This window comes from Gossypium hirsutum, chromosome A13 (assembly GCF_007990345.1).
Source record: "Gossypium hirsutum isolate 1008001.06 chromosome A13, Gossypium_hirsutum_v2.1, whole genome shotgun sequence".
Taxonomy (NCBI): Eukaryota; Viridiplantae; Streptophyta; class Magnoliopsida; order Malvales; family Malvaceae; genus Gossypium; species Gossypium hirsutum.
In genome coordinates, this window is record NC_053436.1 from 101,348,164 (window position 1) to 101,420,252 (window position 72,089).

Consider the following 72,089-nt stretch of genomic DNA (forward strand, 5'->3'; position numbering starts at 1 on the left):
TGCATGCAAGTATTTTGTTTAGTCCCTTGTAGTTTCATTTAGTTAAGAATGAACTCGGTTTGCTTATGTTTTCATGTGTTTTGGTGCTGATTGACATAATCAGCTTATGTGCAAGTTAAGTTTTTCTTGTTTCTAAGTTGTTAGTGGGAATAGTTGTGTATTTGATATAATTTTTTTTACTTGAGTGTATTGTTTTCAAGTTGAATGTACAAGAAAATTGTTTCATGTTTCCTTGATGCATATTTTTGCTCCTTTGTTCTTTGTTTCTATTTGAAAAATGCCAAAAATTGGTATCAAGAATCAATCATATTTGAAACTCATTATCTCTATTTGTGTTTTTTCTTGTCGAGAAAGAAAGAATATGCCTTTTTTTCTTGTTGTTTTGTTATTAGTATATTTTCAGCATGTTTCTCACCTCCTCCACCTCCTATCTGTGCTAAAGAGAACTACCATATTTAGGTAGTAAATATGAAAACTTACCTCCAGGTCTATGACTTGTAGGAAGTAGTGAATGCTGACAAAGAGCCACCACTATTGAGAGCGAATCCAACCATTTCTCAGATGCGGCAACATAGTGAGGAGTGTGCCAAGAAGCTTAAGGCAATAACATGCCTTCAGAATGGTGTATCAGATATGATCTTCACCAGAATCATGTTCTGTGAGACTCCCAAACAAGCTTAGGATAAGATGAAATAGGAGTTTCAAGGCTAAGAAAAGATAAGGTAGTTGTAGCTCATCAACGTAATAAGGGATATTGAGAACTAGAAGATGAAGGAGACTGAAATTGTTAAGCAGTATTTAGACAGAATTATGACTGTCGTGAATAAGATAAAGCTATTTGGAGATCATTTTAGTGACAACAGGATTGTGGAAAAGGTTATAATCACTTTTCCTGAGATATATGAGTCTAAGGTTTCCTCTTTAAAAGATTCAAGAGATCTGTCAACAATTTATTTGTTTGAGTTGATAAATGCTCTCTATGCTCAAGAGCAAAGAAGAGCAAGCAAACAAGAAAAGCATTCTAAAGTGCCATTTCAAGCAAGAAGCAAGGGAGAGACAATGGAAAGAAGAAGTATTCACCTTGTTCTCATTGTAAGAAAAGTCACTTGGAGAATTATTGTTGGTTCAGGCCTGACATACAATGTAGAGCCTATAAACATTTTGGTCACATAAAAAGAGTGTGCAAAAACAAGGGGCAACAGCAAGCAGTAGAATGTACAAGCTCTGGCTACTGAAGGAAATCAAACTTAGGAGGAGTTGATGTTCACTACCTCCTATTTTGCAACCAATAGCAACATTAGAAAGTAGCGACTCATTGACTGTGGCTGCACAAATCACATGACCTTAGATGAGAGCATCTTAAAAAAGATTGATAGAAGCTACATATCAAGAGTCTAGATTTTAATGGCTAGTTTATTCAGGCTAAGGGCAAAGGTGATATGCTAATCATCATTCCATCATGTACTAAAACAATCTTAGATGTTCTTTAAGTGTTTGAGATAGATCAGACTCTTCTTAGCAGTGGTCTATTGCTTGAGCAAAATTAAACTGTTGTCTTTAAAGATAGTGGATGAACTATATTTAATTCACTGAAATAGGAAGTTGTGACCGTCTTAACGAATAAAAGGATTTTTATACTAGACTAGAACTTTGTGGCCTCAAATGCCTACACTAGTTCAATGGATGAGTCTCATCTTTAGCACAAAAGGTTGGGACATGTGAACTATAGGTCCCCCAGTCAGTTGTGCTAGTTAAATTTGGTTGAAAATATGACCAAAATTGAAGACCAATGTGACATTTGTGAAGAAGTAGGGCTTCACCAATAACTCACCAACATCTACATTCCATAGCAAAATGGGGTATGTAAGAGAAAAAAAATAGGATTGTAATGTACATGGCTAAGTGATTGTTGTTTAAAGGCAAGCTACCAAACAAATTTTGGACAGAAGCAATAAACACCTCAGTCTATTTGCTGAATAGATTGTCAACCAAGGTTGTGAAAGGGAAGACTTCATTTGAAACTTGGTTTAGAAAAAAACCTCTTGGAACTATCTAGTTTGAGAAGTTAAAGAATGATATTAGTGTTTGTAGCATTGAGGCCAAGGAGGAGTGTTACAAGTTATCCAACCACGCAGTAGCTTGAACACATGTGAACTGCAAGATACGAGCTGACTCTATGAATCACAAAAGAGCTATCTCTGTGGAGTACAAGATACGATTTGTGAACTATAAGATGCGAGTTGATGGTACGTGATATTCGTACCTATCAAACAGTAGTATAGCTTTAGCAAGACCAAATTATCGAACCCAAAGGAACTAAAAGTACTAGTAATGACTATCTTTTTATTATCTAGCCTAGGAATAGTGGGGTTGTTTTAACTAACTAATTAACTAGACTAAGAATTCACAGAAAATAGAATTGGGGAATTACTTTTGGAAAAACGATTGAATTAAGACAATATCTAAGGAAAAATCCACCTAGACTTCACTTGTTATTCGACTCTAAACTCAACGATTTATTCATTTGACTTGATCCGTAGAAATCCCTAAGTTATATTATTATCTCTCTCGAGACTAACAACGTCTAACCCTATGTTGAATAATTGAAATCTCTTTCTAATCAACTCCCTAAGGTTGCATTAACTCGATCTATGGATCCCCTTATTAGGTTTCACCCTAATCCGGCAAAATCTTGTCACCATATCTCTAGGCGCGCAATCAACTCCGCTTAATTATTACAAATGTACTCTTAGACAGGGCCTATTCCTCCTCTGAATAAGAGCTTAACTTGAATCAATATCCTGGAATATCAAAACAAGAATGAAGAACACATAATTAAGAACAAATCAAATATTTATCATACAATTCAGATAATAATAACAAGATCCGTCTTAGGTTTCATTCCCCTTAAGTATTTAGGGGTTTTAGTTCATAACTAAAAAGGTAAACATCTCAAAAGAATAATGAATACAAAACATAAAGAAAAACTCAAAACTCCTGAAGGGAAATTGAAGGGAGATCTTCAATCTTGATGATCAATCCGGCTTCTGAGATGGATCAATTGGCTTTCCTTCAGCAATTCCTTGCTTCCTCCTTGTGCGTCCTCTTATTCTCCTCTTCTAGGGTGTATTTATAGGCTTTGGAATGCCTAAGAGCCCTCAAAAGTAGCCTTTTACGAATAGGACTCTGTTTGGGCTCGACAGGGACACGCGCGTGTGACACACCCGTGTGCGATTACTTCAGCCTGTGGTCAAGCCTGTTAAATAGGCACGGGCTTGTGGTCTACCCGTATGAGTCGTGCTTTGATTCTGCCAAATTGACACGGGCGTATGGTCTACCCATGTGAGGAAGTCCAAGCCGTGTTGATTTCGTAAGTTTGTCCATTTTCTCTGTTTTTGGCCCATTTCCCGTTCCTTTCACTCTCCTATGCTCACCTAAGTTTAAAACATGAAATTAAGGCATTAGAAGCATCGAATTCACCAAATCTAAGGAAAAATCATGCATAAACTGTGCTAAGCATGGGATAGGAATACGTATAAATTATGGTTTATCAGTTGACTCTACAAAGAGGCAAACAGCGAGATGGCATCGCGAAGTGGCAAGGTGCGAGTTAACGCTTTGAAGTGGCAGGGTACGAACTGTAGCTAAAACTTTGGTGAATGCACATTCTATCTAGTTTGCAAGCTAGTCTTTTGTTTAGTTTGTTAGAATTTATTTTATAAATAATAACATGTAATTATCCTTATTATATATGTGATGTCCAAATTTTCCAACATAGTTTCTTATAGTTTCATTTAGTTAAGAATGAACTTGGTTTGCTTATGTTTTGATTTGTTTAAGTGCTAATTGACATAATCAATTTGTGCACAAGTTCTGCTTGCTTCCAAGTCATTAGTGGGAGTAGTTGTGTATTTGGTATACTTTTTTTTACTTAAGTGTATTTTTTTCAAGTTGAATAGACAAGCAGATTGTCTCATGCTTCCTTGCTGCACCTTTTTGCTCCCTTGTTCTTTATCTCTCTTTGAAAAACACCAATAGAAAAGTTATTTAGATGAGTCACAGTATTTCAACTTAGAGAAGGAATCACTGCAAAAAAATGCCCATGTCAACGGTACCACTAACAATAGTGGAGGAATTACAGGAATTGTGAAGAGATTAGCGGGAATTTACATCTTCCAATGACATACGATACGTTGGACTTTGATGTTCATCATATGGCTTGCGACTATTTGCTTTTGGTTCTTGAAGCATCACCGGAATCTTGGTGATGCCATGGAAGTCATCCCAGAGCTGAACTTGGGGTGTCATCCATCTTTTCCCCGATTTTTCAATCTGATTTTTATTGGATCCAAGGTTGTGATGTGAAGGGATGGTAAGATAATTTAGTATGAATTCAATTGTGAGGCGTGGACAATGGTGTATAATGAGGCAAGGCCTGGTCTCAAGATTGGCACTCCAGTTCCAGACAGTTTTGGTCATTTGCTTGGACATAGGTTTCTTTCATGCAAATACTTTGAGGATACTACGAGTACTAATGTTCTTCAGTCTTAGTTGAAGTTTATGGATGGATAGATATTGTGCAAAGTCATAGGGAAGTGTTTTTGTTATAACAGGTATAGTTGCTTCAATTGCGTATCTAGGAAGGCTGACAAGAGCCCCGATCCCTCTTAAAATAAAAAATTATCTATTTAAGCATTTTAAAGATTTTAAAATTTTAAATTAGTAAAATTAAAATTACACTTTAGCTCCTTAAAATGAAAAAAAATTGATTTAATCTTTTAAAAATTATAAAGATATAAACTATTAAAAATTAAAATTTAATTCCGGCCTCTCTAAAGAAATTTTCTGACTTCGCCCTTGGGCTGCTTTGTGTTATCACTATGTTAAATGGATTTGCTTTGGCAGCATGAGGAAAACTTAACTCTCTCTCATTCCCATTTTTCTCCAGCAGAAACCATAGCCAACAACAAAGATTTCTTGAGCCAAACCCTCAGAATAGTCCCTGCAAAACCTCTCCTGATAAACAATGGCTTTCCCTACCTTTCAGTCTCCACCACTAAAACCATGGGTTTCTAACCCCTCCTTTTAGGTACTGAACAGTAGCATAAGCCACCCATTGAATTGCCTGTCATCCAAGCTTGCTATGGCTTACTTTTGGGTCATTTTTCTCGCAGTAGAAATGAAGAGTTGAGGTATTTCATCTGCAATCCAATTAACCGTAAATTTAAAAAGATCAAGCTAATGAGTTTATAAAGCTGTTTTCTTTTCCTTCTTCTTTTTTTTTTTTGTCAATAGGGATCATTCATTGTTAAGAAACCTTTGATGTATGATGTGGAGAATAAGTGTTGAATGAAATGCCAATGTTAGCTCCTATGTTAGGAGAGAGGAATCGAAGAATGTACACTGTAGGTATTTTGGGGAATTTCAGGGCTATTTGCATTTTACTTGAATTAAATGTATATCATGATCTTCGAACTCACCAAAAATAATATTTACATAAAAAAATTAATTAGTGGGAGTAGTTAATAAAATTGAATCCATTAAAATTTATAAAAATATTTCAATATTCTTTAATAAATTAAATATAGTTACCAACAATTACCAAGAAACCTAATCTCTTTTTACATTTTCAATAATCAAAACAATCGCTATTAATTACTTACAAACAACCATATAATAATCATTTAGGAATTTAATTTATCAACAACCATATAATAATCGTTTAGAAATTTAATTTATCAAATAGCCTTAAAAACGAAAGAAACTCAATTCTAACCAACAAATGCACAATCAAAATTTATTTAAGTTAGATTGCATGCCTACAGTACACAAATAATCATGCAATCGTCACAAATATTAGAAATAAATCGATTGACTTATTAAATAATTGACAAACCAATTATTCTAAGCTATCAAATATTGCCCACATATTTAACAAACTTGAAAATTGTAATTAAACCGAAAGAAATGCAAATACCAAAGAACAAGAAAAAAATTAAGAGTAATTCGATCTCACAAAATAAAATCAAACTTCGAACAAGTGGAATATAAATTGAGAACAGAGATGATTTATCTCTCTTCTAACATCCTATTTATAGAGTTGTGTAATTTTAATTGACTTCAAACTAGGGTTACAAACCTGATTTAGACTTGAAAAGATGAAAGTAGCCATGCATCTCGGTTTTTAAAAACAGCAAACAAACCCACAAGATATGGATAGCGGGGCCGCAACTTGGTGAAACGACGCTGTGGCGCAAAGCTCGGGGCATTTGCTACTGAGCTGGGGCACCAACTTGCTACATTGGGCCAGCGTCGCAGCATTTGGTTGCGAGGTCACAACCCACTCGACTTTGCTTGGGCCCTCTTTTAAGATGCTCCTTCCATCCTCGAGGACTTGCGACATTGTATTCCAAGCTTGTATGCAATTAATTTAAATCACAGAAACACTCAAAATAATCACTTGTAACTAAACAACATAAAATCAAATTAAAAATAAAGAAACATAGTAAAGCATGCATAAACAACACTAAATGCACAAACGAAACTAAAATACGATATTTCACTCATAAAATAATAAAAAATAATAATAGGGTTCGAAACATAAGAAATATGACTCGTTATCACATGTTTTGAATTCAATTTTGAGATGCTGATTAATTATTCTCATATTGGTTCTTTATATATCGTGTAGACTTGGAAACTTTGTGTTGAAGCGTGGCGTTGGAATTCAAGTCTAATTTATTTTGAGACTTCTCGTGTATCTTATTTAAGCAATAATCCAATAGTTATATGATATGATTATGATTGTGTAAACATTTATGCATAGGAGTTTGCATCATTAAGGAATTCTTACCTTTATCAATTGAAATTACCAATCTTGTCCCTGTGAGTTTTTCTTTTTTCTTTTCTTTTTTCCTTTTTTTTTTTTTTTTGGAGGGGATGTGTGTTGTTTAGATAAACATTGCAGTAAGCAGTACAACTGTTTTCAAACTTGACTTGTTCACCAAGCTATCTTTTTAGTAGAAAACAAATTTTTCCTGTACTGATGACCATTTCATTCTAAATCTGATACCCACAATATACTAAAAAACCAAGCAACGCAAAGCAAACCACTGGTGCGAATCTAGGTACATCCGATATAAACATAACAAATGCTATTACCTAATAAATAATTTCTGAAGTATGGCTCCACTGCCTCTCAGCACCGCTCAGTATGTACCGTGTGAAGGATGAATCTCCTCAGGAGCAGATGCATTGCGCAACACTCTCCCCATCTGAATTGCAGCCGAAGGGTTTTGCTCAGAGTTTTCTTGAGCTGCAGACCCAGTAGCAGCTTTTAAGCCTTTCTTTTTCTTCACCTTCTGTGCCCAACCAACAAGACCTACTTGCACATGCTCATCGAATATCGACTTCTTAAACGAGCTTCCCATCTTCAATTCAGTAGGAAAAAAAAGATGTGTAAATCGGAGTTCGGGATATGGAATTGGAGTTTATGGTCTAAGAAACTCAACTAACCTGTGTGACAATAGCATAAAGTGGCAAGGTGCTATAACTGCAAAGTACCTGAATGAAAACCCTGAAGTAACCAACAGAAGAAAACAAGTCAGCAATTTAGTAGAGAATGAAAAATTTTAAAGTCACAATAACGTAAACCAAATGGTCATTGATTATTACCCTATAACGAGCCTAGGAACGATATAACGAACTTGACCCATGATGCAGGAGTCGAAGCCAAATTGAACCTGCAGATGATGAAGAATGTGTTTTTATGTCATCCCATTCACTATGAGGTCCGTACGGAAAAATAGTGAACTAAAATAGAGGCTTTACCCAAATCCAGAAGAAAAAAGCAATCTCAAAAGCATTTTGGAAGAGGATAAAATGGATCAAGAAGAGGACAATACGAGGCCTGTTGAACCAAAAGTGATCATCCGATGGTTGAACCACTAATTCCCCCTCAATGGCTACATGTTTCTCAGCAACCTCATGAGCCAATTGAGTAATCACATGCTCGAGCTTGGTGCCCACAGCAAGTAGAAGCTGGAAAACAAATGAATTAAGTAAAAGAACAGAATGCAACCAAAGGAACTTATTGATGTTGATGAATATATCCCGAGTTTCAACGGTTTCCTTTCCAATAGATCAATTAGTGGCACTGTTACCAGTATTGATCTTTATTTATAGGATAAGACTATCATTCCGTTGATCGGTTATGTCACTAGGACTCTTCATTTTCCCTGAAGTACCAATTCCGGAACTAGTGTCCAAAACATATTCGAACATGGTACAGGGATATATATGCCAGTATATCCATTACTCACCCCCAAGTCCAGTTAACATAATTAAGTAAAATAATATAAAATAAAATAAATTGAAGTATAAACTTGTCGGGCATATGCCAGTATCAAATACTCACCCAAGTCCACGTAACATAATTAATCAGTTTATCAAAGATTCAATAAATATGGAGTAGATTAGTCCATGCAATTATCTCTTCAATCTGGAATTGGTTCATAACGATTAGTTCTAATTGAGTACATGGATGTGTGTTTATTTTTGGGCATATGTATGTGTCTGTAAGAAACTGTAATAAAGATACTCACAATGAAAGGAATGAAAGCAATCCAGAAATAAGTATGCCAGCCTGCAGAAGAAAATTGAGAAAATGTCATCATTTACACAGTACATTAATGCTAGGAAGTAATCCCGATAAAAGCATCTATTACATGCCATAGGAGCAAAAAGTAAAAATATAAAAAAGGTTCATATTATATGACTACAGTAATAGATTTTTCATCTGGTACAAACAAGGCTGCAGCTTGGGGTAGGGAAAGGGTTGTAGATGCTGAGATTAGAACCCTATAACTACTGAATGCCACCTTCTAGGGGTTGCGACGTGAACCAATTGGGCTAAGCCTCAACTCCAATGAAGCTCTATTTTTAACACCAGAAAACATAGTTTTAATGGAGTCCTATATTAAATAGTTACGAGTGCTATGAGCTGGTGAAAAACAATCATCCCATTTTGATATACTAAAAATAATCAACACCTGAAGAAAAACTTTGACAAAATTGTGAAAGCAATTGAACATCAAAAAATGATAATGCTAACAATGGTCAGTGGTCTTACATACCATTAACATTCAGCAACAAGAAGATGACCACAAAAACCCAGAGATACCAACTGCAAACAAACAAATAAAACAACAAATCAAAATGAATCAGCAAAGTAAGCATGATTTGATGTCGGAACATGTGCAAGAAATATGAGACAAATATTCACAAACAATCTCATATATCACTCGCCTTATTCCAACAACTTGCTTAAAATCATCTTCCAAGGCACGGATCATGTATCTGTGAAAATTAAACTTGGGATTCCCCCTGCAATGTGTCTGCAATACAAATAATAAGCACTTGGTCATTGGCTATTGGAATGACATTACAACCATAACAAAGTTCTTCAACCTTTCCACAGAAAACTTACCATGATGAAACCTAGCCTTAGTGTCACATAATCTGATTTGGTCACTGATGCATAGAATTGCTTAAAAAAAGAATGCTGTAAGAAAACAAAGGGACAATTAAGAAGGTTAGAGTCATGATTAGCAAAAGCATAAAAACTTCTGCAAATAAAAGGAATGTTCGAGGTTCAATTAGGATTGTTTCGTATCGAATGTCTTATAGTGATCAAGATACCTGTACGAATTAAAGTCCTTTATTCTGTCAAGGTAAGTAATAAGGGCAGGGGGAAAGATATCGATTGTAAGCACCCATTTTAACTATGGCAATAGCTCTTGTTCCCCATCTTACGAGGCACATAATCACTTTTTATTATACTACAGTAGTTTCTTCCATTTTTTCCAATTCCAAGTTAGACATATCTTATGGAAAACAATCCCTCCATTCACCATTGAAGGCAGATGATAGGATCAAACATAACAAGAGGCACAAATAAGTGCAAGCATATGCAAGTACACATTTAACTAATAAAGCATGCCACGTTACCAACAATGGCAAGCAAAAAAGCTGCCCTATCCTCGATTAGTATTTAAAAGACTATCCATCGTAACTCCTAAGACCAACAAGACAAATTCTAACTCCATCCACAAAAACAAAACATTGCCATAAACACAGATATGCGTATTTCTCATGTATAAAGCAATTTCAAGGACTACTATTATGCATGTGTTTCATGCCAATTCCGACATATGACAGGCAAGGGAAACAGGTTGGCAAAAAGAGAAGAATAATTCAATTGTTGTAGATGTGAATGGAAAAAAGATAGTATCATAAATGAAATAGAAGCTTACCACCCATCCTAGCAGAATTGAATTTTTACCAAGACCCTGAAAATGCTCTTGGATAAAAGCATGCTGCTGCACATGAGTGACTTTTTTCTTCAGCACTGCACTAACACAGTACACAAGTTAGAAGCATCAAGAAAAGGTAAAGAAAAGCAGACTCTTTGTGGGAAGCCCTATTTTGGCCCAAGGAGATTGCACTGGAGTAGGGAAGGGGATGGGTCAATCAGCCATATCAGTTCCTAGTAAGTCAATTTCTTAACTACAAAAAACCTTACTGCAGCAAAGACATATACTGCATAGTCCTTAGTCCTTACCTTGCTCTGAATCATAATTCTTCTCTGCAATTGAATCTTCCCACCTCTTCCATTCACGTATCTACTTAAAAGGAAAAGAAAAAAAAAATCTTTTTAGGAGAAGCTGAGAATAAACAAATAGCTAAACCACAACTAGAATAAAGTTGAAGAAGAAGCAAATGAACCATATTAGACAGCTTACCTTTAGCCCTCCAAAAGAAACTGTGAGAACACAGAATGTTACATGAACAATGGCCAGGACAAAGATAAAAATATGCAGTTGATGCAGCGCTTCAACAGACAACAAAGGTACCTTACCCTGAAGCACAAAAGTACAGAAACAATAAGTACATTAATCAAACAGTTTGTCATTTTTAATTGAAAAATTGAGCCAAAACCTGCAGAAGTGTCTTTAAATAAGATGCATAGGACCCTATTCGTTACTCTCATCACCGATTCCTTTCTTAAAATGAAAAAGATAAACCAATTCTTTGCTTTTCATTATAGCATAAGTGACAATAACATCCATTGATTAGGTGATGGATAAATATGCTACCTTCTTAGCACAGTATCCCGTGGAAGGGGTCTCAGCCAGTAGGTGCCTGGTTCCACCAGACAGGGTTAAAGCAAAATACTTCTGAAAATGTGATGTCGTATGATTGGAGCCCTCCCCGGTTTCTTTATTGTCTTCCCTTTTACAAGGAAGCATGCTAGTTAATACGTCACTTGATACACAGATTTTAGAAATTGCATTCTGAAATACTGTCAGCAATAATGATATAAACCCCAAGAGCATCAACTCTGCCAAAAGAAACCGACATCTAAATGTTACAATTTGTAAAATAGCAAAAGAATTTCCCAATAGAAACATATAAAAAAACCATTCTTTCTACGTAAACTTCAAAAAGATATGCAAATTTCGCATCCTTCAACATATAATCAAAAAGAAAAAAGCGTAATATTTAACTGTTTTTTACTTGTTCAAAACATCATTTTTTTTCTGTCTTAATTCCTTCTCCAATGGAGAGATACAGAAAAGAGCTTCTCCTATAAACCAAAAATGCAATTTACCACTTTTAACTTTCCTCCTTCGGGAACACATAAAAGACAGAGAAAAGATTGTCTTTTATGAAAAAACAGACTTTTTTTTACAAGCCTTCCCTTTAACACTTCCAATCAAATTTAACATCAAAATATGAAAAATTAGAGAGAAAAGGGAGATGGGTTACCCTCTTTAACTTTCAAAAGAGCCTCAAAGAGTGGTTTCTGTTGTTTTCTCTTCAAAACATTCCCAACAACATGAAGCAAACGTTCCATAGCCAAAGAAATGGCAACAATCACAGTACAAATTGCTGCAACAATCCATGTTGGCGTATGCTCTAATGTTACCCCTTCTTCCGCTCCACCACTCATTTCTCTCCAAAGTTTCTTCCTTTTTGCCTTTCTTCTCTTTTCTTCTCAAACTATAACTGTTTTCGGTCTAGTTCTCGGTTCTTAGGGAAAAAATAAACCCCAATGGCCAATTCCAATCTTCTTGACTTAAATTATCTGCAAAATTTTTGGTCTTCTGCAAAGTGTTCGAACAAATGTCTCACTCAGCCCTTGAAACCATATATCTAGTTCATGTTCATAGTCTCGTGATTACCTTTAGCACAGCATAGTCTCATGATTACCTTTAGCACAGATGAATAGCTGAAAATCCCCCAAGTTAGATTCAACAAAAGAGAAACTAAAAGTTGCATATACATCATAATCAAAAGTATCAAAAGTTTAGAAAGTGTCCTATCATGGAGATCAGTTCAGATAGAGATGAACTAAAACAAGCACTGAAGTAAAACTCCATGATAGCCCACAGAAATAAATAAAAAAGAGATTTGGAAAAAGAAGTTAATGGAAACTAAAAAAGATGCATCAAAAAGAGCTGGAAATTACAAGAAAGTACCAACCAAAAGGGGAAAAGGGGAGGGGAAAAGTTGAAAATTGAAGACCACTGAGACAGAGAATGTGAAGAGTGAAGAGTGAAGAGTGAAGAGTAGGGTTCTTCACCTGATGGAGACATGAACTTGACTTCCACTATATGCAAACAACAAGATGATGACGACGACGATGATATCCGTAGAGAAAAGAGCTCAGGCCACAAAAGTCACGATTAAAGAGTACGATTTTGTTCGAATGAGACACCATGAAAGCTCAAACAGACATACGGTCCTCAGTTACTGTGCAAAAGATACCCAAAAGTCCAGTTCTTTATAATAATAGACCTTGTAATACACCTGTGCAAGTCGCCCAGCCCGGTAAATCCGTTCCGACTAGAGTCGGGTAGTTCGCTCGGCTCGGTAAGTTTATTCAATTTCAATCGAGTTTGGATAATAATTTTTTTATTTCGATTTATCAAATTCAACCTGAATTTAATTTTAATGATAAAAAATATTTTTAAATTTAAATTTAATTACAAGATATATAAAAATATTAAGTAAAATATAATTTTAATATTATATTATATTTTAAATAGTAAAATGAATTTTATGTGATCAGTCCGAAAACAGATTTGAATTTAAAAAAAAAAAAATTGGACCTCGACCTGAATAGACCAGCGCATGAATTATACATAAGTTACTTTTAAAATATTTTAGTTTTTATTCATTAAGTGACTATATTGCTTTATTTTTTTTAATTAGTTTTTACTTTTTAATATAAATTTTATGCTTTGGCAAATAATGGTATTTCTAAAAAGATGGGATAATGTTATAGGCAAAAATCAGAAATATAAATATTTATTTTAGTAGGTAATTGGTTAAATTTTGAAAAATGAATATTTTATAGAACATTATTATATAAATTATTAAAACACATATTATTCTTATTTAATTTTATGTTTTTTAATTCTTTTTATTAATTGAGCTAATCTCACTTAATGCATAAGTAATGATATCAAACTTAGTAATTTTATAAATAGTATAAATCTATATAGAAACACTGATCATGTTTAGATTTTTCTAGAGAAATAATATTTTTTTAATTTCACATGTACAATTAATTTTGTTAGTAAATTATTTTTATATTAGGTAAATTATATTTTTAGTCATTCAATTATGTCAAGGGTTTTTTAGTTATTTAATTATTTGATCTTTTTTTATTTTTAGTCACCAACTATTAAATGACTAATGGAAAGATGAGGTCACGGTTTTTAAAATTAACATAATAGTAATTTTAATCCTCAATATTTATGCATTATATCAATTTAGTCTTAATTCTAAAAAAATTTAACGTCAACATTTACATATTGTGTAATATAATCTTCTTTTCAATTTTGTTATTCTTTTGTAACTCTTTCAACTAAAAAGTTAAAAGCACAAATCTATAAACTAAATTTGATTGAAAATATACAAAAAATAGAAACTCTCAAAAATTCAAGATAATAATTTTTATCTTTTTTTTATTTTTTTTAAAATTAACCCTCAATGTCATAAATAAAAGTAAAACTACAAAAAAATATTAAATTACACAATGTGTAAATTTTGAAAGTTTTTTTTAATCAAAACTAAATTCACATAATGTATAAAAATTAAAAGTTAAAGCTGCTCTTATACCAATTTTAGAAACTATTAGGTTATCTTTCTATTAGTAATTTAACGGCTAATAACTAAAAAAAAAGAATTCTAAAATAAGAAAAAGATCAAACAGTTGAATGATTATTTTGTAAATTTTCATAAATAAATACCAAAAAAGAAATTTACAAATATCAATATAATTTACACTTTTATATATTGAGATATAATCAAAATTTTGAGAGTGATTTTAAATTTATTTATAAGATCAAAAATATATATTATCATTTTAGACACAGATTCAATTATTATAAATGAAAATAAATATTCAAACTAGTGTGCTATGCATGTGCATGAATTTATTATAGGGAATTATGAACTTAACTGGGGACGGAAAAGGAATAAAAAACGTGCAAAAATGGTGGGGTATTTCATACTTTTTTTTTTTCTAAATGAGGTATTTGTCTTTTTTTAATTTAATATTTTTGAGTTTTATTTTAAATTTTTGTTTTATTGAAAAGATAATCCCAAATTAACAACCTATGAATAGGACTTATGTGGCCGAATTTTTTTTAGTTTTATTGCAAAGATAACAAAGAAAATTTATATTATTTTATTATTTTTTGGTACAATTGAGATTTAAATCTGAATTATGTTTTAAAAAGATAAATATTCAACCAATAATAATATATCATTTTAATACGCTATAAATGTATGTAAAAGACTATGTATTCAACTAAATTAATAATTCGTGTCATATAAATTTTAATAACTCCTTTATGTGCCATAGTTTTATTTTATAATATTTATATTAAATAAAACTTCATATAATTTATCATAGGTTAAACTATATTCATAGTCACTTTTATTTATCTCAAATTATAGTTTAGTTATTTATATTTGAAATGTTACATTTTATTCACTTACGTTATCGTGTTGTAATATTTTAATCACTTAGTCGTTAATTGTTATTAACAGTGTAATAGTAAGCTGACGTAGCACGTTAAATCATTATTTCAAATAAAAATTTTAGGTTAAATTATACAATTAATCCCAAATTTTTTTCGTTTTGAGCAATTTAATTTTTTTATATTCTTTGAACTTTTTTTTTTACATTCTCTTTTGTTTCTCCCTCTATTTTCTTACATTCTCTATTTCTTTTAATGTATCAGGAAGTCGAATTGGTAAAAGAAAGAAGGAAGTGGAAACCCATTATTGCATATAACCAAAACCTATAAACCTATACTATCTACTAACTATCAAAACCCTCCACCAACATCCATCATCTTTATTTTATCCACTAACATCTCCACCACTACCATGACTTCATTTCGAAAATATTGAGTTTGATTAAACTATAAATTATTTAATTAAGAAATTATTTAATAAATAATAATAACCTTGAAACTTATAGGTCAGTATACTGACCCTCCGTTCATCCTTATTGCTCTTAAGAAACCACAAGATCTTATCTTGCAAGCTTGCCTCTAAAAATCGCAAGCGGACTAACATCATCCTTGGTAAACCAAAGGTTGGAAGGAGACTTTTTCCAGCTTTACAGGACATCCAAGAAATCCTAAACTCAATCAAGACTGTCCAATATAACAACAACAATCAACAACTCGGAAAGAAAACAAGAAACTGATTGTGTGCCTCAATGAATAATACTTATTTCTCATGCCCATAATCTTTCTTTGCTCGTCATATTTGCTATGTACCAAAAAAAAAATTTAGACGTTTTTTTTTAAGCTCCTAAGCCATTCAAAATATTCAAACTCAACTAATTAAATATCTCAAAGTTAAAACTTAGGGTAAATTGCATAATTGGCCCCTCAATGATAAGTGCTAAAAGTAATATATTTTAATCTCATTCTTAATGCATTATTGGGTGATTATTCAATATTAATTGTGAATTTTATGCTCTTAATCCTTTAAATTCATGTTTTTATGCTTAATAGAGCATTTGGGAGCAAAATGAGTGAAAAAATGAGCGAAAATAAAAAAAAATCAAAGTAAGTTATAAGAGCCACACGAGCTGACCCCTTCCACACAGCTGTGTGAGCCACAGGGGATGCCATACAGTCATGTGGCAAGTCGTGTTGATTTTGCAAATTTGTACCCTAAACTGTGGGAAATCACATTTTTGAGGTTTTTCGGGCATTCTAAGACGTATATATGACAAAAATAAGAAAATAGAGAGAGTCGTCATAGAGTACTCTAGAAATAACTCGAAAAACACCATTGAAGCCAATTCTAAAGTAGGTTTTCGTCAAGATTGAAGACTCCTATTTGATTTCTTAAGAGGTTATCATGAGTTTCTTTATTTCTTTTGGTTAAACTGTGTTTTGGATGTTTTTATTTTCAAGTATGAACTAATTTTCTAAATACCTAGGGGAGATAAACCCTACGATGAATTTTTTCTTTTGATTTCTACTTTACGCAATAAATACTTAGATCTTATTTTCAATTATGTGTGCTTAATTCTTGATTTGATATTTCTAGATTATTGATCCATGTTTGATGTGCTTAAATTAGAGGAGGAACATACCCTGTTTAAGAGTAGATTTGCGTAATTGAGTGGAGTTGCATGCAATCTTAGAAATAGGACTACATAAATCTACCAGATTAGAGTCAAATCTAATAGGGGAATCTATAGCATGAGTTAATGCGATAATAGAGGTTTTAATTAGAAAGAAATTTCAATTAATCAACCTAGAATTAGTTGCTCTTACTCTCAAAAGAGATATTAGCATAGTTTAGGGGTTTTTACGAATTAAGATACTAAGTAAAGAAATTGTGTAATTTAGATTGATAGTGGCAGATAAAGTCTATGTGGATTTTTTCCTGAATATTGTTTCGCTTTTTGTTGCTAATAGGTTTTCATATTTTGTTCTTTGTTTTGTTTGTAAGTTAATTAATTTAGTTAATTTTAGTTTTTAATCAATTATTCGAATTATTCAGTTAAATAATAGAAAGATAGTAATTACTAGTACTTTTAGTTTTCGTGAGAATGATATATTTGTTCGCCGTAGCTATACTATTAATTGATAGGGGCACTTGCATTAGCCAAATTTTTAGTTAGTTTCGTGGACAACACTCAATTATACTTAAGTTTTTGTTTTTTCATCAATTTTCAAAATATTCCAATTAGTCACCCAACAATTTGGGATTATATTTTTTGGTCACCCAACTAAATGGTTAACAAAAGGATAATGTGGCTGGTTTTTTTTTTTAAATTGACATAATAATAAATGTAGCCCTTATCATTTAGAGATTATGTCAATTTAGTTTTAATTTTATAAACTTTAGCCTTCAATGCTTACAAATTGTGTCAATTTAATCATAATTCTAAAAAATTTTAAAATTTTTAAAAATAATTTTTAAAAATGTTATAAATTAGAAAAACATAAAAATTATAAAACATTAAAAATACATTAAAAATTTGACATTTTAAATATTTTGAAATAGAGCAAAAGAAAATGAGGTTTAATGGAAGAATAATATACAAGAGGCAACAAGTCCTAGTCAACTAATATTTGTAATCTTCAAGTTTATTTCTTTAAAGTTTGCTCTTTGCTTTGAACTTGTTTGATTTAGCTCCTTGCAGGGGCAACACTAAGAGGATTGGTAGGGTTAGTTCCCTCCTAAAATGGAAAATTAAATTATACCATTTCCTTTATATTCTATAAAATCATAAATTAGTAAATAATTAAATTACACTTTAGCCTAAAAAAATGATAAAATTATAATCTAATCCTTTAAAAATTACAAAGATATAAATTAATACAACAACGAAATTACATTTTAGCTATCATAAATAACTCAATTTCAACCCCAAAAATAATTTATGGCTTCACTATTCTTGGACCTTTCCCCCTCCTCTTCCCCTTTAAGGTAAGAATAAATGTGGTTCATTGTCCTTTTTATTTTTTTTTGGTCGAAACTAAGGCATCCACCACCGGGTAATGGCGACTAAGCCCTTGCTACAAGGGCTTTCCAAAGAGGTAAACGAATAGCCATGAAATATGTTGTACTCTCATGGTCAAGAATCAAACTCTCAACCTCATGGTTAAAGGATAAAGTGAACAACTATCACACCGCACCTCATGGTTATGTTGTTCATTCTCTATTTGATTAGAGAAATAATTTTCTAGTTGCTACCTAAGTGTAGGCTTAAGTTGCTGAAAATGCATTTTATAGATTTGATATGTGAAATTGTTTTGCTTTTATTATTATATTTTGGGTAAACTACGCAATGATCACCTAAGTTTTAATTTGTTCTTATTTTGGTTACCGATTTTTTTGTTAAATTACTGTCGTTAGATCAATTGCAATTTGATATGCCAAACGGAATGTTTATGTGATTTTCTTTTGATTAATATAATAAAAAATTTAGTCATTAACATTTTGCAAATTCTGTTAATTTAATTTAGTAATTGCAATTGATTTAATGAGAGTGATTAAATTAACAAAAAATTAATTTAAAAATATAAACATGTTGAAAAATGGTTCACAATCTAAGTAGTTTACCCTTATAAGTGTAGTTTAAATTTCTAAGTGGTTGATCATCTTTCTGAAATTACTTAAGGTTAGGTTTGTAAGTTTTGCCTTCCAAAAATTGTTAATGTTTCGTGATGCCGTATCTTGATTTCTATAAATGCCTACAAATTCCATAAACGTAATTTCTTTTATATTGCTTTTGAATTTGTTTTATAATATTTAATACATTTTATGAATTTTTAATTTATTATATATTTTTTTGGAAGATTTAATGTGTGTTTTTTAAAATTTTTAAAATTTATGATTTAGTAAAAAATAAGCTCACATAATGTATAAACGTTATGAATTTAAATTTTAGAATTAAGATCAAAAGATATAATCTTTAAATATTAAAGGTTAATTTTATTATTATATAAATTAAAAACCGAAATGTCATCCTTCCATTACTTATTTAACAGTTAAGTGTCCAAAAAAAACCATAATCTTGAATAATTGAATCATCTAATTGTAATTTTTTTAAATTTAAATCACTAAAATAAAAATTTAGATGTATAATTAAATGAATAATACATAGTTTACTCTAAAACTTAACTCGGTAATATACAATTAATTAAAATGGAATAACGAATCTAGTTAATGGCCGACAGATCAAATGTTAATGGAAGACAGATCAACAAAAGTGACAGCTTCCTTTGTTATTTTTAATATAATTTTACTTTGTTATTTTCGTAAACGACAAAATTAAAATAAATATAATTTAAATCCATATTAAAATTTTCACTCATTCTTTAATTTGAAAAACACTCACTTACCCCTTAAAATTGAATTAAAAGAAATACATTAATCCCTAAATTTTATTTACTAAAAATTATATAAAAATATTATTTTATCCTTTATTAATTTATTTGTTTTCTATATTTAATTTATATATTCAATAATTTTTAATTAAAATAATAAAAATCTAATTATTTATAAAAATATTTCAATTATTATTAAATTAAATTATAAACTATATTACATTCAAATATAATTTTGTGTCAAACATAATGTAATTTTCAATTAGATAAAAATATGTTACAAGTCTTTGTATTCTTTGTAAATTTGAAATTTAGTCTTTGTGATTTTATTTCTAGGAATTTAGTCCCTCATAATTTTATCAAAATTTCAAGATAGATTCTTGAAAATAAGAAATTTATAAAATCAATGTCATATATATTTGTAGTTCCCACCAAAGTCTTGACTTAGAACCTAATAATGTTGTATTGAAACTTGAAAAAGAATAATTGAAATTAACTACAATTTGTTATCATGAAATTTTGATAAAATATAAGGGACTATTCACGATATTTTACCATTCTTCATTTGAGGGAAAAAATTATAAGGAAGTCGGCAGGTAAGGGTTGTTAAATAATTTCCTTGTTTCATATATGGATAAAAAAGCCAGACAAAAAAGAAGAAGAAGAGATTTACCATTTTTCAATAAGGTAAATGAAGTTGGGAAGGGAAAAGTCAAAGTAGGAGGCCTACATTGATTTTTTTTTAAATTCTTTTCTGCTTTATACCTTTTTTTGGTATTTCTTTCCCTTTTAGGAACATTTTCTATTTTCACTTTGGGGAATAATTTTTATTTTTTACATTTTATTGTATAATATATTCACGGGATATATAATTTATACATTGGCAAATTACACATTAACATCTTATTAAAAACCTTAAAAGATATATAAATAATTAAAATTTAAGTTAATTGCACTAGACATCCTTAAATTATTATCTTTATTTTAAATTAATCTTTAAATTTTAAAATATTTTAATTATATCCTAAATTATTAATATTATAACAATTAATCTTATTATTAAAATCATTAATTTAAGAAATATCAAATCTTATTTTAAAGAGGGAAGGAAATTATTTATATAATGCATGGCAGTTGTAGAGCCCAGATAATAATGCCATATGTAATCAAAGCAAAAGAAATAATTAAATTAAATTAAATTAAATAAAGCAAATTACTATAATTACTAATTAAATATTAAAAGTAACTGTGTACGTTCTCTCACCACAAATCTTTTTAAAACTAACAACTTTTTACATTTCACCAACTATTTTATTCACATATTGTAAAATTATAATAAAAAAAAGTGTTCAGTTTTTTTTGTTAAATTAAAAATGGTATATTATTAATTAAAATCACCAGTGATTTAACACATTAGTGAATATGATACAACGTATAAGAGGAGAGGGACCCTCCTCGAGCTACACATGGTTTTAGTTTTATTTGTTTTTAATGCAATTTGTTCTCAGTTTATTTTTTTCGTAATAACATGTTGAATAGGCAATTCTTTAACAACTGTACATTGTTCAACTCTATACTAATCAACATAATTAAATCATTCTTTTAACTATCATCAAGTCTATAAGTATTTTCTTTTTAAAAATATTTAAAATTATTAGACAATCATAAATTTAAATGAATTGTCAATGAGATTCTGATTGTGTTAATAAAAATTAAACTTTTAACATTTTAAGTGTTTAAAGTTTAAATTTCATTGTGAATAAATTATGTATGTCTTCTACAAATATAATTTGAGTTTTTGATGTTTATAATATTAAATTCTAAATGAAAAAAATTCAAGGAAATTTAGGTAAATAATATATTTATATGTGGTTATTATTAGTTAGGGTTTTAAGATTAAGAGTAGACTAAAGAAATTGAATAAAAATGAATGTAACATGTGATGGATAAAATAATTAAGTTTTAGAGATGTAGGTATATTTAAATTGTTATATAAAGTAAACATAATCAAAACTAAGTTATTACTGTAGAATAAGATAATTTTATAAAATTGACTTGATAAAATATTTTTATAGAAGATTGAGTAAGCGGCTCCATGTGTTAATTTTTCTATCACGTTATAACAAACTAAAATAGTTTGATTTTCAGTATAGTTGACACCATTGCTTTTATAATAATTAGGAAGATGTGAGTTTAAATTACATATTTAAATATACTTTTTTCCTCTTTTAAAGATTAGAGAAAAATCATAGATAAAAATAAGTATTATATAAAAAATAAACAAAATAAAATAAATATATCAATTTACTCTCATAAAATTACTATTAAAAAACAAAAGCTTTCATGTGGACTGGTTTAGTCTCGTTGGTATCGTTACCGTTCCTAATGTAGGAGGATATTAGTTTGAGCATGGTGAAGCGTATTTATCCTCTTATTTAAGGATATAAAAGATATATATTATAAATAATTCTAGGCATTGTATAAAAAAAACAAAAACTATATAATTCTGAATACTTAAATCAATAATTTAATATTTTATTAAGGGAGTATAAAATTGTTAATTTGAAGATTCGTTATTCTTGAATATATGTATAAAAAATAATTTATTTAAATAAATTTTGAAATAAAAAATATATATATAGAGAGGTTGATAAATTTGTTCTAGATTTATTGTTGCTTTCATGTAATTGCCGTGATTCCAGCTCCATGTGAGGCGTGATGGTTGGGAAACTAATCTTAGATTCAAATTCCAACATGAATTCGATCTGTTTCGTATATGGATCAACCTTAAGTTTGAACTCATTTAACTCCTTTTAAATTTATAATATACATCTTTTAGTTTATATCATAAAAAAATTAAATATATTATATTATAATGTGAACAATAAAACATAGGTTAATTTCTAAGTGTACTTAATATGGCATTTTTAATCTCTATTTTTAATTCCTCGATTAGCTCATGTAACTTTCAAATTATTTATTATGAAATTTTTTTGGTACATATATTTTTTTATTTAAAAATTAAGTATAATCATAAATTTAATCCTCTAATATTTTTTTTTCATAAATTGAACAACTTCAATTACAAATTGATAAAACTGTTAAAAAATTACACTAGATATTGACATAATGGTTTACATGTATTTTTATAGCTAACATGACATTATTTTAATATAATAGTGCCACGTCAGATATGAATTCATCAACTAGGATGCCATGTCAGCGTCTGTTACAATTTCTAATTGTTTTGTTAAATTGTAAGAGAATTTGAAAACAAATAAAAGGCTAAGTGTCAAATAAAATAAGAAAAAGGGGGCAGATTGACAAATTATAAAAGTTAATGGTTAAATTTGTGATTATGCCTAATTTCTAAATAGAGCATCTAAAGCACTTAAATGAGCAATTGAAGAAGTAGAGAAACCAATTTTGAGGGACTAAATTTATATAAATAAACAAGTATATGGACTATTCTTAAAATTTAACCTAAATGATATATATGGTCTAAATATGGGTCGGGCTTAAACATGTTTGAGTTAATTATTTATAAACATGGGTGAGTTTGACAAAATTTGAGGCTCATATTTTATATTAGATAGGGCATGAACAATTATCTATAATATTGATACCATGTATGAATTAGTCCTAAATCTTGTCCGACCTAACCCATAAATACTTTTAGCACCAACCAAAACCAACCAATTTAAATTGGAATCATTGTGTTTGGCCTATCGGCCATTGAATATTCGCTCCACAGCTCACGTTGTGAGTTCAACTTGTAGGGATTTCCAACTTGTGATGTGTGTGGAGCAGTGATTTATTCCTATTAAGAGTGTGTAAGTTGTCAAAAAAAACAAATCTAAATGTTAAGGTTATCATTGTCATATTTGTATTTTTTCTTTTTAGAATCAAAGTATTTTATTAAGCAGAAAAATGGAGAAACCACATGGAAGAGGAAAAAACTACCTTGAGCCAACAGGCTCTACCCAATATACCCGTTCCTAGAATCTTCATCGCCATTGGTAACATTGGAAGCATCAGAAATTAAAATGGCATAAACAAATGGCAAAAAAAATAAAAAAAAAATATGCCAACTAGAGTAGTCCACATGAAACAAAGCGACCTTTGCAAATTTATGCGTAGCCTTGTTTGCTCCTCTGTGAGTCCGTCACAAGGTTATTCAATTTGGTTTTTAAACTTAATAATTGTTTTTATATTAGAGTTTAAATCTTTTTTAGTATAAGCTAGTTCATGATATTTCTTTTAAAAAGTTGGATAAAAAAAAGTTAATGTCTCAGTATGAGAATAATTGCTAAGTTTAGGAGTTATTTTAGATAAAAAAATAGTTTAGACTCCAATATGTGACAATTGCCAAGTTCAGGCCCCAAATAACGTATTAATCTATAAAAAAATTGATAAATTAAAATATTGTATTTTAAAGATTACGAGACATTATTTGTGTGTGTTTTTTTTTGTTATTAGATTTTTATATTAAATTTGTATTGTGTGATAAAATATATTAAATCAGTTTTCTTACCCGATGGTGCACTGTCACATCTCAAAATATAAAAGGTTAATCGTAATAGATAAATAAGAAATAAGATGGACTAAATAGTTAAGTGATAGTTTATCCATACTAGAAGTCTTAAGTTCAAACCCCATTCCTCTTTTCTTTTACTTTTAATTTTTAGCTACCTAGGATAAAAGCCACACTAAAATATGTATTGTTTTAAATAAAAAAAAGAGCTTGTCTCCCTCTTTTGTGCACCCAAGTTTGGGCCCCCTCTTTTCCTTTTTATTTCATAATTTCACTAAAAACGCCCCAAAAGCATATCTAAATAATTAAGTGTAAAAAATAAATCAGAAATGGGTGATAACCCAATGGTTAAAGTGTTAGCTTCTCCTTTGTAAACTTGAGTTTGAGGGTGAGTTTGGGGCGGCGGTGCGGTGCGTTTAGCTTACTTTTTGTCTCGCGCTACATTATCGTTACAGTATCTAATCTCACCGCCGCCGTTGTTTTTACACTAACTGCAGATAAACGCACCGCCCATCCAAATTCTCCTTGAGCCTCCACCTTCTTTCTCCTTTCATTTTAATTTCAAATTTTAAAAAAATCTTAAGAAAATTGCAGGTGATGCCCTTAGGGTTTATAAGCCCTAGGAATTTAACCAATTCTTTCCTAATTAGAATTCACAACTTGCTCATTCTCAAAATTTCAATAGACTTAGAATTCCACCATCTTTTTCTCTTATTTTCCTAATTAAATTTTCAATCCGTCCTTTTTCAAATCCTAATAGAATTTGCTCTCCATCTTTATATTTTTTCCTTTTCTTTACACCATATTTTCATCCTAATTGTTGATAATTATTTTTCTTTCCCAAATCAAATAATCCTCCATACAACCGTTCTCTCTATCGGTTTCGTAATTTTCGTCAAATAGCATCCTTAATAATTGTCAAGAAATGGTAAGCATATCTCATTCCAAAGTTTAGATCCCGAATTTTTGTAGAATTTCTATCTAATGTTAATCTTTCAATTCAACTACTCAATCTTTTACGGTTCTTGACAAATCTTTCGATAATCTCGAGAAATCTTGAAATCAATCATTAATAAATGTGTAAACGTCATTTGGAAGACTTGATTTAGGTGCATCGAATCATATTTTATCGCGAGGAACGTTGATCGAACTTCCGGTGAAAGGTGTGTGTTCTTTTACAAGCAAATCGGGGCGAACCATGTCTAGGTATAGGGCCACACGGTCTCCTACATAAGTGTGTAGACCACACGAGTGGACCACATAGCCCCTTACACGATCATGTACCCTGAAAACCCTAGGCTAGTTCGTAAAGCACACGACCAAGAACTTTCCACACAATATTGTCTCCCTTGTAAGTTAATTTTTGCATTTGACACACGACCACATTCTGTTCCACAGATTGGCCACATGATCGTGTAACCCCTCCACATGGTCTATAGCATCCCACACAGCCGTGTGACTTCTATTTTAACAGTTTTGCCTAGAATTTTATTAATTGTTCAGTTTAGTCCCTAAATATACCCTGAACTATTTTTAGAGTCATTTTTCACTCAATTAGGTCCCTGATAATACAAATATTTTGGAATCCATGATCTGATTGATTAAATTACTACTGTTATATGCATGATATGTAATGATGTATGCCTATTGTCCCTGTAATTCTGATAAATTGTTACTGTTAAATTATGTCACTATATTATTGTTGACTGCATGTTAATCATACCTACTGTTACTGTTAAATCGAACACATGCTAAGCAACGTTTATTTCTACTCTAATGATATATTATAAACATGATACTTGCTACTGTATCAACTAGTTATAAGCATGTTATTGCTACCGTAATGATTTATTATTAGCATGTCATGTTGCACATGGGGTGAGGCAATTTGAACGGATGAAGTAGTCGGTAGTTTATCTACACGACCAGTGGTTCATCCACAACGCATTTTAGTCAACAGTCTATCTGCACAACTAGTGGTTCATCCACAATGTATTTTAGTTGGTAGCTTATCTACATGACTAGTGGTTCATCCACAACGTATTAGTAGTTTTTATTTGCACTAATGGATGGTTCGTCCACCAATATTTTTATTGTTAGAAGTTCATCTACAACGATCAATGGTAATCCACAATGTGGTGTAAAGGTCGAAAGGAGTTCAGGGGAACTCCTACTGTGGTATGTACCGGTGGGGTAGGACATTTTCTGATAAATTGAAATTGCATTGCATTCATAACCATTTACACGGTTATGAACACTGATATATTATATTGATGAGTTGATCTGAATTATTGATATTCTGTATTGCTATTCAATTGTGATTTATTCTATGAGTTGATATCTTGTATGATTTGTCTACTGTTTACACTGGTTTTCTTGTGATTGAACTCACACTAAGCTTCACAAGCTCACTCCCCTTTATTTTCATAGTTACAGATAACGCACTAAGTTAGGGCGCAAGCTTGGCATACGAAGGACTCGACACGGATTAATTTTTATTAAGAAGTATTTTAGATTTTTTTATTTGAGATTTTTGTTAATTTGAGAACTGTATCGCTTTATTTGAAATGTGGCATGAGACTTCTATTTTGGGTTTATTTAGCATGCATAATATTTCATTTGAATTTAGGATAATGAAATATGAATTTAGAATTAAGTTAGCTTAATATTATTCTAATTTTACTTAACTAAAACTAGATTGAATATAACTTTTCTACTGCTAGGTTATAAATAAATTTTGAGTAATAAATAAAATGAAAATTGACTAAGTTTTCAAAAGTAGTCACCGTTACAAGGAATATGTTTTATTTAGTCAATTTTTATTAACTCATCAATTTTTCTGAAAATAATATTGTATCATATTGTAACACTTTTTACATATCTATTCTACCTTTTATATTTGAGAATAGTAGTATAATAAAATACAACATATCTTTCATATTTGTGGCATGTTTTCTTATAATAATGTCCAAATATCTAATCCTACCCAACACTCACTATTTGTTTGCCAGTAAAATGTTTTCCAGAAAATGTTTTCTGGAAAATTATTTACTTTTCTGAAAATGATTTACTTTTCTGGTGTTTGGATAAATCTGTGAAAATATTTTCTGTTGTTTGCAGATTTCCTAAAAATATTTTTCGGAAAAGTTGTTTTTACATATATTAATAAATTTATATATATATTAATAAATTATATTTTAAATTGTTTTTACATATATAGCAAATATATAATAATACTCAATTAATTGTAATAAGTCAAATAAATTATTTGTAATTATGTTATAAAAAAATAAAAAATAAGGATTGAATAATTATAAATTAGCTTCCAAACCACAATTAATAGGAATTATACTGTTGATGAACCATGTCTCATTAAGAAAAGATGAAACCAAAAATATGAAACTTGAAATAGGATTCGTATTTGACATTAGGGTGAACCAGGGTCTCGTACAATTCCATACAATAAAATTTTGGGTATATATGTTGTTGTATTCCATATCTAAATGTCAAAGACATATAAATTGTTATATATTGCATTTTATATAATATCAATATCTGCTATACAAGCATATACACAATTGAAGAGGGTAGTTACGTTAAAAATGCCTACAAAAATGAAAAGCAATTCTTGTATGCCTACAAAAATGCCTACAAAAATCAACTCAAGAAGAACCCTGGCAGATATACTTGGCAACACTGGAAGCAATTCCTGGATAACTTGAGCAACATTTACACCCTATTGATGTTTAACAAAATGAAAAGCAATTAATGAGACATGAAGAATGTATAATAATTGCTAAAAAGAGAGTTTTGTTTGTAAATGGTTTCGATTTGTTAAAACTGCAAACTTTGAAGCACTTGACTTGACGACGTTGATATTAAACTTCCCGCTGTTAAGAATTCGAGAATTTTTTTGACATTATTCAGTATAACTCTGTCTTCCTCATTTATTGAAGGCAAAAGTCCTGCTAGTTTGAAGGGTCCAACTGTAGGAACCAGGCTAAACACTGGGGTAGCATTTCTTACTCCCAACACTGACATTATTTGAACCAACTATTCCCTGCTAAGTGCATCAATGCCCTTCACAATCTGCTTAGCAAACTCCAAAAACATTTGTTCGATATTTAAGCAACCTCACCCCAAAATGTCATAAAGAATTGATGCTCAAAAGGTAAAGCAATTATATAACGAAAGACTAAAAGAGAAACAAGAAGGAACTAGGTAAAGTAACACAAGCGTGCAACTTTTTTCCCTTCTGAATATTAGATCAGAAATTACCTCATCAAGAAGAAATTCTCGGAAAAAATTTCCCTTCTCAGACACTAGAAATCCTAAGGCTGCTCTTGTTTGAACAGGTTGCTTTGATTAAGATTCACTTGATAGAAATCTAGGGAAGGAAATATCTACTTGCCTTTGTAGAAGACCTAGTTCAGCCATATCCCCATTCAAATTCTCCCCACCTCCACTTTTTGTTGCAATTATGAAATTCTCAAAGGCTTGCATCACATCAATGAATCTTTCAGCATCAAAAACACCTGATTTCCCGTATATTGTATAACGCAAAGCATTCCTTAGTCGCGGGAATTCATCAGTGAGCAGTCTCTGACAATAGAATATAATACAAGGAAATGGTAAACGTTATGATCAGAAAAACATTGACCACTTAGGAAGACAAAGCACAACAGCAATTGTCGAAACCATTTTTAAAAGTTTGAAAAAACAGGGATCGACTTTAAGAACGAATTATGGAGTCGCCACCGATCTTTTTTTGAGGTGTAATCGGATCACCTTGAGATTGATCATTTTAATAAAATATTTGATTTATTAAAACAATAATTTTAGGTCTACGAAAATTGAGAAAAAGGATTTGGGAGTTGGTTACGCACGAGGAAGGGTTAGCACCCTCGTAACGCCCAAAATTGGTACTAATTGATTATTTAATGTCCTATCGTTGAAAATTTGAAGAAAAAATGTTAAAATACGATTCCTTTAAAAATGTGTGAACAACTCGAATTGGATCTTAAGATTCACTCGTTCCAAAGAAATAAAATACCACATCCAGCACGTTAGGACACGATATTTAAAGCCTCCAAAAACTGAGATCACCTCATGATTTCCAAATCGCGCAACGAAATCTTAAAAGGGTATTCCGTTATTTGGCCAAACGGAAAATCGAAACCCAGCACTTTAGGGTACGATTTCTTGAATTTCCAAACACGAAACATTGCCTTGTTTTGAGGAGTTTCAAGATATGCAATTATGAAATCGGCTCAAAATATATTCGTTTGATTTACTTTAGGGTAAAAAAAAAATTGATGTTGGGCGAAAAGTTGGAATTTAAAAAAACAATCATACAAACATAGTATTGAGCATGAAATAAAAACGTGACAATAATATTACATGAATAATCAAGAATGGCAAAAGGACACGAAGGAACAAATTAGGGAATATGTAATGGCAACATATATTATATAGACACAAATGTTAATAGCCATAAGCTAACGAATTAGAAGCCAATTTAAAAGAAGTTCCAAACAAATCACAAATGAAATATAACAAGTTTTAATATAAAATAAAATGAATAATGGGTAAGAAAGATAATTTGGAAACTATACAAAATATACAAAATATACAAAAAATTTAAAACAGTTAAAAAATATAAGAATTTTAAAAAATAAATAGAAGAAAAAAGGGAAAAAAATTATAATAGTATACAAATGAATTTTTAAAATAAATAATATAAAGTGAATAATATACAAATAATACATATATCAATTTACATATAAAACCTAATATAAATAATTAGCATATGAGAATATAAATATATAAAAAGTACTTGAAATAATAAAAATGACAGAATAAAGTTTATATAAAAAAAGTATATAAAACAATATAACGCCAATAATACATAAAAAAACTAAATTATGTGCAAATATAAAAAAAATGGATGAGGATATTTAAATTAAGCATTTTGAAATAAAAGCAACACATATTGAAGTGGTAGGAAAACTCAATTGAAAAAGAAAACCAAACTTAAAGGGATAATTAATAAATAAATAGAACATCAAATTAAAACTAAGGACCACAATTCAATGCGCACGAATTCACAAGGACTGAGAACGCAAATGATCCAAATCTCCAAAACGTAGCACCTAGGCGCAGGCTAAATTGCAATAACACAGAAATTTCAGAGAAAATTTTTAAAAAATAATAATATGCAAATAGGGCCAATTGAAAGCTGGCGCGAAAAAGGGGGACTAAATGCGCAAATCTCCCATTCACAGTCAAAATGCACAGACCCTCCCTGCGGATCGAGTCAACGCGCTGGTCTGCCCCCCCCATACGGCGTCGTTTCACCTTTACTACTTACATTAAAAAAAAAAACAATTTTAAAATCCTTTGATTTTTGCTTTTAGAAAGAAAAAAAAAACCCTATGCCCCCAAATCTCTTTCCCTTTTCTCTCCAGCCGAAAGGCTTTTATCTTGCCCCCTAACCACCCAAAATCCGACTGCGAAGAGCGGAGTTGAGCCCAAATCGTAGAGATTTTGGGCTGGAGTTGAGTCCCCTTAATAGTCGAATACCACTAGTCTTTCGCTATTTTCTTGCCCAAATCGTAGGTGTTGTGAGGACGTGGAGGAGGAGTGCACGAACGTGGGGCGTGCGACGCTCGTGCTGGAGTGGCGCACGACATGGGCGGCAGCTGAAACACTGCAGGGTAGGGATTTTCCTTTTTTTGCTTGTTTTTTCTAATTTGTTGTGGGCTAGATTTTGGGCTAGGGTAATTTGGGCTGTAATTGGGTATTTGGTTTTTGGTTTATTTGGGTATTGAGCTTGTTAGGTTGGTTTTATTTTGTATGTTTTGGGTTTGTTGGGCCCGGGCAAAAATTGGGTCTACAGCAATGATACAAATGTTTGTGCACTCTTTCATCTTGATCCTATACTTTGGAAATTGGTTAGCCACATGGATCCTTAGATAACCTTAAGAATTGTACTCTTTCATCTTGATCCTATACTTTGGAAATTGGATAGCCACATGGATCCTTAGATAACCTTAAGAATTGTACTTAAGACAATAACATTGATTTGTTACATCAAAAGAAACATGGTATCCTAGAAGCACTCTTCGGCTATCATAATTTAATAAAATAAAACTAATGAATCAAGCAATTAACTATTTAGTCATCAGAAATTCAAAATAATAATAGTCAGTGCATATTTCACATTATCCTTACACTTATAAATCAGTTTATTTTCAAAATAGAATTAGCAAAAACAAAATATTCATACCTGTGCAATATAAGGATAGGCCTCATCCACGATAGCAATATCAGGATTCCCCACTAAAGCTATTCCTTCCAACACCCCAATTGCCCTAATTATAAGAGCAAAATAAGGGGGTATCCTAAATGGATAATCAAATGTTATCTGCGCCAAATCTGATGCCAGGTCTTGAAAGTTGATGTTTTTTACACCCCCACCCTCAAGTGCTTGATCAAAAACCTTTGCCAGAACGGGCAAGATTGGCATAAAAAGGGAGAAGAGTAATAAGATTTGCTCATGTATATTACACACTATAACCATGTCGGAGATATGCTTATATCAAAACACTCACACAGAGTAACATGGAAAAAGATTTCTTCACATAAAAAGAATGTCTTAAAAACCCTCTGATTGCTGCAAACTTACCTCTTTTCAACTTTCAAGCTATTGACACTGGGTTTATCAAAATTTCCCTTGACAGACGATTTGATTTCAATTTCAACGTATTCCAAGCCAAGGCAAGCTAAAATAAGTTATCATACAATTTCATTTTGTATCAATGTTATAAATAAATACCCTATCCTTAAGAATGACAAAACATCTTGTGAAAAAAATTGAGAGAAATAAAATCTGGGTCATCCAAAAGTAACTTAAAAATCGAAGAAATAAAAAAGGAATTTACCTATTTGACCAAGAAGTGTGGGTTTGCAGGAGTTGAGAGGAAGAAGCTGAGAAAGAGGAAATATAAATAAAAAATTATTATTATTGATACTAACAGTAAAATAGGAAAAGAAGAATGTGAGAGTAGGAGAGAAAAGAAGGGAAAGGAAAGGAAATGGAGGAAAGAAACTAAAATGAGAGGAATTGCTGCAGTGGAGAGGCAGAAAGGAAGAATGTGTTTGGCTGAAGGAGGATTGACGAGAAAACAGAAGTGGAAAATTATGTGAGGATTAAATCAAAAAAATTCATTCTAAAACTGCTATTGACAATTTATATATAAAAGAGCAAAAATTACCTATAAGTTGAATCACTAGTTGATATAAGGAAGAAAATGAAAGTACCTAGAAAAGAAAGCACTAACATAAATCCCAGAAAGAAACAAAAATTGAAACGAAAAAAAAAGGTCAACAATTCGAAAACAAACCAGCAATGAATTGAAACAAAACTTAACCAATTAAAGGGTATGATCTTTACAATTAAAAGCATCTTACAGAGTATTGGGAGGAAGAAAAAGGTGAAAAATAAAGAAACAAAGAAAGGCATAAATCGGTTAAAATGTGGACTAAGTAAAGAACAAGAAGAAAAACAAAAACTTTTCCTAAGAAAGAGAGAAAGAGAGGAAACGAAACAGCAACGTGTAATTTGCCTGAGAGGAGAAGATATGGGACGGACTAAGGAAAAAGAGAAGAGATAATAAGAAGATGAAGAATGGAAGAAGGAGAGGACTTTTACCTGAATGAAGAAGCAGATGGAAAATGTATTACAGAAAAAAAAAAGTCCTTTAAGACATTTTCCCTAAAACTAATGAGATTTTGGTCGTTTGTTTACATGTGTAAGGTTTTACAGAAAATATTTTTTGCATTTTCCTGTATTTGTTTCACAGAAAATAGTTTGGTCAACAGAAAATTACTTACAGGTCAAGGTAAAATAAGCCCTTTTTCTTGTAAAATGATTTACCATTTTGAAAAGTGTAAGTCGTTTTCTAGAAAAGAGCTCATCTATAGATAATTTTATTTGTATATAAAAATTAACTTATATCAAGCTTAATATTATTATATTGATAATAAATTTTATTTTATTTTTAAAAAACATTTAAAATATTATATTTTTCAATATTATTAAACATACATATTTAATTATTTATATTTAGTCATATAATAAATTATTAATATAAAAAATATAATTTATTATTTTAATAAATTATTTAATATTTCAATTTTATTTTAATAATAAATTTTAAAAATAATAATTTTAAATAATATTATTGACATATTATTGAAAATATTCAATATTAATATTTTAATAACAAATATTTATTACAATTATAAATATATTAATAATATATGTTTTGTAGTATAAAGGTTAAAATATGTCATAAGTCTATGTACACTTCACATATTTGTAATTTAGTCTTTGTACTTTTATTTTCAAGAATTTAGTCCCTTTACTTTTCAAATTTGAAAATCAAGTCATTGTTGACATCATTAATTTTTTTTTGTCAATTTTGTTGATGTCACATTTTTAAATAAAAAATACTCAGTAGTCATGTAATTAAAAAATGACGTTGTAATAAATCTGAATTTAATATAAAAGTTTTAATATATGCAAAAACAATGTAAAATATAAAATTATAGATCAAAATAAATTCAATTAAATAATGAAAAAATAAGAAAATCTCAAATGTATGTTTGTTTAATTGAAAACTACTTTTATGAAACTTTTTTAAGAAATCTACCAAACAACAAAAAATATTTTACACAGATTCATCCAAACACCAGAAAATATTAACTTTTCCAGAAAAATAAATCATATTCCAGAAATCATTTTCCAGAAGTCATTTTCAGTGAAACAATCAGAGCTTTTATCTGTGTCTTGGAAAACATTTTCCAAATGTAATATGTTTTCATGCTTTCAAACCAAACACCTTAAAATTAAGAAAATATTTCAAAAAAAAGTGAACCCAGTAAGATATTAGCTGAAATACTGTATCACTAAATTTGATAATTTAAGAACTTTAATTTTCAAATTATTATTTCTGTTCTCATAATTAAATTGCCACTATAAATTCTTTTAACAAATTTCTTAAACTTCAACCTTTACCATTTCACATGTTTGTAATTAGGTTTGATAAAATATAATATAAATTCGAAGTTTATAATCAAATACAAATTTCAATTTTTATTGACAAACAATTTACCTTTTTTCACACACTGCATTAAAGTACTATATATTTATTATCATTTTATAATTTATAAGTTCTGTCACATTAGTTCTTGGCAAACAATTTTAATTTTGAAAGATGAGAATTCTTTAGATTTAAGAGAAAAGAAGGTATATACAATAATCGGCTTTACAATTCTCTTCCTGTAATTTCCGACCAACTCTTAAAATTTGGGACCAACCACTTCAATACCAGCTTCTCTCTTTTTCTTTTTCTTTTTCAACTTTTCCCCGTCTCCCTAATATGCAAACTCCAGGATAGACAAAATTTTGGCAAAAGCATCCCAAAATTTGGGTAAAAATATATTAAAAAATTGAAAGCTAAACCTAAATTTTGCCAAAATTGCAGGTCCTAATTAGATATATATATACATTCTTTTTACAGACAAGCAGCTGGCTTCAATCAGTTAGCTTTGATACGAACTGGCCGGAATCAAAGTCTAGCACGCTGTGATCCAAAAACCCGTGTGGTGCTTCAGTAATTTAATCTTTAGGCGTACCACCGCAACCCATGTCTTTAAACAGCTCAAATTCAGCTATTAAGTTTTGCTAAAAACTGGCTCAAATTGTACTCCTCAGTATATTGTGATTGATCCCAAAGCTCCTCCAAGCCACCAAGAATGGCTTTTAATCCCTTCCCTGTACCCATTAATTTCGGGTCTCCATCGATACCACTATCTGAACGTTTTGAGGCAGTAGCTCCCTGCAAGTCAAAATACATTGGTATCTGTCATCTACAAAGATCTAAAGAGAGGAGATACATTACTTGTATGCAGGTGCAAGTGTCGAATACAAAATGTGTCTTTCACAAATATGTTAAATTTATTTGAAGTTCTTATTCTTTTAGAGGGTCATTACACTGTATCCATGTCAGTATATGCACTGAATATAAGTATTTTAAGAAAAACGAAGACTTGAAGTAACTTAGAGAAGGAACATGAAAATTCAGTAGATTCCTTTTATTTCTATATATTCTATTGTCTTAGAAGAACTTAAATCTAAACCATCAAGAAAGGGGGTTTTTTTTGGGTGGGGGGGGGGGACAGCCTAATTCCTACATGTGGCCACTGTATTCAGGCAAAAGCTTACTAAAGCTTGGAAGAAATTCGGAAAAAAGAAGATAAAGAATCAAAAATAATTTGCAAATTTATCTTGTCTATCACTTGAAAAAGAAATCCAAAGTAAAAACACCTTTTTAGATGTTTCGGCAGAGGCAAATAGATCGAGCAACTGGTCAGTGTTCATGGTTTTCAAACTGGCATTCTCGGCATTGATAACAGCATTGGCAACTGATAGTTTGAACCGTTGCAGGCTCATAACTTTTTCTTCCAGGGTACCACGCATGATGAGACGGTGGACATTCACTACTTTCCGTTGGCCTAATCTATGTGCTCTGTCCATTGCCTGAAAGTGCAAATAAGCCATATATCATTAGATATCACTGATGAATAATATATATTAAGAAAAAAGAAAAACAAAACCAATTAGCAAACTTCAGCAAATGGTAAAACAATTTCAGACAATAAATGTTGAGTGCATGCATCTGTTTGAAATACCTGATAAATAATTGGCAATATATTATATGAACAAATATAGGCTGCCAATAAAAGAGGCATTTGTTTTTTGATAAAGATTAATTTGTAAAAAGTTATTGTAGAACAGTAGTAGTTGAAATGAATTTCATTGGATCATCCAACACATGAATAGCATAATATTCTGTACAAAAATATGTAATATTTAAGTTACCTGATGATCACGCATTGGATTCCAATCATGTTCCATGAAAATGAGGGTATCAGCGGAAGTCAAGTTCAGACCAAGACCACCAACTGCAAAAGAGAGCCTACAATTAAGTAAAACATCATAAAAGATTCCCTCAGCAAGAAGAAAAGTCTTACCGTGTGTTGTAAGCAGCAGGGCATCTATAGTTGGATCAGAATTGAAAGCTTTCACAATGTCAAAACGCTTTTCTGGTTCAACTGATCCATCCAGTCGTAGATATGTGACACTGTTTGATGCAAAATATTAAAATTGATAATACTTTAGAGATTTGCACAGAATAAGCACTGTATTCATAGGAAGGCAAAATAAGCTACAAACAGATGCACAAAACGAAGAAGAAAATGAAAAGATCTTGAACTTGGTTTATGGTCTTCGCATACTCTAAAAACCTCTTACAAAGCCAAGTAAAACATAAAAAAATTTACAGTTCTGCAGTTGTCAGCAATAACCTTGGCAATGCAAAGAAACATGATTTCCAACAGGTTCAGAAGAACAAAGAAGCATTGACTAAATAACCAACCTATGAGAGTTTGACACTTGTTTGAACATTCAAGATATCCCTAACTGACTTGATTTGAATAGTGCGTTCTTACAAAGCAAAAAGGGTAAAAGATACTAAAACACCAGACATCAACCTGAAAAGGGAGGACAATCGGAGGACAAGACCATATTTGATTGGATCCAACAGATGATTGCCTCACAATAGGTGTAGAGATTATATTACTCCGCAATGTTACTTGGACTATAGTGTGAGTGTCAGATACAAGTACAGTAAAATTCTTCCTGAGTTTTTCCACATATTTGAAGAATCCTTGGAGATCATATCCCCTAGGACCCCAACCCATGTGTCAGGCATAAGGTTCAGAGACTACTACCTTAAGAAAAATAAAGAGTTGGGAGCAACATAGTCTCACCACATATGTAGCAAATGCCTATGAAACCGATTAGATCCACAAGTGACTGGGAAAATAATGTATGTCCTCCATCCTATGTAAGGATGACTAAGCTAAATGGTAAAAGAAGGAATAAGCAATTGCCTTCTTGAACTACACCACATAATTAAATTAGCCAATGCAAATTGACTACAGCACAGAATAAAGACAAAGTAGGAGAAAATCTCCTTCAACACAGTTCAGCCAATCAAACCATACCTTTAAAGCCTTAAGAGCATATACCATCGGTTTATGACTAAATAATATAAATTTTGTAAATGCAAGTCAAACAAAATGAAAAGTTGATAAAGGATGGACCTTTAACGCATTAACAGCTATGAAGATTAGCAAAAAACAAATTACTTCAATAAAATTTCTTCAGTTGTGTTAAATTAATAAATAAAGAACACAAAATAGTTCCCTAAAAAGCAACAATTCTAATATTCAGCCATGCAGTGGTAATAGAAGACTCACTTCTTCATGTGGGTGTGAAACAAGTCCTTTTCAATAATATCCAGTAAAGCCTGAATGAAAACATTGTTAAAGAGGTAATTCTGAAATGAATCAAACAAGCTCAACTAGCAAGCAAGCAAGAGGGATAGGATGACCATTACTTTATGCTGAGCAAATATCAGAACTCTGTGCTGCCCAACTGTGACAGCGCCATCAGAAGCAGAAGTATCCACACCAATTCCACACTCTTCCAGAATCTCCTGAAGAGCAACTAATTTGGGAGAGTGGTGGAGTTTACGAAGTTCAGAAATGACATCTGAATTTGCTGGAAAAAGATCTGACAACTGCGATGTAAGTGACTCTGGAACCTTGTCTCCAACGACAAGCAGGGGATGGCTACAAAGTTTTAGCAAGTATTGCAATGCCTAAAAATAGCAAAAGGGATATTTACTCAGCCCATAGAAATTAGAAACTTCATGCACTGTGGGGAAAGAAATAAAGAAGAATGAAAGGAATCGAATCATTTTACCTGAAATACATGTGTAGATGCCTTTGGTGAAGTCTGCTTTGCTCCTCCTGCAACTCCAGATTCATCTGTCTTTACCATGCTTGAAATTTCTTGTTTCACATGAGAACCAGAGAACTGTTCATAAAGTAATAATTGGGCAGGGCTAAGGTCACAGTATCTGTCCTGAATGATTTTCTCTGGCAAGTCCGACAAAACCTCATCTTTTGTTCGACGAAGTAGGAAAGGCATGACCTGTTTGTGCAATGCTTCCATAGCAAGTGCCCCAGCTTCAGCATCCTTTGCAGAACATTTAGGATCTCTAGCAGCCAGCAGTGGCTTTCCGTAGGTGGCTTGGAACTGTCAAAATGACATCATATCAACAGTGTTAGATACCAAGATAACAATAATAACCACAGTTTTTAGGTAAAAGAAAACCAAATAATAGAACTTGTTAAAAGCATATCAGACAAGAAACAGTTTCCACATAACTCAGTCATCAGTGATAAGCCTTTTGAGGAAGTATCCTGAATATACATAAAGAACAAACAGCATATCTTATGTGCATGTAAAACAAGAAACCAAAGATAGAGATACCTGTCTCTCTGTTCCAAGAAATCCTGGCATTAGAAAGTCAAAAAGGGACCACAGATCCATGATATTGTTCTGAAAAATAGAAAAAGAGAAAATGAAACTTTCTCAGGATACTGGAAACTCTAATATATACAAGTAAATAGACTTTGACCTTACCTGGATGGGAGTCCCACTAAGTATTAACCTGTGCTGAGCTTTCAGCTGCTTTACTGCCAATGTTATTTTAGATTTAGCGCTTTTGATGATATGTCCTTCATCTAAAATACAGTAGTTCCAGGGAAATTGTGCAAGACACTCAGCATCCTTGCGCACCACATCATATGATGTTATAACTACATTATGCTTATCAAACTGTTCTCTCAAAGCAACACGATCCTGAACAGAACCAACATATTGAAGAGTGGATATCAGAGAAGCATCAATGTATTTTTCTATTTCAAAAGCCCAGTGTCCAACAAGGGTTGATGGACAAACAATTAAGGATGGGGGAGGATCCACATCCTTATTTGAAGCACGATACTCAGCTATCTCAGATGCTACAATTGCTGATGCTTGAAGCGTCTTTCCAAGCCCCATATCATCACACAAGATCCCGTGAAGCTTGAAACGTTTTAAAAAGGCCAACCAGTTTATACCTTCTTGTTGATACCTGAAGGCATGCAAGCAACGGTAAATAAATTATTCTAGGACTGACTACAGAAATGCTGCATTCAATTTGCAAAGCAGTATTGCACAGTGACTTCAGCTTTAAGACCTAGACTAACTAAATTAAAACAGTTGCCTTGCCGATAAGAAGAAAAATAATACATCTCAGGCAGTTGAAGAAGCATTGATCAAAAAATGCATTGCCAATTTCGAGAAGAAAACAAGTGAAGATAAAAGAAAAGATAACAAATATGTGTATGATCAGCATGCACTCCAATAATTGGCACATATAACATACCAGCCATATCAACCCCATACCCCAAACTACTTCCCAAGAGAGAAACGACCAAACAAGGTCAACTATTGTCCCCAATTCTTCTGTAGATACTTAATGTCAAATCATCAAGAAAATTTTAGACCTCCAAGAAGATACCTCTGATGCCAGATTTAACACTTCCACAGCCTAGATTCGACCTACAGTTGGTTTTCAGAAAAAGTAGGGAAAGGAGAGTAATTGATAGACCCCAGTACATTAACTTGACCAACTAAACCTCCAGCTCACACTTCAAAACTATAAATATGTGCAAATATTCCCCAGCATAGCATGCAGTTGTAGACAAGTGCAGTAAAGAGACGAAACAACACAGCAGTAAACAATAATGCATTCTTATTCAACTAAGAAAGCAGAAGCAGGGAAGGGAAAAAGAATATTAAGAAAAGTAGCAACATTAGTATAGAGACAATCATACCTCCTCAGTGTCACTTTCAATTCAGTGAACAGCTTGTAATCATCAATATGGGAATTATCAAGCAGTTGCTCCAAAAATTTTGCATCTTCTGTATTTCTAGATAAACCTTCACTCAGTCCAACAGGTGGAGGAAGGCCTCTTGCTAATGGAAGAAGAGGCACCAGGGCAGCAAAACTGCGTGTCACACTCTGTCTGACAGAATGATCACAATCACTCATACACCTAAGAAGAGGGACAACTAACAAAGGTGCATATGGAACCAGCTCCACACTCAATCCTTGAACAAGTAAAGTAATAAGCATGCCGGCACCTTGTCTGGCATGGACAGACGTCACATCCCCCAACATTGGAATGGCATTCTCAATCACAGCCCGCATTACATTTACAGTCATAGACTTGGCCATAGTCATAATACACCTGGACGCGGCCAATCTAACTGCCACATGGGAATGACTAATGCATTTAAATATGCAAGGAAGAAGCATAAGCAGTTTAGGTTTTAAGGATTCATCCAGTACTGGAGCAATAGAACGTACAACCTGACAAAAATAAATTATAGATACATGAGAAATAAATTAATCACAGATACCCACGAACACCATCGATTTCCAAGAAAAGACATACCAGAAACAAGTATCATTTTCCACCGTACATTAACTGTAGGAATATTCTGTAAATATTTTAGGAATATTTTGTAGATATTCTTTTTATTAAAATCCCTTATTTTAAGGGATCATATCTCCTATTTAGTATCTTTCCTAACTTAGAGTTTCCTAAAGTAGTGTCATAGGTTGTATATAAAAACTCTGATTTATGTTCTATTTAATACATAATACTCTGATTTCTACATGGTATCAGCTTAGGTTACGATTTCTTTTTCAACCTAGACCATGTCCGAAACTCCTTCTCCTACTTCGGAGATTACTTCAAATCCAGAAAATTTTTCTGGTTCCGATGCTCCATCAGATTCGTCTAGTCAAGGGTCTTGTGAAGGTAATCTGGTCATAAAAGATCCAGAAGGTAACCTTTCTTCTACTGCATTTTTCTCCTCCCAGTTGAATCCTAATTGGATCCTCGATTCTGGTGCTACGGATCATATGACTGGTAACAAGGCATTGTTAAGGAAAAGGGCATAGTTCAGATTAGTTCTTGTGTTGGAACCCCACAGCAAAACGGCGTTGCCGAAAGAAAAAATAGGCACCTTCTTGAAGTTACTCGTTCTCTTCTATTTACCACTAATGTTCCTAAATATTTGTGGGGGGAAGCCTTATTAACTGCCACATATTTAATCAACCGGATGCCTAGTAAGGTTTTAAAATTTCAAACGCCTCAATCTATATTTTTGCAGCACTTTCCTCATTTTAAGCCTATCTCCTCCATTCTGCCACTTAAAATTTTTGGCTGCACTGTTTTTATCCAAAATATTGCTCCTAATAAGTCCAAGTTAGATCCTAAGTCTTTAAAATGTGTATTGGTTGGGTATTCTTCACTTAAGAAGGGTTATAAATGCTATCATCCTCCTTCTAAACGATTTTTCACCACTATGGATATAACATTTTATGAGCAGGATTCCTATTTCACTCAGGCTGAAATTCAGGGGGAAACATGGAGTGATTTTCAGCCACAACAGGTATCTCCTTCTAATCTTCATTCTCAACCTTCAGAATTGCCATCTTGTTCGCCATTACCTGCAGATCTGTCACCTGTGAATGCTCCCATTGATTCTCCTGTAGTACCTATGACTAATTCACCTACACCCACTTTAAACACTCTTCCTGAAAATACACCTACTCAAATTGACAGTCTTCAAAAAACACCATCACCCAAACAGCTTCGTGTCTACACAAGAAAAAGAAGACATATCCCTGAGACTGTTTTGCAATCTGATTCTTGCCGAGAATTGGATTTGGGTCCAGCTGCCGAAATGGAAGAAGAAATCAGTAAGTCCACTACTCTAGATGACTTTCCTATTGCTATTAGAAAAGGGGTTAGACAGTGCACCAAGCATCCTATTGAAAAATTTACTGGTTATAATTCATTGATGCCGTCTTTTCAAGCATTTACAGCAACTTTGGATAAAGAACAGGTTCCCACAAGCATAGCTGAAGCTCTAAAGGATCCAAAATGGAGAAGGGCTGTTGAAGAGGAAATTTGTGCACTAGAGAAAAATGCTACTTGGACAATTACAGACCTTCCTCAAGGAAAAAAGGCTGTCGGCTGTAAATGGATCTTTGCTGTAAAGTATAACTCCAATGGCAGTATCCAACGATACAAAGCTAGACTAGTGGCCAGAGGTTTCACGCAAACATATGGGATAGACTTCACAGAAACTTTTGCGCCTGTGGCAAAGCTTAACACTATTCGAGTACTCCTAAGTTTGGCTGTAAATTGCGATTGGAAATTACACCAACTTGATGTAAAAAACGCATTTCTTAATGGCAAGCTTGAGGAAGAAGTCTATATGCAATTGCCACCTGGCTTAAAGTCTATTGAAGGTAGCAACAAGGTTTGCAAGCTCAACAAGTCTCTATACGGGTTAAAACAATCACCCAGAGCTTGGTTCGAGAGGTTCACTAAAGTCATTCTTCAAAATGGCTACAAGCAGTCCCTTGCCGATCATACGCTTTTCATCAAGGTAACTTCTACAAATAAGAAAGCTATCCTAATTGTGTATGTGGATGACATCATTCTTACTGGAGATGATGAGGAAGAGATTAGCAATTTGAAGAAGTTGTTAAACAGGGAATTCGAAACCAAGGACTTGGGAAAGCTAAGGTATTTCCTAGGAATGGAGGTGGCAAGATCAAAAGAAGGACTTGTGATCAACCAGAGAAAGTATGTACTAGATTTACTCAAAGAAACTGGTTTTCTTGGCTGTAAGCCGGCTGATACACCAATGGAGGCAAACTTGAGATTCAATAAAGAAGATGAGTCCTTAGTAGACAGAGAGAAATTTCAAAGGTTAGTTGGGAAACTAATCTACTTATCCTTGACAAGGCCAGATATAGCTTTTCCCGTAAATGTGATAAGTCAACACATGACTAATCCTACTAAAGAGCATATGGCAGCAGCAAATAGAATTCTCAAGTACTTGAAGAAAACTCCAGGACACGGCTTAATGTTTAAGAAGACACAAGACAGAACTGTTAAGATTTTTACAGACTCTAGTTGGGCTGGAGATCTCACTGAAAGAAGATCCACTAGTGGGTACTGCACTTTTGTTTGGGGTAACCTTACAACTTGGAGAAGTAAGAAACAATCTGTTGTTTCAAGAAGTAGTGCTGAAGCTGAATTTAGAGCACTAGCTTTGGGGATATGCGAAGGAATTTGGCTACTTAAATTACTAAAAGAACTTGGCACAAATCAGGAGGATCACTTTGAAGTTTTGTGTGATAATCAATCTGCCATTCAGATTGCCAAGAACCCAGTTCAACATGACCGAACAAAGCATGTTGAAATTGATAGGCATTTTATTGCTGATCAAGTCAACAAAAAGACAGCCACTCTTTCTTACATTCCTTCAGAAGGACAGATTGCAGACATTCTTACCAAGGCTTTGCCAAAACCTGTGTTCAATAAATTCCTATTCAAGCTGGGATTATACAATGTATATTCTCCAGCTTGAGGGGGAGTGTAGGAATATTCTGTAAATATTTTAGGAATATTTTGTAGATATTCTTTTTATTAAAATCCCTTATTTTAAGGGATCATATCTCCTATTTAGTATCTTTCCTAACTTAGAGTTTCCTAAAGTAGTGTCATAGGTTGTATATAAAAACTCTGATTTATGTTCTATTTAATACATAATACTCTGATTTCTACATTAACAGAGAGAAATAATGTACCTACAGCATTCTGTATGGGAAGAGTGATGGGTCCAAGTTATTATGATGATTATGCTGTTTTCCCACAATCAACATTAACCAGTTAAAAAAGAAGTCAATGACACTAAAACCACTAATTCCAGAGAACTGAAAACCCAAGTCTGAATTATTCCTTCCTCTTCTGATACTATGAACTTAGGAAACTAATGTCACCATGAAATAAAACAATGTAAAGGAGGTGATTATCATTACATACAGAGATCCATTAGTTATGGTCACATCTGCTTCCACCAGATGGGCTGATCTAACCCAGATGTATTTCACTCATTTCTTTCAGATGCATTTTTTTTTTTTGTTAAATTTAAGAGCAACTTAGATTTTGTTTCCAAAAGTTAAACGAGAAGACAAAAAATGGCAAAAGAGAATTAAAAACCAGGATCTAAATCCAGTGCCATTGAGCACTATCATTAAAGAATATCTAGCTTATGCACTTTAGAAATTCAACATACTTTGAGCCAATTATGCCACCAAGTTTCACATAATAAGTTAACTAATCTAGAGATGCATGCATGAGTTGGGGTGTTCCTCAGGGAGGAGGGGGCAAGGGCCTTGGCCCCCTTGGTTAAGCGGAATATTATCATTTTTTAGCCCCTCCCAATTATCAGGTAATCAATTTCAGCCCTTCTTAAACAAAAATTTTACCTTTGGCCCCCCAAATTTTAAAATTTTATTTCAGCCCCCCTCCCCCCCCCCCCAATTACCAATTTACTGACTTTGCCCATGTGTGAATTTGTATTTTTTTTTTTTGGGGGGGGGGGGATTACACCAAAAACAAAGTCTAACAAGCCATATCAACGCTGTCAATCAACATAACAGGAAGAAATTTTCGGAAGAAGAAATTAAGAAAAATCAAGGAAGATAATGACCTGGATATTATTAATCAAGATCTGAGGATCTTTGACAGATTCAACAGCCTGCACAATTTGATGATCTTCTGAAGGACTGCTAGGCAAAAGAACTTCAGTAATGCAATCCCAGACTTTGGGAAGCTTCTCAAACAATGTAGGACCAAACTTCTCACATAAATGTCTCAATGCTAGTTCTGACCCTCTTCTGCTAATAAAACCTTCCACTTTTGATCGATCTTCAGCACCAGCTAGCATGTGAACCTTTGATTTTGGTTTTCCCGTACTAGTACCAAAGGAGAGGAAATCCTGGTCATCAATAATCTCCATGGAATTGATAACTGCAGCTTGAGGAGTCTCAGAAGGATCTGAGCACGTCAAACTACAAATATTCTTTATTAACTTATCATTTGGGCTGGGCTTGCGAGCAATGCAATGATAAATAAGTTCAGCAAGTGCCTCTGCTGCCTTTTGTTGCAGTATTTCCTCCTAAACAATGTATGAGAAATATATCAGAACCAAATCTAATTTTCTGTCACCAAAAACAAAAAACAAAAATATCATCTTAAAAATAATACCTGTTCTCTTTTAATTGAGGCCATTAAAGGCAAAATTATAGGATTAAGTCGTGCAGGAAGCTCTGACATCCAGACAACAGCGGCAGCAACCAAAGAGGTCACTGTAACATGCAAATTACTCTGGGCGGAAAAACAATTTATTGAATTGTCAAGAAAATCAATGTATAGACTACCATATCACAACAGTAAAATTGAATCACAAACAAACCTGAACACATTTTAAATAGCCTGAAGTTGCTATAAGGCGTTGTTTTGCTGACTCTATATCATCAATATTCCTTTTCATTGATTCATTCTCAGCATTATCACTAGATAATAACGACAATTTTGATGCAAAACTGATCGCCTCATCCACAGTTACACTTTCAACGTTAACTTTCATAGTTGACAATATATCCACAAACATGCCAGATGATTCAACAGCATGTAGTAATTGACTAGCTTCATTGCGCATCTTAGCAAATGTCCTTGACAGCTCAGCATAAGGTAGAACTGAATCTTTAGTAGGGAATGCAGGGTCAGAACATGCTAGCAAATCCAACAACCATTTTCTAAGATGATCTGGAAAAGAATGTATAATTTCCTGGTTTCCTGATGAATCCCTGCTTTTGATCTCTTTGAACCAAGAAATAAGAACCACAGATGCCACCTGAGAAAAAATGAAAAATAATTGACAAATAGAAGATATGACAGAGCAATTTTTCCTGCTGCACATAATTAGAAGCTACCTGTCTTTGAACTCCAGACAAGGAGGTAAGTGCATTCCACAGTGGATCAACTACATACTGCAGAGAATTTGCCTGCAACTTGGATGCAAATATCCCCAATGCTGAAGCAGTAATGACTCTAGTATTAGTCACAGACATTTCTGCATCAGCACCGACAATTATCTTCACTAAGTTGGAAGAAGTATCCCCATTATTTTCCTGAGAAACAGCTCCTCTCACAGAATCCAATCCAGTAGTTCCATAAGATTCATTCTCAAGCTTCACAGCTTTCATTTAGCTGCTGCTTTATGGTGACTCTTTCGAGGAAGAGCAACCGGCCAAAACATTTTTGTAGCATCTAATGTTGAACCATAAGAAGTAGTTGCAAGTTCAATCCAAGATGACATAAAGGATGCTGCGGCAACTTCCAAGTCCCCAACTGGGCACTAGAATCATTAAGAAAAACATGTTTTAGAACAACGCAGGAGGTAGAAATAGCCCAGTAAATAGGATGCAGACAAAAGGTCTAACACAAAAATTAAGCACAGTTCAGAATCCCAACCCCAACAAAAAGGGGGGAAAAGCATATCCCTAATTCAATATCACTCTACTAGTCAGTTCAAAAGCTTGAAAAAGACACTTCTCCATCACCAAAAAGAAAACGACAAATCTAGCCAGCATAGACCAAATATTATCTCTGATGATTATTTTGATTTCTGACAATAGAGGATAACTAAAAAGGTGCTAAAGCAACAGGAAAAAATTTCTGAAACTAAAGTTGAAGTCTAACGGAGTACAGTGAGCAAGGCCTCCTAAGCTGCTTGGAATAAGCTCAGAATCTAAAGGATATAAATGTATTTTACTTATAATGTCCTTTCTCTTCTGATAAGCAGTGTCTAGGATATTTGCATATGTAAGTTTCATGACACCGGTGTTGCCAAGAAAATTTTCTGTAATAAAAGTAAACTCGCCCAAGGAAAATGCTAGAAAAGCTCCAAAAGGAAGTTTAGCCTAAACTGCTTGGAAACAGCTTCAACAAAAATGACATGTTTTCTGTTGATTGGAAATTAGCAATGGCTTTTATTGGCACCAAACACCTAATGAGCTGTTTTGTGATGGATTTCACCTCATCACAGAGTATGTAACAATATAGCCAAGGTCTTTTGATGTCAAACATGATTTAGCTTTGACGATTGCTATTAATGCTTTAATTGCTCACCAATGCTTGCCTAGATTCACCAAAACAAGCAAATTTCATAGCTTTTTATTCAGCTCTGCAGTACATCTATGAGATTTCTACCCCAATCCCATTTCAGGAAAACAAAATCTAGTCCAACTCAGTTAATATCTATGCACTTTTTTTTTCCAACAGGAGAAATTTCGTGCATAATTTTGCATGTACTCAATATCGACCAGTAAACAGACAGGCAGTGTATCAAAGATCCATTTCATATGTTTTCAACTGTAAACATGTATGCAACAATATAGAAATAGGCATTGGCACCAATGGTTTATGAAAGGAACAAAAATAGGATTCTTTCCATGGTTTGACTCATTGCTTTTTTTTATTGCGATAAGTCGCAACAACAGCACTCACTACACCCATTTCCTCACCCAGCTAATTCAGTGATCACTTGAATCTCTCAACTGAAAAAGGTTCATACTTATCTCTTGAAACTTCAGCTAAAACACAATAAAACGAGGCTAGAATAGTGAGTTTAGGTACCCTGGACTCTAAAACAAAGAGCAAGTTCACCTATGGTGACAAGGAAAAGAGAAATGACTTGTAATAAAAGTTCCTAACGTGAGAACAAAATAAAACATTAAAATAAGAGTCTATAACAGAACATTAAAAAAAGGGTACTCATATCTGAATTGGTCAAACTATAGGATTTCACATGCATTGACCCCTTCAAGCTTCAAGAATCCAATTACATTGCACCGCAAAGGAAAAAATGAGCATGACACAGTCAAAAACAGAAGATCCAAAAAAGAAATTTCTAAATCTACCCCTTCTGGTACAAACATAAGTTAATACAACTGAGATGAAAAACTGAAACAGAAGAATCAATTTACCATTCAAAAGAACAAAAAGAACATATACCATACTATAAACATTGAAACAGGCCGTGACTTATTTTCATATTATAGTGAATTATTAAAGAATAAGAACTGAGTAAATAAAAAGAAAGCATGAAATTGCAACTTCTGATCATTTCTAGTGAAATACCTGCACAAGCAATCTCCATACCCTCTCAGAACACTGAAGAATTTCCTCATTGGATTCTAGGAGCAGGTTCTGGAATACAATCCTCAGGGTATCACCCAGAATAAAAGATGGCCAAAAGGAACTACCAGAAGGCTCAGAAATGCTCCTTTTATATCCAGCTTCAAGAAGTCTCTCCTACAAAATAAAAATTTCAAGTTAATAATCCTTCAAAGAGTATGCAAATATTTATATTTAAAAACTTTGCAAGCAAATACATATCCCTAAATTGGAAACATGCATGAGGCATGCCCAAACTAGATAATCCTAATAACCCAAATATGAAGCCAGCTAGTCAAATAATAATAGTTTTGTGTTTTGAAAAAATTTACGAGAGATACTCAAAAATTAAACACTGTAGACAAGCAGTTTACCAAAGTAAGGATTGCTGAGTGTCGAACTGATGTAATACTGTGCCTCATGAAGGGCCATAATCGTGGTGCCAACATAGACAACATATATGGATTTTCCTGCAAATCTTTCGCTTCTCCAACCTCGTCAACATCAACTACTTCATTTAGATCAAAATTCTGCTTCTCTTTAGCTGTTGATGTCCCAAACATCTTGGGCATCATATCTTCTTGGGAGTATATTTCAGCCAACAGATTCATAACACTGCAACAATAATATTCATGAAAAGGAGTAAAACAGGGTTCCACAATCTCCTCCAGACCTTACTGCTAAATCTAAACTACTATACAACTACATGAAAAAGTCATATTCAAATGAGTGAGACAATATCAAAGATTGCAATTATTTTTTCACACCATGCATTAAACTAAGTGCTTTTGTTAAAAAAATTAGCTGAAGAAAACACTTAAGGAACAGACAAGGCATGACATGGAACAAACTTAACTGAAATATTAAAGAAAGAAAATAAACCATACATAGCACATTTTCTCAATTCTGTTTAACTGCATAACAGTAACCAAAAGCAATGCTGAAAACACCCTTAATCTAACAGTTCACATTCAGTTTGAGAGATTCCTCTTATCCCTTTTCTTTCTTTGTTTATTTAAGCATGCACTTGCAGATCTTGTCTTTTTGACTCAAATGTTCTGTGTATTTAAACACAATTGAGAACATAAGCTCTGTATTATCATTTTCTTTAATTAATATTTCTATTTTTTTAGTTCTGAAGATTGTAGAAATATGTAAATGCTGGTTGCCATACATTTCCAGAATGCACTTGCAGATTCATTTGGAGTTAAGAATGAATACAACAGCCAGCAGGCCCTGAGCAGTGTATAACACGTTTCAACCTTTTATCATTTTTTAATCATTCACTTTCTCGACCCTGAATGCTACTACTGTCTTATTAAAAACTCTTGGATGGAATTGTAGAGGTTTGGAGAATTTGAGAATTTTCAAAGGGTCTGCCTCTTTAGTTGAAAATTAGTAAAATGTAAAGTCAGCAGTAAAAAAAAAATAAAAGGTAGATTTTTTGTGTGCATATAAATCATATCAGCTAGAATCTCATTGCTTCATAATTGACAGGCTCAAATGCAGTATTTAGTCAAGATATTGCATTTTCAGTTTAGAATCCTGATAACCTTTTCCTTAAGAGCAAATGTTTTCAAATGTTTCTAATGACAAAAACCAGTCATTTCTTACAAGTCCTAGACAAGTTCAATAAAAAAAACACCTGCAGTTGCAATGCAACTCTGCAGCCAGGTAATGCATGGAAAAGACGCCTTCCAAAGGATTACACTTACAGCCACAAATTGTACATATGAGAATTGAATACTAAGAATATATTAAAAGTACTCCAGAAGTTTAAGGTTTTGCAATGTATCATTTCTAACTTCAAAAAAATTTTCATCAGGAAATGCAAAATTAGTATAGCATATAGAATTAGTGCATCGACTCAAAAAGGTTACATTAGGTTCTATTCCCCCCACATTACAAAGAATTTGATGTAATTTTTTAGTAAACAAGAAAATGTGAAAATATTTACCTGCTAGTGGATGGACTAAGGTCATCCAAATCAAGTAGTATATCCCAAAGCAGCATAACAATTGAATGCAGTGATTGACCTTTTAAGGCAACAATAGCATCTGCAGCAGGTATCAAAGCATCTGCAGCCACAGCTCGTACATCATCATCAGGGTCCTCCAATCCAGCTTTACAAGCAGGAAGAACATAGCCAAGCAAATCTTGCAGCATCTCCTAGAATGCACAATGGATTGTGATAACAAAGTTAATGAAAAGGTCAAATTGAAAAAGAAAATCCAACTTGAATAAAAACCTCACACATTGCGTTTAAAACACAGCATATCAAAAGAGACTATGCAGATGGATGGGCTATGATAACAAAAATCCTACTAAAACATAGTCTAATAAAATGAAACTGACCATAAGTCATGACAAGTGAACTACATGGAACACAAAATCCAATAATAGAAAATATTAAGTGCCTATTACCATTTCATCTATTTTCCCCCAGTCTCGGTACTATAGAAATGAGACAGGATTTTGTTACTTCAGTTGAAACACATTGATAATTTGTGACCTTGCAACTTCATTTATTAACAGATTAGAGAGCACCGCTAGCAAAGGCTAATTATTCTAGAGAAACAGTTATGAACATTTCATTTATTAATAAAAGATCAGGCAAAACTGCTTCCAAAGGATAATTTAGATAGACAACAGTTATTTCCCAGAAAATATAGAATTTACATAGTTAAGAGTATTGCTTTCAAAGGCTAATAATTATAGAAAAACAGTTGTAGAAGTTGATTTATTAAAAGATCAGGTAACACTCCTTCCAAACACTAATTATGATCAACAATTGTTGCATAAGATATTGAATTTGCATACTTAGAAGAGGCAAAAGAGTACTGAAGACAACAAATTCCTTACCTGTCGAACAGCAACCAAGTACTTAATACCCAAAAGGCTTCCATGACGAATTTCCCATTCTGGCCTACGCTGAACAAAGAAGGACGACAAAATAAAAACCACCATACAAACGGTAAGAATGGAGCACCTACAGCCTTCACTAAAATCAAGGATATTGACCAAGAGCTTATCAGGTCTTTACCTGCATTTGCAACAAGACATTCAATGTTTCATGAACTAATGAAGGGTGCATGTACTTAAAAGTAGCACCTAATGCTTGTGCACAAGTTTCTCGTACTGGAGCAACAACCTGATCAGATACGTAGTCTCCGAAACTGCAGGAGAAAGATATAAAACAATAAACATAAGGTCATAATTTCTTAAACAAACACCAATTTCTCATCCACTAATGTTAAAAGTGTACTAAATAAATCGCAATTTTTCATCAAATGAAACCAATTATATAACTAGCGACACAGAGGAAACAAGGCATACCGGTCTAGTGATAGCACACACAAGAAGCGAACTGCACAGTCCTGAAGAAATTCACAATTCTTAAGCCAGGAATGCCTGGCTAGCTTAACTAAGTTGATAAGTTCGCAATTTTCAGGTAGATCTTTTAACACATCTGAATTTGCAAATGCACCCTTATCTTCATAGTAACTTTTTGGCTCTTCCACTACAACGGCTTCTTTAGACTGGTACATCACATCATTGTCATAAAATTCAGTCTCCATCTTCATAGAACTAATATCATGTTGACCGTTAAACTGCCCTGAGGGAAAGGTCCACGCACTATCCTCAATCTTAATTGCAACATCAAAGCCACCATGCTGGTCTGCAGAGGGGACTTTGTCCAACACCAGAAATGGTTCATCTTCAATCTTTGGCTTCTTCAGATTTGGCTCCAATTCATCTGGTGAAACTTGCATATTCAAATCAATTTCTCTCTCTCTCTTAATTTTACTTGGATATTCTATATCTTTTACTTCAAGAAACAGCGCATCATCTGAGTTCAAGTCAGGCAAATATACTCCGGCAGAACCACCATGATGTGTTAAAATTTCTCTCAAAGCCATAACACTACCATGGCGAATCTCCCAAACTGATAAAAACACAGTCAAAAAAACTATCATCAGATTAGAAAGTAAAAAATGAGTAATATAACTCCTGAAGTTCATAAAAAAAAAATGCTAACCAGGATCAAACATATCAAGAATGAGTTGTTCGACAAAACTACGGAAAGGCCAACGGCCGTCCCCATCATGATCAGAGCTGTCTTCATCAGTAACAGCATCAAACTACACATAAAGCCAAGATTATTTGCTAAGCATGGTAGCTTAAAACAGAAGCAACACAGAAGAAGCCATTTATCTCTTTGAAAATTAAATGACGAAGAAAATACCTCATAAATCCTTTTTGTAACCTTACAAACTAAACCAGTCTTATAACAAGGAAATTCCAAATTTTTACCCTAACCAACAATGGTACCTAACATCAACTATCCGATAGTTTGCTGGTTTAGTTAAGGTTTTTCATCTTTATTAACTTTTGATCTTGTAGCTGCAACAGGGTATAACAAAGAGATGGAGCAACATAGCTGCAAGCTACATTTGCCAGCCTTTTAACAGAGAAATTCCAATTTTTACACAAAACAATGGTCATTTGTAAAATCAACTGTCTGATAATTTTCTGGTATAAGGCTAGAAAGCAAAGGCTTTCTATCTTGATAACCATTTTATCTTAATAACTGCAACAGGGTGCAGCAATTTTACTCCAATTGGCTGATCCCATTTCTCCAAACATCAACCTATTCAACAATTAATCCTTTCCATCGATAAAGAATGCCCTTTTGACTTGACTCAAGAGACACCAACCACTTTTACTCTAAACAAGATTTAAGGACATTCTCATGAATTTACAGACATGTTGCTTGCACACAGTAAGTTTTATGCATTAAATCATAACTGAAGGATGAATAAGTTATCTAGCAAATATCGCAAAAATTCACAAATACACAAGATAAATGTGCACAGAAGTTCTAGAACAATGAGAAAGAATGGTTGAGTAATAGTGGTGGTGAGACGGAGAAAAGATGAATAAGCATTTAAGTTTTCCAAAGTAAGTCATGCTTACTGTAGGGGTAAGCCTCAAACCATGAAATTCATTCTAAAAGCAGATTAATGTTAAAATAATTAATTTAAGCAAAAGGTTTATTACTCCTACAACTTCTGGTTAAGTAAAGCAAATGTAAACTTGCAAATATTTGTTCATAAAATTTTTGTCACTGCAGATATTTATATTTTCATGTAGTAACAAAAAAAGATCAAACAGATTGTTCAAGTTCTTTCATATTTTTTTATTCATTTCTTTGAATCCTAAATAATTTAACAAAAAATATATATTTCTATATAAAAACCCTATATATACATATCAAAAAATTGAAACTAGTTCCTGGACCTTAATGTCAAAGCAATCAAATAACAAATAAATCCTAACTCTAGAATTTCAGAGTTGTCACATGTGCTGTAAGCAAAGAAAGAAAAGGACTTCCGTTATGTCTATTAAACAAAAAATGGTGTAGTACTAAACTGATATAAAGTTTGGCATTCAACATAAATAAATAAAACATTAGATTTAACTATTAGAAACTCCCGGACCAACACTATGAATGTATATGCGAAGTCAGATATTCAAATACCTTACTCGAACCTAATGGATCAGGACATGCTCCTCTTGGAGTTGATACATTATGAGCAGGTGATAACTCTGTATCTCCATCATCAGACCAGCCTTTTGCTTGATCTTTCGAATTTATTTTAGCTTTTCGCTTTAACATATTCAACTCCCTAGCACTTGGCCTTCTTTTAGAAATAACATTAGGTACCATACGTGAAACAAATTGCTGGATGTTATTTACAGATGGTGGCGTGTAAAATCTATTATCTAACCCATTTCCTTGGTGGTATTTGTGAACTACAAGGTCCTCATCTCTAATCATATCACCGACATCCATGAACTGCTCACACATATCCAAACCTGCCCATAACAACCAAGTCTGATGTAAGGAAACCACATAATGGGAAGTATAACAAACCAAACTCAGTAGACTCTCATGAACGCAATAAAGGAGAAGATTGAAGATAAAAATAAAAATAAAAAAAGTCACATAAGCAAACCAAATTAACCATTTCTGAAGTAAAAAATATAACACTATAAGAAAGGGTAAACTGCCACAAATTACAAAAAAGAAAGAAATGTAAAGATAAAAATGCATGTATAAGTGTCAAACCCACAGCAGAAAGTCCTACTCTTTACACCACCAACCTTCCTTGGTCATTTATTTCACAGGAACTGGATACAGTTGCAGCATAGGCTTTGTTTATGGCTTTATGCTCATAAAAAATTGCACTTTCAACATGTTTTGGACATAAAAAGTTCATTTACTTTTGGATTTTTTTCCATAAGGAAATTGAAGCCACTTGACAGCAACCTTCAGAGGGAAAATGACCCCCCCCCCTAAATTCTCATTTTGACATATGTTAGCATTAGAATATGGGAGTATCAGGTCCCACCCACAAATTCCATCTTATATCACATTTAAAGTTTTAAAAGGGCAAAGCATATGAAAGATTAAAGGTATAGCAAGATCAACAAAGTTTTCAATGGTCAAAACGAATTTCTATATGATTAGTTTTAGGCAGAAATTAATAGTGATATGTTTTACTCTACTTCCAAACAAAAGACGTTGAATCTATAACTGGAACCTACAGGGCACCAATCTATCAATGGTCCTCGGTATCTTAGTTAATATTAAGCAATTTTGTTAACTTCAGGCTAAGGACCGATTTAAACAACTTCATCTAAATGGAACCTAATTGAAGACTTCCAATATTAAAAACACAATTCAAAAGTTTCCAAGTTCTGGAAGTAACATAATCAACATTTCCTACTTAGATTACAGTTAAGCGTAGAATAACTGGCATATATAGAAATTGTATACAACAAATCTCAACTTATTCCATGCAGTGGACTTTTGCCAAGCAAGCTTAGACACATGTATGTACATCAGTCATACTGTGTACTGATACCATATCACTAAAGAAATATCTGCCAAGATTGTTTCAATTCCAAGCCAAATATATTTCGGTTTGACACATTTTAAACCTAAAGATCATAAAGGGAAAACAGAATGATAATCCACTAGTTCATAAACGCTAGCCAATGTACAGATGAATGGAAACAAAAAAATCAATCATTCAAACTTACAAAGTAGCTCAAAATTTTGACCTCCTAACGACATTGCCAACTTTTCCCCTAATGGAATCATCTCATACAAACTTCTTTCCCATTAATTTTCTCATAAATTACACGCACATCTTTCTATTACCATACAGTAATAAACCGAAAGTCAAACGCAATAAAAATCTGAAAGTATTATTACCGCATAATAAACCCATAAAAAAAGGTACTAACCTAGACGTCTTTTTAGGTTCTGTTTTTGGCGAGCCAATCTCTCTTTAGGATTCTTTAAGTTATCATTCGCAATATCATACTCCTGTGTTCGAAACGTTTCAGTGTTATCGTTAGCACAGAAAATATAACGTGATAAAAGATACTTGGGCTAAATTCTTCAAATAAAATGGAGATAATTAACCTGTCCACCTGAGGCCAACAACGCACCAAACTCCAACACCTTGTTGATGTCAAAGCTGTTAAAAGAATTATACAAAGAAATGTCACTAAAACAAGAAAACTAGATATTGTATAGAAAAATCCATACTTAGAAAGATGCAAACTGAAATCCATGACAAGTGATATTTTTAAATCATAAAGTTCTGGTAAATCTGATAAACAACCTTCTAAATGAAACACCTGATACAATTTTAGAATGTAACTCAGGTGATACCACCACATCTTTGACATTAGCAGATACCCCAGCCCCAGTCATCTTTGCTCCAACAGAAGAGAATAAATCAGCCAGAGAAGTGTGCTTAACATTTTGAGCAATAGCCCCTATGGCATGAGCAGCAGCAACCCTCGTTTCCCAATTTTTACTGTGAAGATACGAAGAAACCTAATTGCAACAAACAATGGTGTTCAGATAGATGTTAAAAATAATAAAAAGAACATGAAGGAGAAAAAAAACGTTGAAACACATAATTAGAAAATTTGAACTTCACAGAATAATTAGGTAAAATAATCAAAACAATGCTTAGGCCAACCACTCTACCAATTAGTAAACACAGAGACTTGAGCACAACTCAAAAAATTAACTCAATTGTACAGCATTCTAAATACACAACACCAAGTAAAATACATTTAAGATAAAATTTGACCAAGTATCTTAAAGTACAGTGCCGATGATTTTTCTAGGTTGATAAAAATGAATAATTTCATAGAATACTGCAATGCAACAATTTGAAATATCAATGTTTAACAAATTCACGGTTTAGAAAGCACAATCACAATTGCAAGTGCCAAAAAACCAAAACATGGAGAGGTATAAAATTTATGCATTGAAAAATATTGTTCTCCTCTGATGTTCTTGGAACAAAAGAACATCGTAGCGTAAATTCCTCATGATCCTAATTTAGCAGAGTTCACTACCACACCCCCTAACGAGCTTATTCTTCCTTATGTATGGAACAAAATAAAATGTAAAGGCTTCCCTGAAATCTTGGGTCAAAAAATGAAAACAACTAATCATTAAAAGAAAGAACTGATTGCAGTACATTAATATGAAAACAAAAAAATAGGGAAATATAGTGTCTTTTTTTCTTCCTCAATATAACAGGCTGCAAAATTAGCCAAATAAAAAACCATGAAAACTCACTAATCAGACTGAATTAATAGCTAAGAATGCATAAAAATAAATAAAAAATAAAAAAACAGAAAATTTGAAACCAGTACCTTCTTGAGAAGAGAACTCAAATCCTGCGGATGCGATTTGGCGATATCACCAATCTGCCGCGCTGCAGTGAATCTCGTCGCTTGCGTTGAACCAGCTTTTTAAAAACAAAATGAGTCAAAGAAACCAAAACGAAATGCTTCTTGAATTTCGCAAATTTCAAATCAGATCCAAATGAAAAAAAATTGAAATTAAATTGTTCTAAAAACAAATTTTAAAAGAAAAAAGGATACTGTCCAACAGAGTGAGTAAACGATTGAGACGCGAGGATTGTTGCTGAGCCATATAACTGAAACTCTCGTCGGATTATATAATTCGTCAGTAATTCTTCGGCATCGTCTTCGATCATTCAATTTGAAAATGAAAAAAAAATACAGAGGTAATTCTTCGCTTGTTGAAAACAAAAAAAAAACGTTGAAAGAAGGGAACTGTTGAATTCGACGTCGTTTTTTTCTCTTTTTTTCTGTTGAATCTGTTTGGCTTTCGTTTTCTGGCACTGGTTTTCTTCTATTCTGTATATAATTTTTTATATATTCGAGATTTGGTGATAAACGATAAGAGAATGGAAGAAAGAGAAAAAGGGATAGATGGGTAAAGTTAGGGTTACCCATAAAACGACGGCGTTTGCATGAGTCTTAGGAAGAAGAGAATGGCGTTGCTGGTTTTTTTTTTTTTAATTTGTCAAAGGGTAGTGTAATTTTTTAAATTTTAAATTTAATTTTTATATTTTAATTTGGACACATTAAATTTCTTAATTTTTTATTTAAAAAATTAAATCCCTCTATCTAATTTCGCAATTACAAATGTTCATATGGCAATTTTAAAAAAGTTAAAATAATATTTTAACCTTAAATGTTCACAATTTTTGTTGATTTGATTATTATTTCTTTTTTCGTAATAACAGTGAGGGGATAATACCTTAGACTAAGAAGTGCCAAAAGCAAACTAACTCAAAACAGAGTAGCAAGAGTATCACGTTGGTGCAGCTCCATAACTGTAATTAGTAGGGAAACAAGGACATGTAGAGACACAAATGTGCATTTATTTGTTGGATCTAGTGCCTTTAAGTGTAGTAAATTTGTTTGTAAATTTATAATTTTTTTCGAATAGATTGGTTAATAAAACAATTTATGGATTACATTAATATACTTTGTATAATGTCCTCATATGATTTTTACATGCAAAGCAAAATAGAAACAAATATTTGCTCACTGATTGCCTAATGTTTAACTAAAACTAAGTGGCATTACGTGGTCGGATCATAAAACGAAAAGATAACTTCTATTAGTAGATAAACCTAAATATTTCCTTAGTCTAATTAGAAATGAGTAAGACTAATATGTCATCTATCAAGTCCAATTGAGGAGATGTTTTGTCTTAGGCATTGGAGTGGATGACTCCTAGAAGATAAAGACTTAGATGTGACTAACTAGACTGATAGTACATCGAACTAGACTCAAGAAGAATAGATCATGTATCAAGTCCAATTGGGGATATGTTTTGTCATGCACATTAGAGCGAAAGACTCCCAAAAGATAAAGACATAGATGCGACTGACTAGACTGACAGTACATCGGACTATACCCAAGGTGTGGATTTATTCACTTGTGAGTGTGGATTTATTCACTTGTGACGTTCAAAGTGTGGCATACCTAAATCCTGAGTGGATGACAAACTATGTATATGTGACTCACCTACTTTGATGTAAGTAAAAGCCTGAGTTTGAATAAATAAGGAACTGAAAGCTGGTGCGTTGGGTATACAACTTCTGCAATACATAATGTCATTCATAATAGTGGAATTCATAGCCCAAGATATGGGTAAACAGTATCCCCTTATTAGCATTACATGACATACATATGAAAAATAAAAATGGTCATAGGTTGTTTGTCTTTGTGATGAATGACTTAATTATTATTTGATAGTAATTGACTTTTCATGAAAGAAGATGTAATGGTTACCATGAGGTAAAATAGAATCATATTAGGAGAGCGAATTTAACCCAAAGAGATTAAGGATATCATATGAGGGTAACAATTATGACAAGGTCATTGGACGAGCATTGATTAGGTTACTTTCGTAATGGTATCTCGTTGGGGAGAGCTCAGTCACGATACCATAACGGAATGACTTCATGACTAAATGAGTTTATAATTAATAGGCAAAAAATTGGAACTTAATTATAAATCATTTGAGCCCTAATTGCATATGTCCAGTCGGTCCCTCCACTAGCTCTTTGAAACCAGAAATGAATTACATGTTGAATCAAATGGATAGAATAAAAGTGGTAAAAATAGAAAAATGGAAAACATTTGGAAATGAATGTAGTTTTCTCCAAAATGAAAATGAACCAGAAATGAGTTTATGATTTTTGAATTAAATGAAGTTTGAAAATGGAAATAAATAATTTGGTCATAGTGAATCCATTTGTAATAGCCCGTTTTCAGTGGTGTCAAAAACTGTAGTTTTGGGACCACAATTTTGATGAATGAGTTATTATTTTAATATTTATTTAATTTCTACAGGATTATTTTAAGGTCGTAGTAAAATTTTGTTAAGAAATTTTGATGTTTAAACAGTTAATTAGGTAAAAAGGACTCAATCATAAAAAGTGTAAAATTTTTTATTGAATTCTATTAGTTAAAGGGGCCAAATGGCTATGAAATTTTAAACTAATAGACTAAAATAGTAATAATACCATTTAAAGAGTTAGTGGACAAATATGGAAAAGGTTAACTTGAAGTTTTTTATTATTATTAAAGGTAAATTGGTAAAAAAACCTAAAATAAATTAAGTAAAAGTTATCATCTTTCCCATTTTCTTCTTGGTTTGGTCAAATTCACCATTTTTGAAGGGGGGAGAGCTTTGGTTTGAATTTCTTCTTGTATGGTATGATTTTGTGTCATGTTTTTAATAATTTTTATGTGTTTGAGTTCGTTTTAGCTTAATCTAGCTAGCCTGAGGGTTAATTTGCAAAACTGTTAATGGTTAAGGGACTTTTCATGGATTTTTTGAATGTGTTTTGATGTTATTTGATAGATTGTTAATTTTGGTTGTAAAATAAACATGTTTTATTAAGTGATTTTTGATGAAATTGCAAATAGGGATTAAATTGTTGAAATTGTAAATCTATGGGCTTTATTGTGAAATGTTGGTAATAATGGGTTGTTTCAAGATCCCTTGTAACATTGGTTAACATGGATTTAGGTTAAAATGAGTAATATTCAAGTTATGAGTTTAAGGACTAAATTATGAAAAGTTAATGTATTAGAGGTAATTTGGTAATTTTACATAAATATGAATTATAGATTAAATTGAATACAAGAAGTACTTAATTGAATGAAATTATCTATCTAGATCAAGATAAACTACAATCAGACTTAAATCGAGGAAAGGCTAAAGCTTTGGATTAGTTTACAACTCTACTTCTACAACCCTAGTTCTCGAGGTAAGTTCATATGAATTATGATCGTATTATTGATAGCCTAATTGATTGTTTACTATGTTGTGTTAATATAAACAGACTTGAAATTGCATATGTATCGATGTTTGAGTAATTGACAGATAACGAATCTCGTTTGAACCTTTAGAATTATTAGGATACAAATGACATGTCATTAGGGATTTCATGTTTCGAGTGCTAGTCTTGAATGTCCTATCGATGGATAAGGTCCTACATTTGTTGCGGATTCTCCACAGCTCATGTGAGCAGCATTGTGTAGCTAACATTCCAACTTACAGCTCATGTGAGCAAGCTCATTTCACAGCTCGAGTGAACATTATTGAAAAAGAAAGGTTACGGTTATATGGAAAGGCACATTGTGTGTGACTATTCCCAAGTATCGGTGCAATTCTAGATGGTTCAACAGGTAAGAAAAAGAAATAAAATGGTAAGTAAACAAATGAAACGGTTCATGATCATAGGAAAAAGTTGATGAATTAAATGATGTATATGTGAAACTTATTTACCATATGATTGAATACATTTGTATCAAGTATACTAACTTGTGAGTTTGCTTTTATAGGCTTATACTAAGCTTATGGTCTTGGTAATGACATTATGCATATTTAATAGTTTGTGCTAAAAAAATGGTAATTTATGTTTGAATTTATACGAGCTTACTAAGCACTCGTTGCTTATGTAGTTACTCTCATTTGTTTTATAGATAATCGGAAGCTCGATCAGTTGGAGGCTCGTCGGAGATTTATCACACTATCCAGCAACCATTTCGATAGTTTAAGTATTTTGGCCAAGGTTATATATGGCATGTATAGGACCTTTTGTAATGATAGTTCATGAATGTGTAAATGGTTGATTTAGTATGTTTATGCCTTTGAAGTTTATATTTGGTTTAATGTACTTGTAATGCATTGTTAAGTCCGGTCATTTTGACCACTTTTATGTTTGAAGTTTATGTTTGTGATCAGGGGCGAAGCCAGAACAATTTTTTAGGGGGCGGATGAAATTTTAATTTTTTATAGTTTATATCTTTATAATTTGTAAAGGATTAAATCGAATTTTTATAATTTAGAGGGCTAAAGTACAATTTTACCTTTACTAATTTAATTTTTTTTTAAAAATTTAAGGGCCTAAATAGTAATTTTACATTTTGAGGGGGGGCTGGGGCACATGCCAGCCCCCTGGCTTCGCCCCTATTTGGGATGGCTTGGAAATGGTCATTTGTGATATGATTTGATAGATAATTGAACTAGGTTATGTGCTTGAAAAGTAGCTATGTTGCTTTGGTTTGATCTATGAGTTTTGATACAATTGTGGTGCCTTTGAATGGCATATTGGTTAGATGAATTAGGATGTTTGAAATGGTATGTTTAGATGTCTTTGAATTATGTTTAAACCCCTTGAATGAGTGTTCAAATGGAATGGTTGGTTAGATATGGTTTGGCCTTGAAATGACATGAATTTAGGGTAAATTTTTGGATCACACGGCCTGAGACACGGGCTGTCACACAGCTGTGTGTCATTTTTAAATTCTTAGTGTTTTAAGTCAATGAATTACACGGCCGTGTGTGGCAACTCAGAGAGTTACACGACCTGGAACATAGCCTGTGACACGCAGTGTAACCCAACTCAGTGAGTTACACGGGTGAGGACACAAGCTGGAACACAGTCGTGTGTCCCTTGTTTGATTGTTACATGGCTTGGGAGTTGTCACACGGCCTGACCACAGGGACGTGTGACCCCTATTTTCACATTTTTGTATCTTTTTCTTAAAACTTCTATTTTTTTCAAATTAGTCCCGAATTGCTTCTAAGCTATTTTTAGGGCCTTAAAGGCTTGATTTAGGGACCAAATGCATATGTTTGATATGATTCTGATTGAGACTAATTTGTTAAATGTTATGATGATAAATGTTTTTCGATTGATCGGTAATGCTCCGTAACCCTAATCGGGTGATGAAGACGGGTTAGGGGTGTTATACCATTAAATGTAAAAATATTAAATATATCATAGATTCTTTTACGGTAAAGTCGTCATGATTTTAATTGAATTAGAATTGGGTTAAGAAAGTTATCTAAATGAGAAATTAATTTATTTAAAATAATTTGATAAGTTTATTTTAAGAAATAGTAAAACAAATATTGGGTTAGATCGAATTACAAAGTACTAGGTTAAAAGTCTATGAAGTACTTATAATTGGACTCGATATGGGAGAGGCTCAAAAGCCTTTCATGTTTAAAGAGAGGGACAGTAAACCTTAGTTTGTTTAACTAGTTGTAACAACCTATTTTTCAGTAGTGCCGGAAACAGTGGCTTTAGGACCACAAATCCGACGAGTAATTTTGTATAATTGGTATTAAAATTATACGAGTTAATAGTAATTTTTATATTTGATTTTGATTTGATGATTTTAAACAGCTAAATTAAAAGTTAATGTAAATGATTGGGTTCAAAAGTCAAATGGTTATTTAAAATGAGGTATTAAGACCTCGTTTTCGTAATATAAAGCTGTAAATATTTTTAATTATTAAATATTTACAGAGACGTATTATATGTGAATTGAAGTTGGGTCCAATAATTCTGATGATTTACTGCTTAATTGAGGTAAAAGGATTAAGTTGTAGAAGAGGTAAAAGTTAATCGCTATAGATTTAAAATACTAAAGAGACCAAAATGGTGATTAGACCATACTCAAAAAGTTCAAGTGGTGGTGGATGTCAATCATTCCACTAACTTTTGGATTTATTCATTTAGTCCTAATTAGTTTAAGGCTAAATTGTAAATAAGTTTGTTTCATTGGAATTTAATATAATTGAAGGACCAATTGTATAATTGGACCCTCTTTAAATGACCTAATAATAGAAATGATATGGAATTATCTAGATTGCGGTAAATTGCAATTAATTCCTAATTAATTGAGGATTTACTAATTAATCTATTATCTTATATGATCAGAATTGGTGGTTTCAGGGCCACAACTCTAATGTTTTAGACCATAAATATTAATTATTTAATATTTACAATGTAATTAATGTCGTGTTAAAATTTGGTTATGAAATTTTATTGTTTAGATAGTTAAGTAAGTGAAAAGGACTAAATTGTAAAAGTTACAAAGGTTGAATTCCACTAAATTAAAGGATTAAATGCTAATTGAAAGGAAAGATAAGGTATTTAAATGGTAATTAAACATATAATAATTATAATGGACGGTTTGGGTAGCTAATAACATGAAATTTCATTAAAAATTTAAGGTTATAATGGTAATTTTGTAATTAAGCAAAATTTAAATAAAACAAAAAGCAAAAATGGCTATCATCTTCTCAATTCATTTTTTTTAAAGTCGAAACCACCATAGCTTAAGGGAGAAGCTTTCGGTTGAGCTTTAGGTTACATGCTAGATACTAAACGAGTGGAAAATTGAGGAAAAGAGAAAATTACCAAGTAGCCCATGTACTTTGCCATTGCTACAGTTTAGTCTGTAAGTTCGTTCGGTTTAATTTTAGTACATTTATATATGTATTATATGAAATTAATTGCATAATGTTGGATTATTGATGTGTATTGGAAATAGAAATAGTGAATTGAAATGCCATCGATCATTGATTAAGATAATATGAGCCGTTACTGCAAATCAATCCTAGAAGTTGTGCATTTATTTAAGCTTCTAATAGTCTTTATATTATTTGTTGATATACTATTATTGAATATTATATTATATTTTGAATGAATTTCAGCGAGCAATGTCCACCGATATACTAAATGAAGCTCAAATGAGAGTTACCTATTGAATCTACTGAAACGTATGCGCTATCGAGCCATACCTACTAATTCTACTGAAAGTTGCTCAAATGAGCATTACTCACTGAATATATTGAAATACTGTACAAATTATTACTTCTCAAACAAAGGTTGCAATTTACGAAAATTTCATTACTTAATTTTAAATTAATTACTATGTTTGGTTGGAAAGGCTTAACGATTTATTAAACGAACTTACTAATCTTTATTCAAGCTTAATCGTATTTGTTTCATTTTTTAGATTACGTTATGAGGGCTTGGAAGATCAGATCAGCACAAAAAATCACACTATCCAAGAAAATTTTGGTAGACTTTGATTTTAGTTGGTATATATGGCATGTATTAGGACCCTTTTGCATGTATGGTATTTATTCTTAGTTTTGAGCAAGTTTTACTTGAACTTGTGTTGTGTGATTGGAAAGCAAATGGAATTAGGCATGTTTTAGTAAGATAGGCTTGTTGATTAAGAATGAAAATATTGACATTATGATGAACTATGGTATGAAATGGAAATTGATGTTTTGATGTGTAAACTATAACTTGTATATGCAACTTGAAGGTGTAATGTCATAAAATGCATTGTGGTGTCAATGACGGCAAATTGGTCAGGTAAGTTAGGATGCTAGAAATGGCATGTTTAGATGTGTTTGAATGAAGTTTAAAGTCACTGAATGTGTTCCCAAAATGAAATGGTTAGTTATGCATAATTTGGCCTTAAAATGGCTTGGTTTTAGGTAAATTTTTGGGTTAAAACAACCTGGTGATACTACTGTGTGTCATTTTGAAATTTCTTAGTGTTCCAAGTCAGTAAATCACACAACCTAGCACATGGCCTGGCACACAGGCGTGTGGGGCAACTCAGCGAATTACATGGGTGAGGACACGGGCTGGGGCACGGCCGTGTACCCCTGTTTTTACATTTTTGCATCTTTTTCTTAAAACTTCTATTTTGTTTCAAATTAGTCCCAGTTTTCTTCTAAGCTATTTTTTGAGCTTCAAAAGCTCGATTAAGACCCGAAATCGAATGATCTCTTTTATATTGAATATTACTTGTAATTATGGAATTGAATTGATAATGTAAATTGTATTAACTGTTCCAGCTTAACTGGTAACATTCGATATACTATTTTGGCAACGAAAATGGGATATGAATGTTACAAGGGTTGTCGCCCCCTATACTTCTAGTTAGAATAGGAGTTCGTTTTCTATTTAAAATAAACTTTTACAATTCAACTAGTGTTTCACCTCTTCTCCCTATAAATAGATGACACCAGTAGGGTTAAAAATAAGAACTTTGAGTTATCATTATTCTACCCGAAAATAATGAGAATTTATTTTGTAAGTATAAATTATATTTTCTAGAATAATAATTCTACTGATTTCTATTGAGAGAAATTTTGCTTTCACACTGAAAGCAAAGAAAACTATTTATGGTTCCGTGTTTGATTCAAATCGTTTAAGCCCACTCTCGAAATAGTTTGTGGCACGAGAATAGTGGGAAGGTCGTTAGATTGAAAGTTAAGAAAGACAAGGATCCGTCTAGTCGAAATCAAAAACACATGTGCGATTTCGGTAACAGGTTTATTTCTATAAATATCACAAATCAGCTCGTTTTTTTTAAAAAATAATTTTTCTTTGTGCAAGAAAATCGTTTTTCAAACGAATTTTTTCCAACTATTGGTATCAGAGTATCAGGTTTTATTATCTTTATACCGATACTGGAATTTTCTCTTTTCTTTATTTGTGATTAATTTTGATAAAATATGACATTTTTGTAATTGTATGCATGTTTAGGAGAATGTATGCGAATGAATTTACATTATCCTTTTATTATTATGTATAATATAAGTAAATTTGTCAAATTTTTTATTCTTAAAAAATTAAATATAATTTTATTAAATTTTCGAGAATACATAAATTAGATCATAGACTATCATCTCCACGCAAGGTTGATTTTTATTATTTTAGAATAAATTATGTGAGTCAAAAACGAACATAAGATTTATGTAACTTATGTTTTTCGACAAAACCCGGAGAATCGAGGCACATCCAAGCTGATCGAGATGATACAAAGCTGACATAGCCAAATGGCAAAAGACTGATGGTGGTTTAGTAATAAAAGGCTGTCAGTGGTCTAATGGTGATGTTCAACGGTAAGGGCCGACGGCGGTGGCTAATGGTAGCCGATGGTGGTCTAACGATGGCTAACAGTGGTAGTTGGCGGTAATTCGATAGTGACCTGAGACAACTCGAAGGTGGCCGGTGACAACGAAGGCAACGTGAATTGATACTGCAGCGGAAGTCCGTAATGGTAAATAGAAGACGTAAAGTATACTTTGGGGTGAATTTTGTAATTTTTATTTTTCTAGGATGAAATCATGGAAACTTTGGTTGGTCAAGGTCATTTAATTTTTATGTTTTTATTTATGTGATAAGTGTGATGATATTTATTTGACTGCGAATGTATGTTCATGCATATGTATGATAGGCATGCCATATAGTTTAGTTAAGAATGTCAGATGTACTTGTCATGCATATTTTGATAATTCATGATATAAATTGGACATTAAAAACCTTGCATGTTTTTAAAATATTGAGTAGGAAAAGGTCCTTAAACAGGACCTACAACCTCCATCAATGGTCTCTTATGATAGCATAGAAATTTAACTACCCCATAGTAGGATTGTCATGTGAACCTCACTAAGGAGATTTCCTGAAAACAAGTAAAACTGTCTTGTAATTGTATGAGCATTGGACCAACTCTGTGGTGGTATATCATGCAATATAACAAGAAGTTATTTATTCAAAGAGAACAACTAGTCATAGTATGTTACTCGATGATATTTGTCCACGATGACTCATTTGTGGTATATAATGCGATAGGTGTTGATTTAATAGTTATACACTCAAGATCTTCTAGTTAAGTAACTTCCCATGAAACTCTACTTAAGTTAGAGTGATGACCAAACTTTCATGTATTTATTGGATGGAAATCCACGTTCTTACTAGTTGATCATGATCACTCCACGGTGGCTTGATCCAATGGGTGTAGTAATTATCCTTATAACGGCTTACAAATGTTTTCAAGGTTTAATGTAAAATACATGCATCATCTTACTGCATATCATAATGTTACAAAATGTTTTCAAATGTTTGCTTAATACAAAAAATATTAATAAATGAATGTTTTACAGTTCAAAAATGACATATACTCCCTTATTAAATATACTCACTAAAAACAAAATGAACGGAAATAACTAAAAGGAATGGAAAATGAACCTGATGATTTTCCTAAGTTGTGAGAAACTTAAAACAGTTGCCCTCTGACCATTCAAGCTGAGGCTAAAAAATGCTGGGAGGAGTTTGATAAGAAAGTGTGACTAGCACTCTTTATAAGAAACTAGAGAGTTGTAAGACTGCCAAAATGATTCTAGACAAACTAGAAGACATGTACAAGGCCATGCTGCCTTGGCTTGACAGTCAACTATTACTAGTTTGATGAATGCCCAACAAAATCTCAATACTCTAGTCAAAGACCATATGATTACTCTTATGGGATCCTTTGTCAAGGCCACAAATAGTGTGACCAATTTGGATCAGAACACTTAGATTGAGATGGTGTTCAACAGTTTGTCCAAGGATTTTGCAAGCTTTCAAGCCGTATATAGCCTTGGGAACAAGAATTAGATGCTTGCACAACTTATGAATGAATTACAATCCGATGAATTGATATTGAGTAACAGTTAGTTGGCTCGAAGAGCAGAATAAAACATAGTAGTTGCTTCTTCCTCAAAAGGGAAAGGAAAGTACTCTAAGAAAAGCAAGGCTAAGGTCTCTAGGCCACCACAAGTGGAAAGGAAGAGAACAAGGAAGCCTAAAGACTTATCTAAGTTTAATGCTTCTTTTGTAGTAAGAAATGACACTTTAAGGCAAACTGTAAAGAGTGGAAGGAATACCTAGCTACCAAATGCAAAAGATGAAACTTTTTATGATAGAAACTTGTTTAGTGGAAGATTCAGCAGACCACAAAGTCATTGATTCGGAAGCCACTAATCACGTATGTGTTTCTCTATAGGGTTTTGAGGAGAAAAAATCTTAGAGATAAGAGTATATCATTGCGAACTGAAAACGAGATAACAATGGCAGCTAAAGTAATGAGAAATATACATCTTTATTTTGATAATTTTAGAAAGATTATTTTGAAAAACTTTTGCTATGTACCAAGTTTTAAAAAAAACTTGATTTTTTTGTTGCATGTTTATACAAAGACGACTTGACTGTTACTTTTAATAATAGTATTGCAATACTTAAAAATTACAAATGTAACAACCCGATTTTCAGTGGTGATGAAATGGTAGTTTTGGGATCACAAATTTTTGTCGTGTCGGCTCGTAATTATTATTTTTAGAACATTTATAGAGTTATTAAAGTCGTATTAAAATTTTGTTTGAAAATATTAATGTTTAGATAGATAATTAAAGAAAAGGGACTAAATTGAAAAATGTGCAAAATTTAGTAAATCTTGAATTTCATAGATTTAATAACTCAAATATGGAATATAAAGAGGATTAAATACTAATTAGCCCATTTGATTATTAATGGACCATAATGGGTTTTTAAATTGTGTTTTAAAAGGTTTTAATTACGGGTAATTAGGTAATTTAGTAAATAAATTAAAATTTAATAAAAAAATCTAAAATCATCATTTTTATCATCGATGAATATTGAATGTTCTTGATGAATACCATGTATTTGGAGCTTTCATTATGCTATTTGATGAAATTGTAAAGTGATTTTTGTTAGATTTTGATTTTAGGATTAAATTGTGAAAATGTCAAAATATTATGGTTTAATACTGAATTAGATGTTTGTTAAGGGCTGATTGGGGACCTATTAAATTTTAATAAAATATTGATTTGATAAAAATGGTTAATTTGATGAATTTAAGGTTAATGGGTTAAATTTCAAAAACTGTAAAAGTTTAGGGTAAATATGTAATTATGAAAAATAAAAGGGTATTAATTATAAAATGGTTTGGAAATGAAATATATTCTGATAAATAAAGAATTTTACATTTTAGATTGAGATCCTGTAGATACCCATGGAAAAGGAAAATTTATGGAATAGTCCCTAAACTTCTACAACTCCTACAATTTGGTCCAGGTAAGTTCGTACGGTTTAGAATTTAACATCAAAACGAATTACTGTGTATTCTAGCATGATACAATTTATATATTTATTTTTTTAATTGATGATGATGGATGGTAATTTGAGGTTTAATATTGAACTTGATCCTCGACTTGATTTGAACGCGGGATAGAGTACAGTTGTGTTTTAGTGCGTTACGGTGGTTTGGAGTGGAAATAGTATTGGAGGGACATTTTTGCATATTACCTAAGTAAATCGAGGTTCAGCATTTTCTGCGAATTCTCGTGTTATACTCTCTGTTTGGTGTGATGGTTGGATTAGCTCTTATGAACATTGGTGTGTTTAAGGGATTGGCTTAGGTGAGCATCTGGTGTGTTTGGTTGGGCTGATGATGTACTCTTATCCGTAAGTCATTCATCGGATTGAAAATCTCGATAGGTTAACTTGTTGAGTAACTCTTATGAATTTTTCATATGTACTTGGGATTTGAATTGATTAGTTATGAATTACCAATTGAGATTGTGGATGACAGGAAACTTTCATGATTGTTATATTACTTTTTGATTTGTTGTATTCACTTTGGTAAGATTTATCAATTTAATACGTCGAGCTTACTAAGCTTCATTGAGATTACTTGTGTTTAACTTTGTTCTTATAGATACTCGGAAGGTTGGACGATAGGATCAGCACTCAAGTCACACATCCAGCTTAATCTGTAGCTTTTGAAAAGTTTATTTCAGATTATATAGCATGTTATAGGTTGAATGATGATACTAATGTTTTGGATATGTAAATAGTTAAATATGAATTTGGTTGTACAAGTTGCTTTGGTTGATTTTCTTTTGGTACTTTTGGTGCCTTATCAATATGTTTTAGTATGGCCATTTAATACTTGTTGGAATGGTTAAAAGATTATGTGATGAATTGGTTGTTAAGTAGCTAAGATATGGTATGTTTGTGTGACAGCCCTAATTTGGCCCTAGTCGGAAAGTGATTTCGGGATCACAAAACCGAGTCACAAAAACAATTAAATGTTATATTCTGTGTTTATTATATGTGAAAGTGCATGTGTGAAAATTTCATGCTTTGATTTTGTCATTTGAGAGTAAAATTATGAAATAGGACCTATGTGAAAATTTCTGAAAATGCTATAGGCTAAATTGTAGTGGCCAAATAATTTGTAGTGTAAAATAGGAGGATTTGCATGTCAAACCTCCCATTTTGCATGTAGTGGCCGGCCATCATGTTGGTGGTAGACAACATGTGCAATTTTTTTTATTGAAATTATGGCATGAGTATGGCACAAATATTATATGCCATTTTGTCATAAAATGTTGGGTAATTAGAATAATAAGAATAACAAAAGGAAGTGAAGGACAAAGTTTTGTCCATCTTTGTTCATCATAGCCGAAAATAGGAGAGCAAGAAAGGAGGAAGCTCTTGAAAAATTCGGTCACTTGGGGGAAGAAGGTGCAAGGTAAGTTCATGGTAGTTTGCTTCTATCTTGATGTTCATGAGTTCTTCTTGATTCTACCTTAACTCATGAAGCATATCTTGGTTTTTGGTTGTGTTGTGAGCATTTGGTCATGAATTGAAATGAGGGAAATGGTTGTTGTTTCATGTTCTTTTGATGAATAATGGAAGATAGGTGAAGTTGAGCCAAACAAATGAGCATGCATGTACAATTGTTGCTAAAGGAAAAATCGGCTAACATGTTGTGTGTATTATGGCCGAATGTGAACTTGGATAATATTGACTAATGTTTGTGCTTTAAAATGATGAAATGGAGATTATACTTAAGTAAAATCATAGATATGTGATTATTGATCGGTGATATGCAAGTTTAAACAACATGCATGCAAGGTATGTGTGAAAAAGTAATTTGGTAATAAATCTGTTTGGGACAGCAGCAGTAACGTGACTTTGGAAAATCACCATAAATTGTGGGAGATGAGTTAGAAGCTGAATAAATTATGTAACTAAATCTTAATGAGTCTAGTTTCTTATAAAAGAAACCGTGTAAGCAAAAGAATTTCCGATGATGAGATATTTGAAGTGATGTGGGACAGGGTCAGAATGACTTCTAAATCCTCTATTCTGTTTTTATAAAATCATTATAAATTGTAAAAAAATGGTTATAAGATGAAGTTTATATGCTTAGACTCCTTAATGAGTCTAGTTTCAAATTAAATAAACGAAAACATATTTTGAATTCTGTACAATGAGAAATTTGATTTGTAATGAAGAGTGGTCAGATTAGTCAAACAGTGAAACATAGGAAACTTTGAGAAAAATCTGGTATTGATTGGCTAAACCAAAAATTCTGAAAATTTTATGGGTAAACGATATATGGGTCTATTTTCATAGAAAATTAACGGCACTTGATTTGGAGTTTCTTATCTCCAGTTATAAATGATTTAGTGACTGTTGCTCAGGAAGACAGCTTGCAGTGAAATTATGATTATGTGGTAAATATTGACAAAAAAAATTGTTAATGAGTCGCTTATTGATTTCTTATAAGCTTACTATGATCAGTAGGTGTGAAAGTTGAATATATATATTATATTTTGAAAGTGATGCTTGAATGGTCGAATAATGACTAGTTTAAAATCTTTAAATTTTAGGCTCAAGAGCATAGAGGGACAAATTCGGATAAGAGAAAAGAGAAAGTAATCGAATAGCCATTGTAATCGGTCGGCAACATTCGAGGTAAGTTCTTAAGTGTTTAAGCTTGATTCCTTTTTATATGCCCAAGAGTTAAATTAATATGGTAAAGGGAATGTAAATTTTATTTAGTTAATGTGCCGAATA

The 72,089-nt window shown here is 32.3% G+C and overlaps 3 protein-coding genes across 23 annotated transcripts; all 3 read right to left on the reverse strand.

Moving 5' to 3' along the window:
- Positions 1–5,995: 5,995 nt before the first annotated feature.
- On the reverse strand, positions 5,996–12,968 carry LOC107893118 (MLO-like protein 1). 12 transcript variants are annotated; one of them, XM_041085457.1, is made up of 16 exons: positions 12,647–12,906; positions 12,246–12,292; positions 11,830–12,167; positions 11,157–11,401; positions 10,803–10,919; positions 10,622–10,682; positions 10,314–10,408; positions 9,488–9,562; positions 9,307–9,395; positions 9,135–9,184; positions 8,604–8,644; positions 7,831–8,040; positions 7,675–7,742; positions 7,516–7,576; positions 7,162–7,430; positions 5,996–6,414 (listed from the first exon to the last, which is right to left on the reverse strand). In XM_041085457.1, the coding sequence occupies exons 3-15, from the start codon at positions 12,011–12,013 to the stop codon at positions 7,209–7,211; spliced, it is 1,518 nt and encodes a 505-aa protein (XP_040941391.1). In that variant the 5' UTR covers positions 12,014–12,167; positions 12,246–12,292; positions 12,647–12,906; the 3' UTR covers positions 5,996–6,414; positions 7,162–7,208. The 12 variants fall into 12 exon arrangements, with proteins under 12 accessions (XP_040941391.1, XP_040941396.1, XP_040941392.1 ...); XM_041085462.1 differs by having other exon boundaries at positions 12,547–12,829; XM_041085458.1 differs by having other exon boundaries at positions 11,830–12,292.
- Positions 12,969–27,500: 14,532 nt separating this feature from the next.
- LOC107893120 (uncharacterized protein slr1919) lies at positions 27,501–32,751 on the reverse strand. 10 transcript variants are annotated; one of them, XM_041085470.1, is made up of 5 exons: positions 32,435–32,678; positions 32,256–32,301; positions 31,923–31,968; positions 31,268–31,763; positions 27,501–28,581 (listed from the first exon to the last, which is right to left on the reverse strand). In XM_041085470.1, the coding sequence occupies exons 4-5, from the start codon at positions 31,559–31,561 to the stop codon at positions 28,345–28,347; spliced, it is 531 nt and encodes a 176-aa protein (XP_040941404.1). In that variant the 5' UTR covers positions 31,562–31,763; positions 31,923–31,968; positions 32,256–32,301; positions 32,435–32,678; the 3' UTR covers positions 27,501–28,344. The 10 variants fall into 10 exon arrangements, 6 of the variants coding, with proteins under 6 accessions (XP_040941404.1, XP_040941405.1, XP_040941402.1 ...); XR_005907800.1 differs by lacking the exons at positions 32,256–32,301; positions 32,435–32,678 and adding an exon at positions 32,693–32,746 and having other exon boundaries at positions 27,501–28,068; positions 28,258–28,581; positions 31,268–31,968; XR_005907801.1 differs by having other exon boundaries at positions 27,501–28,068; positions 28,258–28,581; positions 31,268–31,968; positions 32,256–32,698.
- Positions 32,752–34,390: 1,639 nt separating this feature from the next.
- On the reverse strand, positions 34,391–57,446 carry LOC107893121 (TATA-binding protein-associated factor BTAF1). The gene is given in 28 exon segments (XM_016818042.2): positions 34,391–34,883; positions 35,372–35,584; positions 35,927–36,009; positions 36,079–36,188; positions 37,369–37,418; positions 37,509–37,772; positions 37,877–38,212; positions 38,450–38,518; positions 38,603–39,095; positions 39,841–40,379; positions 44,591–45,058; positions 45,148–45,267; positions 45,356–45,796; positions 45,876–46,150; positions 46,153–46,300; positions 48,085–48,258; positions 48,495–48,735; positions 50,078–50,289; positions 50,983–51,051; positions 51,164–51,296; positions 51,457–52,066; positions 52,160–52,262; positions 53,663–54,000; positions 55,438–55,519; positions 55,619–55,673; positions 55,821–56,038; positions 56,875–56,969; positions 57,106–57,446. Coding segments are annotated over 28 exon segments (6,162 nt in total). The 5' UTR covers positions 57,158–57,446; the 3' UTR covers positions 34,391–34,712.
- Positions 57,447–72,089: the final 14,643 nt, after the last annotated feature.

What these genes read in the sequence shown, in the direction of transcription:
- LOC107893120 (XM_041085466.1), bottom strand. Translation starts at nt 31,561, where the DNA reads ATGGTTATAGTGTGTAATATACATGAGCAAATCTTATTACTCTTCTCC. An exon ending in CCTATCCTTATATTGCACAG is followed by an intron (nt 28,582 to 31,267) that starts GTATGAATATTT and finishes TTCTATTGTCAG; the next exon opens with AGACTGCTCACTGATGAATT.
- LOC107893118 (XM_041085457.1), bottom strand. Translation starts at nt 12,013, where the DNA reads ATGAGTGGTGGAGCGGAAGAAGGGGTAACATTAGAGCATACGCCAACA. An exon ending in CAATTCTGCTAGGATGGGTG is followed by an intron (nt 9,563 to 10,313) that starts GTAAGCTTCTAT and finishes GTTTTCTTACAG; the next exon opens with CATTCTTTTTTTAAGCAATT. An exon ending in TTGCTTTCATTCCTTTCATT is followed by an intron (nt 8,041 to 8,603) that starts GTGAGTATCTTT and finishes TTTGTTTTCCAG; the next exon opens with CTTCTACTTGCTGTGGGCAC.